Source organism: Sus scrofa, chromosome 18 (assembly GCF_000003025.6).
Source record: "Sus scrofa isolate TJ Tabasco breed Duroc chromosome 18, Sscrofa11.1, whole genome shotgun sequence".
In the NCBI taxonomy this organism is placed as follows: Eukaryota; Metazoa; Chordata; class Mammalia; order Artiodactyla; family Suidae; genus Sus; species Sus scrofa.
In genome coordinates, this window is record NC_010460.4 from 29,637,370 (window position 1) to 29,709,458 (window position 72,089).

General features: G+C 38.3%; 2 protein-coding genes across 5 annotated transcripts; both read right to left on the minus strand.

Annotated features, from left to right (window-relative positions):
- On the minus strand, positions 10,751 to 45,082 carry CAV1 (caveolin 1). Of its 4 annotated transcripts, none has more exon segments than NM_001348935.1 (4): positions 10,751 to 12,772; positions 12,775 to 12,963; positions 43,409 to 43,573; positions 44,993 to 45,082. In NM_001348935.1, coding segments are annotated over 4 exon segments (534 nt in total). In that variant the 5' UTR covers positions 45,023 to 45,082; the 3' UTR covers positions 10,751 to 12,622.
- Positions 61,643 to 69,908, minus strand: CAV2 (caveolin 2). The gene is given in 3 exon segments (NM_001123091.1): positions 61,643 to 63,897; positions 68,768 to 68,955; positions 69,283 to 69,908. Coding segments are annotated over 3 exon segments (489 nt in total). The 5' UTR covers positions 69,433 to 69,908; the 3' UTR covers positions 61,643 to 63,746.

Genomic DNA, 72,089 nt, shown 5'->3' on the forward strand with positions numbered 1-72,089 from the left:
AGGCCACATAGCGGCTTCTGAAGTTCACTGAGGATTTGATGACAGTTTCCTGCTTCTAAGTTCAAAGATTTTTCTGCTATAGGATAGCTTATTATTGGCATTCATTATTGTTTAAGGTTGAAGTTTAAATGAGAACTAAATAAATTATTCTAGGCCAATGTAGATACTGAAAACTAATATTTTATTTGTAAGTTGCCTGAGCAATATTTGACATCATCCCAGATATTTGTCCTAATGCCAAAAACCTCACTGTTAAAATTTATTTTCTCCTCAGGAATATAAATGACACTCCTAGTTTTTTCCTACTCATCCTACTCAAATTATTACTCATTTCTGTTAGACATGGAATATGAGAGTTTCCAGGGCTATTGTATATTTATTCATGGTTTTGATAGATATTTTCTGAGTTTAGTCACCTCAATTGACTCTGCCTTTTCCAAAAACATTATTAGGAGATATTTGAGTGATAATAACAAAAGCAAGCACTAGCTTTTCAGTTAAGATGTAAGTTGGTATAAAAGATGTCTATTTCATCAAATCAGTGATGTTTAATTTTTTTTTGGTGAATGAACTATTTAGTCAAACAAAATATTCTACTGAAATTTCATCTGTAAAGAAATGAAAATGGAGCTTTTTGTTTGAAGGAAAGTGGTAAATGCTATTCCTCTCATCTCTGCTCCTAGCCCACCTTGGCCAGCTCGTCAGTACTTCTGTATTCCATAGTTTCTATATTCTACAGTTTTAAAGCCACTGTACTAAAACATAAAAGTATTGTCTGTAATTTTTATTTTACAAAGAGCTATTTTCTCAGAGAAAAATAGCAAAATATTATTTCCATCTTGGATTTGTCTTCATTGATGCTTCACTGGGCTTCATTGAAGACAAATGCCTTTGTCCTACCCATCATTGTCTTACTTAGTTTCTATTCCCTGCTGCACCAAAGAGTTGCTCTATAAATGCCTGCTGAAGGAATAAAGTGAACAACTATGTGAATGGAACTTTGGTCTAGAGAATATATTATCTTCATGGCTCTTAACCATTTATTTTTCTTTCTTTTCCCCTTGATGACACAGTGCTATTTTAATACTGCCAAATGGTGCTCCACTTTTACAATTTCTCCCAAGAGCATAGTGAGATTCTTCATAAAGAAGAGCTTTGGAGCTAATAGTCATGGGTGTTAAACTTTCTGGGTAACCTTGTGTAAATTATGTAACCCCTCTGAACTTCTGTTTTCCGATCTCAAAAAGAGCACTGGTTCCACTTGACCTAGATAATTACACATAAGCCATAGGACTGTTGTTAGGAGTATTTGTAAAATGCTTAGCATACTGATTGCCACATAGTATGTGCTCAACAAATGAAAGCTATTTTTATTTTGAGGGCAATAGGAAAGACAATGACGGAAAGGACAAAAATCACCATTAAAATGCGAAGTCAGTGTCAAGACAAATTGTGTCATTAACGTAACATTGAGCTATGCATTTCACAGAGTGCTTACTTGTGTTATACAGTTGACAGGACTTTCTCTTTGAGAGTTGGTGGGTAACTAAATCTCATTTTTTCCAGGAGGTTGTGCAGGGTGACAAAGGGTTTAAGAAATATCCTTTCAAAAGGGGTTTTGACTAATGCCTGGCATAATTATTATCTCATTAATAGTTGGCACAATATTAATATACATGAAGGAGAGGAGTAGGTTTCTTTGTTGCCTATTCATAGAGTGGCTCAGACTGGCAGCTGCTGCCTTTTTGAAAATAACTGCCTTCTTCCTGCTGCAAGTACCCCACCCTTGATGCCAGTTTCCACATGCTTTTCAGTTGTTCTGTTAAAGTACTAGGTAGATTAGTTTTTTCCTTTTGACATATAAATTACTCAGCTTTCTAAAGCATCAAATCCCTCATTCCAGTTGATTTTATTCACTTTCCCATGTCTAACCTATCCCACTCCTCTCTCATCACAGACAAAACAGAACAAAACCCTCTTCCTTACTTGTAAATTTCTAGCTCTGTGGAAGCTTGAGTGACTCATCACATAGTGGAATTGATGAAGTCAACAGCTGCTGGAAAACCATCTTTTTTCTTTAATAACTGTATCAACATGTGTTTGCTATTATTCAAGGAAGAAATTTATGTGTATCAAATATCCATGGTAGTCCTTGCTAAAATTTTCATTGGGGAGACTCATGATTTAACATATCAAAGTGTTCAAATGGGTGCAATAAATAAAGTTTTGATGGGGAAACAAAATCATGGAGAAATAAAGTGAAGTGGGAAAAAGAAAACAAATGGCAAGTATATTGTTGATAATACTGTATTTGTTTCAGAATGGGTTAGGTGACCTTCATCATGACACTATTAGTGGGAAAACAGAAACTTGGCATTTCATGCCTTTGTAGTCTCCAGGATGGTCTGACCATTTATTCTTCCATCCATCCAACCATCCATCCATCCACCCAACAAATACTAAATAATGTCTACTATGGCAAAGATTTCTGCTTAATGGAGTTTATTTTTTAAGGGAGATAAAGACTAAAAAATTTTAAAAAGACAAAATAATTTCTCAATATGATATATGCTGTGAAGGAAGTAGCCAAGAGGCTTAAATGGAGATTGAGAAGGGAGGACTTGGAGCTCCTGTTGTGGTTCAGTGGTAACAAACCTGACTAGTATCCTTGAGGACAGGGGTTCGATCTCTGGCCCCGCTTCAGTGGGTGAAGATCCCGTGTTGCCATGAGCTGTGGTGCAAGTCACATCTCAGATTCTGAGTTGCTGTGCCTTTGGCATAGGCTGGCAGCTGCAGCTGCCATATGCCTCAGGTGGAGCCCCTCCTCCCCCCAAAAAGGAAGACTTCTCTGAGAAATGATGTTGAGACTGATACCTAAAGTGGGAGAAGGAGGTAGTAAAGTAGAGAGGAAAAATATAAGAACATTCCAGTCAAAGTGAACAGTTGTACAAAGTCCTGTGGCTAGGTAGGATTTAACATGTTCTTCGGATTGAACTATCAGTGTGTCCGTAGCACAGATAGTGAAAAGGTTGTGGTATGAGCTAAGATGGAAGAGATAGGCAGGATCTGGGTCGTGTAAGACTGTAAGCGTTGATAAAGGGATTAGAATTTATACTGAATGCAATGAGAAATTGCTAGAGGGTTTTAAACTGTGTGTATATGAATGTATGTGTGACAGCTTGTGTTGCTGTATAGCAAAATGGCTAAATGAGTTAGATTGAGAGGGCAAGAGTGGAAACAGAGAGACTAACTAGGATACTCCAGGATTTAAATGATGTTTGCTTTCACTGAGATGGTAACAGTGGATATGAGACAAGAGTTCAAAAGCAAGATACATAGTGGAGATGGAACTGACAGAATCCTGTGAATTGATGATAAAAGAGAAACCATCCTAAGAAAAATTGCTTAAAGACATGTGGTCATGTGACAGAAGAGAAAACCCACATGACCAGTAAGCGTATGAAAGAAATGCTCAACCTTATTGGTAATCAGAATGTTAGAAATCAAGGCAATAATAAGATACTATTTTATACCCATTTGACTAGCAAAATTTAAGAAGCGTGACAATTCAAATGCTGGTGAGAGCATAAATTTCTATCATTGCTTTGTAAAGCCATTTGTCATTATCTAGAAAAGTTGGGATTATGTCAGGTGTCAAGATTGAACAATTCAGTCTTAGTGATAACCCTTAGAGGAACTTAGGCCCATGAGGCCCCCTTGGGAGAAGTGAACAAGTATGATTATAGCAGCACCACTGGCACCTCATGTACCCATCAAGAGGCAACTGGAGGAATTGTATGTTTAAACGATGAACTAATATATAGGGAAAATGAATGCATGATAACTGTATTCAATAATCTGGATGAATCAAGTAATGTTAAAGAGAAAAAAATCAAGTGTCAGAATCATCCATTTCACATAACACTTTTTTTTTTCTTAAAAGAGATGTAAAAATGCTAACATGATTATTACTATTTTCTCCTTGGGTGTTTGTTTTATCTAAATTTCTTTTGAAAAGACAAGAAGTGATAAATACAAAATTTAAGAGAATGGTTACCTCAAATGCGTGGAGAGGAACAGGTGATGGCAAAGAGAAGGAACAAATGTATAGTTCTGGGTTTTTATTGCTGTCCTACTTCTTTGATTAGGTGATGAATTCACAGGTGCTAGTTAATGATAACTAATAACAAAGTAGGTAAAACCAAAGCAAAGAGAACAACACAGAGACAATAGTGACACTGGACTGTGATTATGTCTATGCCTATAGCTGAGTACCTGAAGTAAACAATTATTTAAAAAATGTATTTTGCTTAAGAATACAGTTATAGTTAAGATAATTTGATAGTGTTTAATGTTTGTAGATAATACTTTTGAGAAGTTTGGCTGTAAAAGAAAGAGAAAATGGTTGCTGATTAGAGGATAATCTGGGGTCAAGGGAGGGAAGTTGGTTTTTTTAATCATTTTATTTATTTTTATTTTTTTATTTCCCCAATACCTTTTTTTTTTCTGCTGTATAGCATAGTGACCCAGTTACACATAATGTATACATTCTTTTTTCTCAAATTATCATGCTCCATCATAAGTGACTAGACATGGTTCCCAGTGCTGCACAGCAGGATCTCATTGCTAATCCATTCCAAAGGCAATAGTCTGCATCTATTAACCCCAAGCTCCCAATGTGAACTAATCAAACTGACAAGCTTTTGCACAGCAAAGGAAACCAAAAAGAAAACAAAAAGACAACTTACGGAATGGGAGAAAATAATTTCAAATGATGCAACTGACAAGGGCCTAATCTCTAAAACATACAAACAACTTATACAACTCAACAGCAAAAAAGCCAACAACCCAATTGAAAAATGGGCAAAAGACCTGAATAGATGTGTCTCCAAGGAAGATGTATGGATGGCCAACAAACACATGAAAAAATGCTCAGCATCCCTGATTATTAGAGAAATGCAAATCAAAACTACCACTAGATACCACCTCACTCCAGTAAGAATGGCTATCATTAAAAAGTCTACAAATAACAAATGCTGGAGGGGGTGTGGAGAAAAGGGAACCCTCCTGCATTGTTGGTGGGAATGTAAGCTGGTACAACAACTGTGGAGAACAGTATGGAGGTACCTTAGCAAACTATATATAGAACTACCATATGACCCAGCAACCCGACTCTTGGGCATATATCCAGAAAAAACTTTTTTTTTTTTAATTGATGTTTGTAGGCTGATAGGAACAGTCCAGAACACAGGGAATGATTGATGGTAAAGGAATGAGAAGAGATGGCCAAGGAGCAAAGGTCTTTCTTGGGAAAATAAAAAGAATGAGATTTAGAACATATGTGGAGGGAATAGCTTTTGGTAGGAATGGGGAGTCTTCCTCTGTTTTAGCATAAGGAGAAGAGAAGATGGAAACAAATATAAATAGATTTGCTGGGCATTGTCGGAAGAGGAGATAGAGTTTACATTGATGGCTTCAGTAAGTTGACTGATTAATAACACCTAGAGAAATTCATTTTTGCTCAAGCCTCTGGCAAACTTGAAAATGAAAATCAAAATCAAGTAAATGAATGGGTTCCTAGAGGGAAAAAGCTAGAAGTGTTTGGCATCTTAATGGCAAAATGGTTCTATCAGTTACCTGTATCCAATCTGATTTCATAACATTACTGAGATTTTGTATGAATAAATATAACTATTACGGTTCATTTCAAAAAGTTTGTGTTTCTTTCCATCACTGAACCCTCTGTTCTGGAGTCTGTACATCAACTTGTCACTCAATCATTTATGATCATTTTATGATTATGAACACTTTTTATTTCATGAAAACTTATTTAAATAAAATTTGATAAATTTGTGAGAAAAATTCAATTTTATATCTTAGATATAAAAATGATTTAATTTGCATTTTAATTGGCAACATATTGTTGACCATTACTTGTTTTCAGTATAGGCACAACTTGCTTTCTAAGGCTTTTGGCATTATCACTAACTCTAAGGTTTGGTGCCAGGGATAAGCTCCCAGACTCTGGAGCCAGGCTCTATGTCCATTAATGGATGCGTGACCTTGCACAAGTTACTTGATGCCTCTGTGCCTAAATTTCCTAATCTGTAAAGCTGAATGATGATGACAGTACATATCACACAGAGTTATTGGGAGGATTAGGTGAACTAAATAATGCCTGACATGCAGAAATTATGTTTTATCCACTATTACCTAACTATTGCTAAAGTTTAGTCCAACTCTGTTCACATTACTTGGTTATTATGTATTTAAGGTTGCATGAAATGATTCTGTAAGCTAACAGGAACTGAAGACTTCATGAAAAGTAGGAAGGCTTAGAAAACCACACAGAATAGGATAGAGGAGTGAAAGGATCAGGGCTTTGATGTCAGACACAGCTGGGTTAAATAAGAGCTCTGATGCTTATTAGCTGTATGAACTAGTGATTCACTAAAACTAAACCTTATTTGTGAAAAGAGGACATCAATACCATTTTGAAATCTTGTGTCAGTGACATAATGCCTATAAGGTGTCTCATGGGCACTTAGAAATAATTAAATTATTTGAATCCCCTCCAACATTTTGTTTTCTTTTTTTTAAGGCCGCACCTGAGGATATGGAAGTTCTTGAGCTGGGGGTTGCATCAGAACTGCAGCTGCCGACCTACGCCATAGCCACAGCAACACCAGATCCGAGCCGCCTCTGCAACCTAAGGCACAGTTGTGGCAACCCCAGATTCTTAACCCACTGAGTGAAGCCCAGGATCAAAGCCACATCCTCACGGACACTATGTTGGGTTCTCGATCCACTGAGCCACAGTGGGAACTTCTCTACCATGTTTTTAAGAGATAAAAGTAGCAGCATATCTTACATGCAATTTTTAACTTTACTTTTAAAGTTAACATTATATCATGAACATATTTCCATGTCATTAAATATTCTAGTACATAAAAATATTTAAAAGCTAACAGAGCCTATTAAATGTATATACTATAATTTATTCAACCAAATTTTTTCCTATTTCTGAATATTTATGGTGTTTGCGACATTTCCAACTATTGACAATCAACTAATGAACATGTATGATTAACCTTTGGTATACCTCAGTTATATTTTTTGTGTTTTTTGTCTTTTTGAGGCCGCATAAATGGCATGGGGAGGTTCCCAGGCTAGGGATCTAACGGGAGCTGTTGCCGCAGTCTACGCCAGAGCCACAGCAACGCCAGATTCAAGTCACGTCTGTGACTTACCCACAGCCAGCAATGCTGGATCCTTAACCCATTGAGCAAGGCCAGGGACTGAACCTGCAACCTCATGGTTCTTAGTCGGATTCGTTTCCGCTGCACCACAACAGGAACTCCATACCTCAGTTATTTTTATTTATTAGTAAATGAAATTATTGGTTCAATCATATGTACATTTAAGTGTCGTCCAGAAGACTTACTAGTTACACTTATAAGAAAGCAATGGATGAATGTGCTTGCTTCCCTGCACCCTCACCAACTTAGATATGATTTTTACTTCTGGTGCTGCAAACAGGCAAAAATGGTACCTCATTGCTTTGATTTTTTTAATCTTTTACTATTAAATTTTTTATTTTATTGCTGTACACTTCTTTTTGTGAATTATCTTTTTATAGCTTACCTATTTTTCTATTGGCATGTTCACCTTTTTCTAGATTTATAAAATTCCTCTATAATTTAGGAATGTTATAATTCTTTGCATTTTATATATATATACATATATATATCTCAAATATTTTCTTTTAGTGCACTTTATCATGTTTTGTATTTGTTTCTACTGTTTTTGATATATAGAAATATAATATTTTAATGTATTTATCATACTCATAATCTTTTATGGTTTCATCCTTTTATCTAATGTTAGGGTGTCTTTCTCTAGCCCTCCCCTCCTCTCTCAATTTTATAAATATGGATTATAATTTAAAAACCAGAACATTTGTAATAAAACATTTTAAAACCAGAACATTTAAATATAAGCACCTATATTAGAGAAGGTATGTCAGCTATTCAGATGTAGTCCCATTCCACTAAGTTGTTGTGTATTATTATATAACTAACATTTATGACATGTGTGAAGCATGAAGTTGTTTATTGACAATGAAGAATAAAAGTTGTCTGAAGCCATGTAGTTATTCGTGTAGGAAATATTTCTGTATTGTGTGAGTGAGCCAAAGTGTAAATATGTAAAATCTTGATTTTGTTAATATGCATTCATTTAGAAAACTCAAAATGCATTCATTTAGAAACTCAAATAATAAAGCCAATAGAAAGATAATCCTTTTTTTATGAGTTAGAGTTGATGTACAGTATTATATCAGTTACTTATAGGTGTACAATATGGTGACTCCAATTTAAAAGTTCATACTTCATTTATAATTATTATAAAATACTGGCTATATTTTCTGTGTTGTACACTATATATTTGTAGCTTATTTCATACATTATAAATTTTTACTTCTTAATGCTCTATGTCTATATTGCCCCTCCCCCTTCCCTCTCACCACTGGTAATCAGTAGTTTGTTCTCTATATCTGTAAGTCTGCTTCTTTTTTGTTGTATTTACTACTCTGTTGTATTTTTTAGATTCCATATATAAGTGATATCATAAGTATTAGTATTTCTCTGTCTGACTTACTTCACTTAGCATAATACTCTCCAGGTCCATTCGTGTTGTTGAAAATGGCAAAATGTCATTCTTTTTCATGGCTTAGTAGTATTCCATTATATACTTACAATTGCTAAGATAATGGAAGCAACTTAAATGTTCATCAACAGATAAATGGATAAAGAGGACGTGGGGTGTGTGTGTTTTATCATATACAATACAATATATAATATGTATAATATATATAATGTATTTCTTTATCCATTCATCTGTTAATGGTTATTTAGGTTGCTTCCATATCTTGACAATTGTAAATAATGTTGCTGTGAGCATTGGGGTGTGTGTATTGTTTCAAATTAGCGTTTCTTTTTTTTTTCTTTTTTTGGCTTTATACCCAGGAGTGGAATTTCTGGGTCATATGATAGTTCTGTTTTTAGTTTTTTTGATAAATCTCCATACCATTTTCCACAGTGGCTGTACCAATTTACATTCCCATCAACAATGTACAAGGGTTCCCTTTTCTCCATATCCTCATCAGCATTTATTATTTTTGTTCTTTTTTGATGATAACTGTTGTGACAGGTATAAAGTGATATCTCATTGTGGTTTTAATTTGCTTTTCTCTGATAATTAATGATGTTGGGCATCTTTTCATGTTCCTGTTGGTCCCCTGTATGTCATCTTTGGAAAAATGTTTTTTTCTGTCTTTTGCCCATTTTTAAATTGGGTGTTTGTTTTTTTGATGTTGAGTGGTATGAGCTATTTATATATTTTGGATATTAACCTCTATCAGGCACATCATCTGCAAATATTTCCTCTCATTCAGTGGATGGTCTTTTTTTTTTTTTTTTTTTTTTTTTTGGTGGTTTCTTTTGTTACACAAAAGCTTTTCTTTAAAGTTACTTCACTGATTCTGCTTGAATTAGGAGCATTACTTTGGCCAAGATCTTACATCCTGCCATGGTCAAAGCCATATCTCCACACTGCATACTAGATTTGAATTTGCTGGGTAAACACAAATACCAGACTGAGTTACTAAATAAGCAGACTCAGTCCTTGCTTGAGCGCCCAGTAAAGAGCAAGACTCTGTAAGCTACATGAAAGGAATTTTAGGGTGAGAGAAATTAGAAGATTCCCTTTGCAAAATTTTGTTTGGAAGCTGTAATTTTCTGTGTCAGCTTGACTAGAGTGTGTAGATATTTAGTCAGACATTTTTCAGGGTGTTACCACAAGGATGGTCTTAGATGGGATTAACATTTAAATTGGTAGACTGAGTAAAGCAGATTGCCCTGTCTAATGTGGTGGGCCTCATCCAATCAACTGAAGGACTGAATAAAAAAAAAGGCTGATCCTTTCCTGAGTAAGAGAGAATTCCCCCTGCCTGACTTCCTTTGAACTGGAACATTGGTTTTGTCCTGCCTTTGATCTCAAACTGAAACATCAGCTTTTCCTGGATCTCAAGCCTACCAGCTTTTGGACTGACTGTAACTACACCAATGGCTCTCCCAGGTCTCCAGCTTGTTGCCTTAGCCTGCAGACCTTAAGACTTGTTAGCCTCCTTCTCTCTGTCTCTCTCTCTCTATATATATATATGTATACTTATATATTCATATATATGTATATTTCATATGTATATTTCCTATTGGTCCTATTTCTCTGGAGAACCCTGACTGCTATAGAAGCTCTGAATGTAAACCTAGCCAAGGCCAAAATAAATTGTTTCTGAAATGTGAGTCTTAAAAAAATTCCCAGTTATGAAGTGGCAAAAAATCAGGGCATTACCCCCTACCTGCATGTGTCATTTACTAATGGAGAAAATTAATATCTATCACACAAAGTTGCTGTGGCCTCAAATTAGATGACACACAATAAAACATTGAGTAAACTGCTAAACAAATATTTCTTATTAATTATAACTTTTATCTGAAGTAACTCATGAATGGTGATGTTCTTGGAAGAAAGATCCCAACTAAATGACTTTGTAATAGTTGAGAAGTGAAAGACTACTACTCCCCAAAACACACAGCAGACATGTACACACACTGTATACAAGCTTATTACATACACATATACACATCAACATGTACACATCTGTTTTGGGGGAAAATAATAAAGCTGACTGTTGAACTGTTAAACATTTTTATTGTGCAGACTTATGACTTTACAAGACATGCAGGATAAAAAAGTGTAAAATATATCAGTAAGCATATAAAATTTCAGCAATCTTTTGGACCAGCACTTGATTTGCACAAGGGACTAAGCATCTATATAGAACAGACATGTCTTGGGATACACAGTTTACAGATTGAATAACAAAGTAATTCCCAAGTGATTTTCCTCATATAAAGATAAAAATATCTTTACACTTAAAAATTATGCAGTATAGTACATTTTCAGTTATGTACACAGTTTAAAAGTAAAACTATGTCCATGCCAGTGTCTGTTTTAAATGCAAAAAAAAAAAAACCTAAGTAGGTAACAGGTTGGCAATTAAAGTGTCAGGAAAATTGGAAGAGGCAAAAAAAAAAAAAATCAAGCAGGGTTCCAACAGGTGTATGAAAATAAAAATAAAAGCATAACTGAAGGTTAAAAATAAAGTCCCCCAGGGAAGAATCTTAATATGAGCAGGAGGAATAAAAAGCTTTTGGATGTACCAGGCAGCTTTCTGTATGACTCAGGTTTACAGGTAAAATTCCTCAGTTTGAGTTCAGAAGAATTTGAATTTATTCCAGCAAAATTACTTCAATCTTTCGTTACTGCCTCCTCCCCCATCTTCTCTCTCAGTCAAGTGATGCTTGGATTAGATCCACAGCCCTGGCAGGGGGAGGGGCCCTGTGTCACAGCATAACAGACAGTTGCAAGTGCTTTACTTTGAAGGGGTCACATTTGCAACAACTCTGACAGTCTCACACAATGGCCTCCATTTTATGAGCCCTTCCCTGGAGGCCCACTGATCAGCTGAAAAGGGAACACAATGTTCAGCCACTAAACCACCCTGGTGATGGATTAGTTTGGAGTCAGGAAAGCGTGATTATTCTTGAAAATAAACGAAGCTGAATAGACATGCTGACCTCATTCAGCTGGTGAGAGGCAGGAAAAGTTGGCTTCCACTCCTGCCAGCCCAGAGAGGGCTTGACCCCATTTATCCACCTTAATTCATTTCATGGCGCTGATGTGGACCATTCTCAATATGGATTAAGATGTTGTGTGATCAAGTGCAGACATGAACTTCATCTCATTCTGTATCTGAGAGTCAAAGACAAGTGTGAAGAACTAGGTGATGGATTGTTCTAATTTTGGTCTTTAGGGAGGCTGCTGACCTAATGAAAGTTGGTGAGTTGGACCCTATTTGAAAAGGAAAACCTGAAGAACAGGAAGGCACTTAGGTGTCATCACTGATATAACAAATACTTGGGCATAGAAAGTAATCACAGGTTAAAATTTCAAGAGAGTAAGGCATTAGTCATATGTGCAGATTATACTTACTAACTTGATATTTGATCCTATTGGATCATTAAAGTGAATGGCAGCAATTCGTTAACACTTCAGAGGGAAGAGTTTGCTTAAAACTGCCCACAGACCTGTACATTCAATGGCCATAGCCTGGAATTCTTCCCTTACCATAAAATGATCAACATTTTAGAATAGGCAGTTGAGGTGGTTCTTTTATTTTTTTTTTTTCTTCTCAGTTCTTCATATTTCCCTCAAATTATCTTTCAACAGTAGGTTCATATCTCAGCCAATAAAACAATGATCCAAATGTAAGGAAAATATTTTAAGTGACTTTTAAAAATTCACCACCCCAAATATAGATGAATTAGCTCAGAAGAGACAAATAGTAGTTATGAAAACTGAGCATGATTTCTTTGTTCTGAATCAATAAAATTCATTCATATAGTGTTGCTGTACTGGCAAATTGAAACTCGAAATTGGCACCAAGAAAATTAAAAGGGACAAAGAAGAATTGGGTATACTTATACCCTTGAAATGTCACTTATATTTCTTTCTGCATGTTGATGCGGATATTGCTGAATATTTTGCCAATAGCCTCAAAGAGCGGGTCACAGAAGGTGTGGACGTAGATGGAATAGACACGGCTGATGCACTGAATCTCAATCAGGAAACTCTTAATGCAGGGTACAACGCCCAGATGTGCAGGAAGGAGAGAATGGCAAAGTAAATGCCCCAGATGAGCGCCATTGGGATGCCAAAGAGGGCAGACAGCAAACGGTAAAACCAGTACTTCGTCACAGTGAAGGTGGTGAAGCTGGCCTTCCAGATGCCATCGAAACTGTGTGTCCCTTCTGGTTCTGCAATCACATCTTCAAAATCAATCTAAAAGGAAAAAGTAACAGACATGAGCTTGAAATCAAAGAAAAAAGAGAAAAGAGCATTTCTACATATGCACGAATATACTTTTGCTTTTATGTACAGGTTCTGTGTGAGTGTTCAAAGGTATCCAGCAGCATCAGCATCATTTGGAATTTGCGGGAAATGCAGAGATTTGGGCCTCACCTGGACTTTGTTGCATCTCTAGGGGTGGAGTCAAGGATAATTTCTAATATGTTCTCCAGGTGTTTCTTTGCATTGTGAAAGGCTGAGAACTTCTGCTCTAGGGGAAACTATGGATATGATAAGATTCCTGCTTTCAAGTAAAACCTAGCATCATGGATAAGTATATGAAGCACTCAGAAAGAAGTAAATGACTTGACCTAAGTTAATTGTACTCCAAGACAACTCTACACACAATGTTAACCAGTAATGAGGTCATAACTGGGTTTCAACTCTTCAAACACTCAGCTGGTAGAATATATTTGGAAATTAGATCATTGTGAGCTCTGAGGATTCAAGAAGTCTTCATGGCGTGATGGGACCTGAGCAGAGATTGGAAAATGGGATATGATTTGGAAAGGAAGGAAGAAGTGATCTTGGAAATGCTGTGAGGAAGGCCCCAGGAATAAGGAAGAATGAAACAGTGAGTGTCCCAGACAGGTAGACCTGTGTGGCCATGTCTGGAAAGAGAGGTTGAGGACAGGCTTAATTTTATTTTAATACAGTGGGAGTCTATCGAAGATGATGTAGCAGAAGAACACTGCCATAATCAATGTAGTCATTTATCAACATGAATTTGAGAGCAGTGTGCAGGCTGGGAGAAAGGGAAAAGAGATTCTAGGTAGAGAGACTCTTGATGTAGCCCAAGTTTGAGATGGTAGGACCCAAACTGGAATAGTGGCCACGAAAAAGAAAAAAGAAAGGGAAAAAACAAAGAATTTTGGGGATGTTAAAGGAGGAATCCATAGGACTTGGTTACTTCAAGGATAGGGAAGGAGAAAAGCCTAAGGTGGACTTTGGGCTTCATATTTGCCTGCTAAGGAGAACAGAGGTGATATTAACAGCAAGAAGAAAATTAAGAAGGCAGTTTAAAAAATGCTAAGAGAGAGCACTTCATTTTTTAACTGACCAAAGTTTTGAATAGGACAGATGCAAATACCAGTGGTCCACACCTGTAGTAATTCCCTTTGGTGGACTAGGAAGTAATCAAATGAGTGTGCGGTCACATACACTTAACTTTTACCAAGTGCTTTTTTATGCATTGTCTCCATGTGATCTGGGGTTTTAATCTACCTGGGAAGGAAGGTTATAATTTTACAAAAGAAGATACATAGGTTCAGAGGTGAAGGTGACTTGCTAAAGTCAAACACAAAGCATTGGTGAAGACAGAATGAAAACTTGGCCCCTTTTGCAATAGCAGTCTCTCCCACAGTATATGTTCATCTAAGCAATTCATTTTCAGGATCTTTTATCTCTCTGGAAGGATAATATAGACAAAACTGAAGCATAGGATAAAATAAATTACCACTGGAAGAGTAGGACGGAGCCATCTTAACTGCTTGGCAGTGGCGGCTATATGAAGGGATCTAATGTGGTTTGAAATCCAAGCAAGTTGATGACTACTAGCTGCAATCTAGCCAAACTCAAGATTAGAGAATGAGGACTTGGGTGACTCCACTGCAGCCTCTCAGTGCCAAGGAGCCACTTTTGAGTCAACATAATAAAACTCCTTTTGGAAAAAGAACATGATGCTTACCAGTAGCTAAAGTTTATTTTCTAGAACGCTCTGTTTCTTGATGTGTTGTCCTAAGAGTACGTTATATGTAAAAATAGTATATCCACAATTATCTAAATGAAGTTAAATAAATTAATTGTGGTTCTAAAGTTTTCTTTCCCTGTGTAGATATAGACTGAGAAGTAAACGTTTGCTTGGATGTTTTAAAAGGTTGTACTACATATGTGGCAAGTCAGATCATTCTTTAATGAAATTTCTATGCCATATACTTGTCTACTATGGGATTTTGCTCTGATACTGAATTTTCCTAAGGGTCTTCAAAATAAAGACCCTTGGGTTTCCTTCATTCAACTGAAAGGTACTCAGAGAATTTTATGTTTTTAAAGAGAACTTTATTTTGTAAGAGTATTTGGTAAAGTTAAAAATGAATGCACCAGAACAGGTGTTCTTAATCTGAGCCAAAGGATGGGCAGTGGTGGTCCATGAATGCCCTGATATGGGTATATACATTTGTAGTGTACAGTAGAAGAGTGTCCATTACTTTCATTAGAAAGTAAAAAGTCTATCACCAAAGGAGATTGGTAAGCACTTTATAGGAGCAAGGGATTCCTATTTCTTTGCAGAATGGACTTTAAGCATGTCTACCTTGAGATTCTTTCTTAAGAGAAAGGAGAGTTACTAACATTTGTTGACTGGCTATTATGATCAAACACTGTTTCTTGTTTAATTCACAGCAACTCTGTAATTTATTATTTCCATTTCATAGAAACAATGTGAGGTTTAAAAATCTTAATAAATTGTCCACGTAAATAAGAGGTAGATTTGAAGTGCCAATCTAGTTTGATTAGATTGACTCTTACTTCAATTCCACATTGCTTAAAAATTTTTTTTTCAAATTTTCTCTGAGATGTTTATAATATTTCATAATTAAAAGTCACATTAACAAAAAAGAGTTTTACCGTATTTAACCATCTGGTAATTGTAAGAATTCCCACAGCATAGTTTCTGAACTCAGTGTTACAGTGAGGTCATACATATACACAAATGGTTTTTAGGATATATAAACATATGCATTTATGTAAGATTTTTGATAATAATTTTTCTAAACATAAATGTAAATGCTTTCTTTCAGTGATCGTATTGGAAATTCTTAAGCTTTATTTTAAGTTGCTTAGAAAATTTCAGAGTGGCTGCTTTCTCAGTGCTTTCCAGAAACAGCAGTGAGCATGATTTATCCTCAAATATCCAAGTGAATTTAGAGCAGGTCTCCCGGGGTGAGAACGGCATGACAAAAATAACATGTTATATAAATATATTCAGTTAGTTGCTGCTTTAGTCTTGCGAATTTAATGTGGCTTAAAAGAATATTAAAAGTAGCGCCAATTAGACACAGCTGAGAAAAAGTAAGGCAGGTAAGGAAATACAATGAAACCAGAAATAATGTTTAATTTCTTACTACCGCCATTTCTGCAACAGTAATAGTAGTAGGTTTTGTGAGGAGTACAGGAGAAAATTTATGTAAAGTGCTTAGCATGAGGATAGAACATTGCCATGTAGTAAATGCTCAAAAAGCAGCATTGAAAAATTCCTTTCTCTGAGTAACTAAGCTTTTTAATAAGCAATTGCAATAAAAGTAACTATCAGCTGCAAAGTACATGGTGGCTGTGAATTCAAATCTCATCAGTGCTTCAAAAGAACTAACTTCCATCTGGGGTTATCTTTACCACAAACCTCTGAGACGCATGCCATTATTCTCATTTTACATATGAGGCTGCTGTGGAAGGTTAAGAAATTACCACAAGTCACACAGATGCTAAGTGGCAAAAGTGGAACTTGTCCTACTTAAGTCTGACTTCTTTTTGATTATGCATCCTTGGTACTATACATTCTTCTCATAGTCTTATTTGCTTAATTTTCACACAGATAGCTATGCTTCCTAAAACATTCACGTTTTGATTATTAAAGGAATTACTGTTGTTAATGTTTCCATTTTAAGTAAGGACATCTAGTAACTAGGATGTTTTGCATTTTTGGTACTGATTGTATTTTCATGGTCCTGCACAGTGTGTTCTCATAATCCTGGGCACCTAGCCAAGGACTTTCTTTCTAATTGGCAGATAAGGAAACTGAGGCACGATTTAGATCAGCCAGGCATTCTCAAGGTCCCAAGTGAATAAGTGGAAAAGCTGAAATTAGAACTCTAACTTCCTGATTCCCAGGCCTGGGTCCAGCCCTGTGCTCTGCACTTTTCCCCCAGGAACTTAATAGCTCTCTCTCCATGTTTTTTCTCTGCTTACCCCACTCATATCTCTGGGTCTCCTGTAAGTCTTTTCCTTTCTTTTAAGACATCAACTTGAAATGTACCTCTGCGTGAGGTTAGGAGGAATGTCCTTTTCTCGAGTTGAATATAGACATTTCTGTACATCTATCTAGGGTGAAGAAAACTGGAGGGATTATTTTGAAAAAAATTCTCATTATACATTTTTACATGTATTCACAATGCACTGAACCCAACAAAGTTCTGCCTGTAATCAGTCATTCCATTTAAAGGCAGTTTACAATTCCATCAATCAAAGCATAGTTGTTCTAGAAGATTCATAGTTATTTAAAGCTGAAAGTATCCATAAAGGAAAAGAGTTACATTTGAGATAAAGAACTGGTGGGCAATTGATGGGCAAGGCTGTTGGATGACTGGATCAAGGATACTTTCCTACTTAATGGCAGGCACAGCCTTTGAAACTCTCCTATTTCTCTTGTCTATTATCATCACACATCCTTAGTCATCTGGGTTCTACATTACATAGCCAATGCAAAAGGCAGCTAGGACTGTATATGAATTTGAACATCATTGAATGAATAATGGTGCCTGTTTCTGATGATCCTCGGTGTGCTTGTGGTTCACATGCATCATCAGTTTGGTTTATCCCTCATCAGAGTTGTCAGTGTGAAGTCCCATTTCCTCAAGGACATGCTCCTCTTACACCTCTATAAGAGGACAAGTCTTGCTCAGAGCAGAACTTTATCTGCTCACCTAGAGATGGAGTATATCATTAATTAGAGATTTGCATTTAAACAAATAAACACAAAAACCAAGATATGCAGGTGCCACTTAATTTCTTAGAATGGGATGCTTTTGATGAGGCTGGGCTGCTCCTCCAGGAACTGATTTTCAGTTCTGTAATCTGTGGAATAAGTTGCCCTTCTGGCAAGAATCATTATGTAGACCTCGAGATTAAAGGCATAAATATGCTTCAGTGATATTTCTGTGTCTTAATAGACGCTTTCTATAGAGTCAACAGTTTATATTAGTGGATTTTTATAAATGACATTAAATACTTCTGTGCAAAGTGTAAGTAGGATGATAAATTGACTATGACTTATGATGCTCTAATTTCAGAAACATAAGTTAACAAAAATCTACCAGCAGACATCAAGAAAAGCAATCCATTTTGTTGTGTTTTGATAATAGTTGGCTAATTCAATAAATCTTAGATTCCATCTTGTTAAATATATGTGATGGCAGTATTTTAAAAATATTTTATATGTACAGAGGATTAAAAAATATGCGGTCTTTTTTTGTATCAAAATGTAGACAATTTATTTCTGAATAAGGAATTTTCAAGAAGGAAACTTTTTTTTTTTTTTTCCGCTTTTTAGGGCTGCATTCATGGCACATGGAGGTTCCCAAACTAGGGGTCTAATCGGAGTTACAGCTGCCGGCCTACGCCACAGCTGCAGCAATGCCAGATCCAAGCCCTGTCTGCAACCCACACCACAGCTTATGGCAAAGCCAGATCCTTGACCCACTGAGTGAGGCCAGGGATCCAACCCGCAACCTCATAGTTCCTAGTCAGATTCGTTTCCACTGTGCCACAGCAGAAACTCCTATTTTTTTTTTTTTTTTTAAGGCCACGCCTGCATCATATGGAAGTTCCCAGGCTAGTGATCAAATCTGAGCTACAGCTGCTGGCCTACACCACAGCTCACGGCAACACCTGATCCTTAACCCACTGAGCAAGGCCAGGGATTGAACCCATATCCTCATGGTTCCTAGTCGGGTTCATTAACCACTGAGCCATGAAGGGAACTCCTAAGAAGGAAATTTTAAGGTTCAATTGGAATTTAATAAATAATTATGCTTGCATATTCTGTTTCTATGGGAAAATATATTTTTAGATTCTTGTGAAAACTGTGAAAAAATTGTGAACTTGTGATTGTATTGGATATATGGAACACATAAATAATAATAAGCAAGATGTCTAGAGAAGACTTGTATGTTGCCTGCCCACCATCCCAGGACCACTTCTCTGCCAACAGAATCTTCATTTATTCAGGTCATAGAAATAATCCCTTAATCTCAGAGATAGTTATAGTTGGTTTAGGTTTGCCATGGTAATCTTAGTCTCCCTGGTGAGTAATTAGGTTAGAGTAAACATGTGACCTAGTTCTAGCCAATGAGATTTAAGTAGAAGACTGCAGGGCAAGTCTTTCAGTAAAGCTTTTACCTTCCTTATGAAAAGAAGCAGAGGCATATGGGGGTGGCTCTTTTACCCTTTCATCCTACTTAGAATGTGATGTGTTGCCTTAACATGGAGAAGTCATCTTGTGACCATGAAGTGACAGGCATAATTAAAAGGCCAAGAGAATAGAAGATGCCACTTTTGCAATTACCAAACTATTGAAACAATGCCAGTATCTCTCTGCTTCTTGACCTCTTCTTACACCCTTATTTCAAAGCCACAGCTATTCAGATTTTCAATTAGCTATGGCAGAAAACATTCTTAAATGATACAGTAATGAACACTCTTTCCTGTTGATTGGCATAGTAGATATACTCATTTAGAAACCTGAGTTCAATTAGTAACCTTAACATATCTTTCCAACACTCTTCTATTCCCAGAATATGCTCTCTCACCTCTATCAGAAAATGTTTGCCTAGCATTAACATTTAGTTTTAGCAAAATGTAAGTAGGATGATAAATTAACTACGAAAAAAACAAATGAATGTATTCTGTGATAGGCAGTATCTAAGATGGCTCCCAATGATCCCTCTTCCTTAACTTCTTTGTATTTATGCCCTTGTGTAACACTCTCGCTTCGAGTGTGAGCTGGACTTGCTGATTTCCTTCTAAATAATAAAACATGGCAAAAGTGATGGGGCGGTTACTTCTGAGATTAAGATACAAAAGACCATGACATCATTTGCTTCCTTTATTACTTTCTTGTTTGCTTGCTCTGTTGGAAGCCAGCTGCCATGTTGTGAATTGCTCCATGGAGAAGTTTATGTGTAAGGAACTGAGGGAGGACTTTAGCCAATAGCCCTTGAGAAACTGAGTCCTCTCTCCAAGCCTGGGAGGAACTGAATCCCATCATTAGCCACATGAGTGAGCTTGGAAGTGGGTATTCTTCTAGTCGGACCTTGAGATGACACCAGCTCTGACACCTGGATTAGTTTGTGAAAGGCCCTGATCCAGAACCACTCAGCAAGTTACACTTGGGTTTCTGACACACTGTTAGAAGATAAGTAGTTGTTTTGAGCCACTAAGTTTTGGGGTCATTGGTTATGCAGCTATCGATAACTAATATAATTCCAACACAAGCCACCTTTATTTTGATGATCATTGTTTATTTTCTATTATATTGCTTTTTCTGTTATATATTTCAGATTTCATGCTTATAGGAAAATATATATGATGAATATGTATAAATATCCTGGAAATTGGTCCTGGAGCAAAGTCCAGAAATGTATGAGAAGGAAATATAGCATTTCCAACCCTCTACAATTCATATCAAACTTTTCAAATATTTGAAAAGTTTTAGGCTACTGATAGTGCTATCAGCTCATATCCCTAAAGTGCTTGGATTAATACCTGGATTTGTACCAAAGACTAAAAGCCAGCTCCATCTAGAAGACCCATCACCAAATTTGGACTTTGGAATATAATGTCCTGAAGGCACTATAGCATGAGGTAGTATAGCAAAGGAATCAACTAGAGGGAGGATGCTTGTTAAAATGCAGCTGCTCAGGCCCACTTCATTCTCAGATCATACGCATTGGGGTGGGGCCTGGGGAATTTTATGCAAAAGACAAAGCTAGAGAATGTCACATCCTTTGGAATTAGTGACAACTTCTTTTGTCCCTGACACTCTTTCCTTTCCATGCCTGGAAGCTCTAGTCCACTTCCTGCTTCTTTTTGGGAGCATCTCATGTGCTGGGTGGTATCTGGAAATTGGTGGATAATGAATGAATGGAAATTCTCTTGAAAAGCTTTTTCTGATTTAAACCTATAAATATTTATCATTGGCAAGGATAAATGACCTTTATTTATTATGAAAAACACAAAAACTGGCAATAGAAATCCTGATTTATTTTTCATGATTCTAAACCCAGTATAAACAAATGCATGTTTTAAAAATCAAATATATACTTCTAAAATCCTAATGCAAGAACCAAACCCAGACATACAGAAAGAAGGCTGAGACTCATTTCAAATTCCCCTTGGTGTTCTCACACCTATTTCCAACATGTTGAATGGTCTTTGAAGTTAGTGGAATAAATGTTGTGTGTGAGGGTATGGGCTAGAGAGGGTTGAGAACAAGCACAATTAAATGTAACTAGAACATAGGACCTTTTCTCCAATGCCCATGTGTTTTCTTAGGGGCAAGGGCAAATACCCATTTATTTACTGGCAAAACTGGCACTATTGCAGGAAAAAGCTGCAGTGTTCTTTCAGGCCCCCCTGAAAACAGTAGGCTTGGATTGTATTGTTAATGCTTGTGATTACTTGGATTTCCAGAGCATCCACACACAGTCCTAGGAAAAATGTAAACCTGTGGTGGGAACGTTGATGTGTTCTTAGAGTGCCTTCGAGCGGCAGATGCTAGGCCGCTTCGTCTTGCAGAAGAGCACAGGATTGCCTCTGTATCTGAGAGAGGGGGCTGCATTACTTATCAGGGTTTCAAACTGGAAGAGGACAGAAAAGTGGGTATTTACCTACTTCTGTGATAGAAGAGGGTCAGGGATAGGGGGAGGGGTACAGAGGGGACCTGCAGTCCTTGGCATGGGCCTCTAGCTGAGACCCTTGTCTCTCCCTTTGGACTGACCTCCTGTTGTTGCTTCTCAGACACTTCAGAGGCCTCAGAATAATAATATTTTACACATATAGTGTGCTATTAAACCCATCAGCTCCTCTTCACAAGCTTGTGAAGTTCTAGGTTATCTTATAATAGGAATGGGAAATAGTCTTTTTATTTCCCCAGTTAGGAAAGGTCACTTAACTAATAAATAACTGGACCAAACCAGGACTTAGGGCAGGTCTGTTTCCACTGCACTCATCTTGGTATCCTGCATAATACCTAGTAGAACTAGGCATACATTAATTAGCAAATATTCCTTCAATATATGTAATGTTTTAAAGCAGTTATAAATGTTCATTGAAAGTATGTAGGTGTTCACTAACCATCCTATTATTTACTATGAATTCTTTTTCTGATATCACAAGTGTTCCTTTGTCAATTTTTTTGCTATCCCGTTTTATACAAAATTATGTTCTTTTTCTCCATAGTACTATAATATCACAGTCTGAACAAAATGAAGTGGAAGGTTGGGTATCATTTAGGTTACTTGAAAGGCATGAAGAGCCCACAGAGGAGGGGACAATTTGAACTCAGAAGTCTTCACCTTTAAGGAAGGATGATTTAGAAAATATTGATTTTTTAAAAATTGTTTTTATTTTTATTTTTTTCTTTTTTGGCCACCCTGCAGCATATGGGGTTCCCCAGGCCAGGGATCAGATCCAAGCCCCAGTTGCGACCTGTACTGCAGCTACGACAACACAGGATCCTTAATCCACTGTGCTAAGCTGGGGATTGAACCTGTGTCCTGGTGCTACAGAGATGCCTGTAATCCCATTATACCATACTGGGAACTCCAGAAAATATTGATTAAAGCATGTTGTTGCTTGGTTGGGTTTTGCCCCAATGATTTGAATAATTACAGTTGTGTAGATCTGGCCCCAAAGCAAGGGGGCACTCACTGGATCATGCTAGGGAGGGGAAGCAGAGGCAGAAGCAGAAGTAGCAGTCCAGCCCAGCCCTTTGGGGGATCAGCAGAACACACCAGTGGGGAAGGGATAGGACAAGGAGAGTGAATTTGTTCTTTCATGTCTTTCATGTTCTTTCATGTCTTTCATGTCTCTAGTCTCCACTTTTCCTCATGTTTGTGTATGTATATTTCCCCAGTGGAGGAGGCCTGTGCTGTAATTTGTACAGAATGAATTTAGGTGATTATATTTATATTATATTTATATTATATTATATTATATATTATATTATATTTATATTATATTATATTTTGTATAGAATGAATTTAGGTGATTATATTTTCTTTCCTGTCAGGAGTGTAGGGGGATGCAAAGAGCAAGGCAGAGCATCATTGCCAATTGTCCTTTATTGTGTCATTAGTGGACTTTGGGCATGGCTATGGAAGATATGTTCTAGGACAGGAAACTTTTACAGAGGTTTTGGAATAGCAATAAGGTACAGTATAGAGCATTATATGCCTCAGTGGGTTCATCACATCCTATATGTGAAGACATTCAAGGCAAGTGTTATTTTCCTCCTTTTACAGACCAATAGACTGAGTCTCAGGAGGGCTGTAATCAGTGACAGAACAAAACGCAGAACATAGGTCTCTTAGATCCTCCATTATAGTACTCTCTTTAACCCCACACAAAAGTCTTTGTTTTGCTTATGAAACCCTGCTCATTCAAACAGAGTCATGTAGGAATTTCTGAATCCACATGCTCTGGTTGCTCTCCCTTGCCTGCAACCATGCTTCCCATCCAAACTAACAGAACATGCTACCCTAACTCAGCAAATAACCAGTTCTACAAGGACAGGGTGTGTGATCCAAGCCAGAGGATGTGGCTAGCTTTCTTTTGCTGTCAAACCTCTGTTCTCAGCATTACCCTTATTCCCAAGCTCTTCTCTGGTCAGGATCCTCTGATCTTTTGACCATTGGTTACCATGGTTCCCATTGCCTTCACCTTTCTGTGGCTTTTCCTGGTTTACCATGACATTATACCTCTTCTATTCCTGTAGAGATAGTGGTCTCAAACGTTAGTACACTCATTTGTCTGCTAAAATGAAGATTTCTCGGCACTGAGCTTCTGAATCAGTTGTTTGAAGGTAGGATCCAGGTATCTGTACTCCTCCCCCATTTTGATAGACGTGGTATAGGGAAGACACTTTGAGAAACAAAAGCTGTCTTATGCTGTCTTCGCTGTCTCTGCTAACATGAGAGGATCTGAAAAATCTAACACTCAAATCTGAGCGGGCATGATTGTAAGTTAGTTACTGTGTTGTTCTGTTGAAAGGCAGTATGGTACCCTGACTGATAGCATGGGGGCTGCTTTGTATCTCAATTTTGCTAAGCTACCACACCTCTCCCTGCCTTAGTTTCTTATCTAAAAATTATAGGCATAATTGTACCTACTTCATAGGACTATTTTGTGTATCAAATGACTTAACTTAATGCAAAATGTTTGGGACAGTGCCAGGGGCACTACATCAGGAACTTTTGTCCCAAGTATGGAAATCAGAAGTGGAGAAGTATCAGGGATTTTGTAACAGTGTTGGGAGGATGGAGGAGCTATTTTGGAAAGGGAGAACTTCTTGGCATTCCTGAAATCGTTTTGTGCAGGTGGGTTCTTATTTTGCATTCTGCCATTAAGCAAACAAGAAGGATTAGCTCATTTCTAGCCCGTGCCTTGCCTCCTGGAGTTTATTAAAAACATGAGGTATACTGAGATCAAATATGCCCTGGAGGAGAAGATGCCCCAGCTGACTGTGTGTCTGAAAGTAGCACCAATATAAAGTAGACAGGACTCTATTTGCTTTAGTTTAATTCCTTTTTGCTTTATTCTTCCTTTCCTCTTGCCTGAAGGCAATCACCAGGTTTTTTCCATCTTTTGCTCTTCTTAGAAGGCAGTCTAAGTGATCCTTGTGTTGTATTATACTTTCAAAATTTAAATTTCCCTGTTTTTTTTAAATTTTCCTATTTTGATAACAAAAATATACATTCCCACTTTACATCCTGTTATGCACTGAATTGTATAACAACATATCTCAAAAAGATATGTTGAGATCCCAGTCCCCAATACCTCAGAATGTGACCTGATTTGGAGACAAGATCTTGTTGTGTTATTAGGATGAAGTCATAATGGCATAGAGTAGGCTCTCCATCTGAAATGGCTGGCATAAGAAGGTGGTAAAGTGAAGACACACAGAGAAGGTCATGTGATTGATTAGACTTATTCAGCTTCAAGCTAAGGTAATCCCAAAGATTGCCATAAAACCAGGAGGAGCTAGAAAGAGACAAAGAACAATTCTCTTACAGGTTTCAGAGGGAGCATGGCCCTGCTGACATCTTCATTTTGGACACCTAGCCCCCAGAACCATGAAACTATAAATTTCTTTGGCTTTAAGCCACCTAGTTTGTGGTTTTTTAAGGTGTCCCTTGAAAATGAATATCTATCTATTTGAAGTTACTAAAAACTATCCTCAATGATAAGATGATTTGGGATTCCAGAGCATACCTCCTCAAATAGGCTCCTTTCTTCTGGAATCCCAGACAGGAACCTAAAACTGCATTTGGTACATCTGAGACCAACTCACCATGAGCCTTCCTCAGGAATCTGGAACGATTGCTCCTGTCCACATGACCTCACATTTTCATTATTACGAAAAGCACCTAGTTTTGGGTGGCTTGGTACAAAGAAGGCTGCATATTTTTTTATTCCTTTTTTAATTTTTATGCTTCTGGTATTGATTTGGTGACACTTGTTGATGTTATGTGTTACTGAACAGTGACATGGAACAGTGAACAGTGTAAAAGTAGGTCAGGCAAGGGCCAGTGATAGGAGCACTGAGACTGGAGCATAGGAACTTGAATAAGGAAGAGCCATACCTTGGGGGTGCTTATGTTTGTTATCCTTGAGGAGAAATAACTCTAGCCCTTCAAAGTGTTGGAAGCTCACTTCACAAATAGAAAGTCTTATATTGTTTAATACATAGGATTCTTATTTAATCCAAACATGCAATGATAAGGATTCATCCAGAGGCCTGACTAGCTCACAAAATTTTGTGTTTACAATTGGGAGTTTGTTATTCTTTAAACATCTGGGTGTGTCATGGGACAAATATGAATGATTACCACACTAAAGAAAATAAAAGCTCTTTTCATTCTATCAAAGACATAAGAAACGGAAATGTCTTCACTGTTTTTAAGGCTACCCATTGGTTCACATAGACATTTGTTTGAACCAGAGCTTTTTAAACACTCTTAACTTCTTTTCAGTTTCTACAACTCACTTCCTGATGGCAGAGCTTGTTTCCTACCATTCATTTAAGTCAAACTGGGGTTACTAATAGTTTTCATCTTACCTCACTGTTGGAATATTTTTCCCTCCACTGCTTCGAGTCTGTTTATTAAACAAATAGAAGATGAATGAAATAAATCTCTGCAGGTTTGAACACCGCTTGGCTAGTGAGCGAAAGGATCTACATTAGGGCCCTTGTAAGGTCTAAACAAGGATAATCATAGCCCATTATGTGGCTCTCATGACACAGCCTCCAACTTCTACCACAGGGTTTCTCCATCTGGGTATTGTTGGCATTTTGGGTTGGATAATTCTTTGTTGTTGAGGTGAAGGGAGGGTACTGTCCTGGGCACTGTAGAGTGATTCTCAACTTCTCTGTTCTCTACCCATTAGATGCCACTAAAAGCCCCTAAATTGTGTTAACTAAAACTGTCTTCAGACTTTACCAAATGTCCCATGGGAAGGGAAGCCAAAAATTATTGCTAGTTGAAAACTATTTCTCTAGAAAATTAGAATATGCTATGATGAGACAGGACCTGAACTTTAGAAATATTTATAGACTAGAATGTGTATTTATTGGGGGCACTTTTGATTTACAGTACTGTGGCCTTTTATGTTCATTTATTAATTAATTCATTCACTCATTCAGTAGTTATGAAGTAGCTACTTTTTGAGGATGGAATAAGTGAAATGAGGAAACAGCCAGGATAGGGTCAATGAGCTGGCTGTGGGTCACTGAAAAGGGGATATAGTGCAAATAAAATAGACATGGCCTCTGGCTGCTCACGTTTTCTGAGGAATCATTATCAAGGAGGGGCAATGCCTTTCTGTGGTACACTCTCTTACTTTTAAGGTAATAAAGGAAGTCTCTCTCCTACCCAAATCACTAACCTTTTGAATTTAGATCAGACCATTTTTTTCGTTCAGCCTATCCGCACTGATTTAATGGTTTGATTTTTTTTTTTTTTTTTAATGTATGGGAGATTATTTCTGCTGCCAGACTGTAAGCTCCCTGGAATGTAGTAGGTACTACATTAATATTTGTTGAATAAATGAATAAATTAGTGAATGCTTCCATTTGCTAAATTATATTTCTCTCTTCTATTTATAAGAGCACCAACCTGATAAAATTTCCTTTAGGAAAGAAAGTTCTGAATGTGCCATTATCTGCCCATGAGTAAGTGATTGCATTTATTGGCTGTTATTCTAACCCAGTCATAGTAATTTTGGTAAAAGAGTGACCAAAAAGTTGAGTAATTACAGGGAAGATATTCAGTTTTTGTTTATCATGAAATTTTGGTTCAAACCCACAGATTTAGACATAGCTTAGCTTACTTATGGAGCTGATGAATTTTCAGCTGAGAATGTTCAGGGTGTCTGGAATTCAAATAACCTCATGTTTACCTTCAGATTAATACAGCTGGTGTGCTAAGTGATGAGATTAAAATTACTTAAATGCTGAACTTCATATGGGTTAGAGAGAAACAAACTCTTTATATCTAGGTAATGGGAAAACCTGATTTAAAGTAATAGTGCTTCTGCCCTATAGTTCTTAGTCATCTGATCCTATTGCTCACAGACAGCTGTTAAAAGAACTTCAGAAATGTGACCATATGAACTAGGTGAATTTGACAACTGTCAGCACTTAGAAAATCTGAGCATTTTCTATTTAGCTCTTTTTAAGACCATTGCTCTAATGCACACTGAAAGTAACTATGTGCTTCTCTGTTATATGAACTAAGGGGAATTGACTGGTTACAAAAAAATAACCAAAAAATTACCAGAAGTTTGTAACCAGAGTTCCCGTCATGGTGCAGTGGTTAACGAATCTGACTAGGAACCATGAGGTTGCAGTTTCGATCCCTGGCCTTGCTGAGTGGGTTAAGGATCTGGCATTGCTGTAAACTGTGGTGTAGGTTGCAGACGCAGTTCGGATACCACGTTGCTGTGGCTCTGGCATAGGCCAGTGGCTACAGCTCCGATTAGACCCCTAGCCTGGGACCTCCATATGCTGCAGGAAGCGGCCCTAGAAAAGGCAAAAGGCAAAAAGACCAAAAAAAAAAAAGTTTGTAACCAACTTTGGAACTTATTTTCTGATCCATCTTGGAACACAAACTGCCAATTTGGAGGCAAGAGCAATAAAAGGGAAGACCGCAGAGTTCTGAACCCAAATGAAAAGGGGAAATGAACTCCAGTTCTTGATCTTCTTCAAGGCCAAATGTTTGTTTGTGGTATACGTGCATTCAGCATGCCATCTGTTAATAGTTCAGCATTTCAAAGATGACTTAATTAAATCCCACAGCCTTCATATCAAGAGTGAGAATGACAATTGTTAAAATCTAGGAAGAAGGTAATAAAAATAGTATTGATGAAGGGTCCTCCACCATTCTTTCTGCATGGACTTTTATACACTTTTACAATGTTCCACACTTTTATGAATACTGGAATCATAGAATTTTAGAAATAAAGTGACCTGGTGATCTACTAGTTCTACTTTTAATTGCTATAGATGAAGAAATTGCTGTCTAGAGGATCCAAGTGACTTTTTCAAGGCCCAAGGTGACACTTGAGGTCAGTGTCAAAGAGAGTTGGAATTCAGGTTTCCTCTGAGGCTCAGTTTCCCCATCTGCTCTGAGGAGTGATTGGCATTAGTAAAGCACTTCTCAGTGACTTGGGGATCTTTTCTCTGCCATCCCTAAGTCCAGGGAAGCTTCCTGTGGCCTCTACACCATTAGGAGAAAAAGCAGTGCATATTCTCAGCTCCATTCGTAGTATGCCTGCACCATTGACCCAAAAAAGGGGGGTGGGAATGATGTTCTGACACTCTAACCAGCTGATCTTCCTCTTGGGCAGAATAGAAAGAGCAAGCAAAGGAAAGGGAAAAACAACAGGGTTGGATTACATAAGAGATATGACATGAGATATATCCCCATATACAAAGTCCATCTTATGCAGTTACTATAACAGAGTTCCAGAAAGTATTTTTTGTCATAGGAATTTGAGTGACAAATATCATATTCCAAAAAAGTTTCTAATGACTCTGCAACATGAGGATCTAGAGAAGTAATAATTTTCCCACTGTGGCCCTCGTGGTCCTGGAAATTTTGTCATGATAGACAGTTTTATTATCAAGAAATTCTGAGAGTTAAAACCAGACTCAATTCCAGCTGTGTATCAGTATCACCTGGGGAGCTTTCAAAAAAAAAAAAAAAAAAAGAATACATAGTCTGGGCCCCATCATTGACCATTTCAACAGAATTTCTGGGAATGGGTCATGCTCAACAGTATTTTTAAATGTTCCCCCACATGATTTGCAGCTAGGGTAAAATAACCGCTGGTCACAAAACAGCCACCCTTTGCAGAAGCTGCATTCTTTCATGAATTTAAATCACAATAGGGGTTTATACAAGCTGCAAAATTGTGTGAATATGCAATGTGTAGGAGGGAGTGGTTGGGCAGGCTTGCCATAAAGATAATGTTTCATACTGACCTTTTGGTACATACAATGCATGCATTTTGCAGTGTTCTACTTTCAGATGTTTACCACTTGCCTTCTCAACCACTGTTAAAACAATGCCACATCAACTCCTCTTTGCCCCCAAACAAACCAGGTATCCTGCAGGAATAGAGGAAAGTGTTCATACATATGCCTATGCTTAAGTACGAGACTATGTGTCAGTGTTCTTATACACCAAGTTTTAATTATAGAGATAGAAGGATTTGAGAAGGAATTTAGCACACAACTGTTACAAAATAACCTCTTGTGATACATTCCTTGGATTAACCACTCTTATTACTTGGAATTTCTTCTCCCATGTAACCTAACACCCTAACACCTTTTTTTTTTTTTTTTTTTTTTTTTTTTTTTTAATAATCCCGTCCTCCCATTTCCTTGTCTTGAATGATGATTGTGTCTGGGCAGTATTTTCCTTGTCAGTCTTATAAGAACTTGGCAATACCTGAAAGCAGTTGCCATATTATGTTCCCTTTCAACTCTCCTAACAAATTAACAGACAAAACAGTCCCTCCCCAGCGCTACCTGTGGGTTTCTCTTCATCCCTTACCTCCTTCCTTTTGTTCTTCCCTAGGATCTTTCCAGCATCTCTACCTCCCTAATTAGATCTGAACAGAACCCATAATTAGTAAGTCTGGCCAACAGCAAATAAAGAATCTTGTCTATGACATTTTAAAACAGCATTCCATTCATTATACTTCCTTTAAAATATCATTAAATTATTGAGATATTTAATGTTCAGAAACAATTGATAGACTTAGTTTGGGTCCCTTATTGCTCAAGGGGTATGGAGCATTTAAGGGTATGTTTACAGTAGTGATTCTCATCCAGGAGATTTTGGTCTTTGGGGACTGTGGAATCATTGTGTTCACTAAGCATCTTCATTTTCCACATTATAAGCTCCCACAGAAATGATAATTCTGATATTTTCTTATTTTTCATCTGTTTACATATTTTCCACTTAGTGTCTGTACATTTTATTCCTAGTCATTTAACATTATCTCACTTTGTATTGGTTTTTATCTTATTTTTATGGGCTATTTGTAATTTGCCAAAATCAATAATGTTATTTTTATCAGAGATGTTAACAAGGTCATTGTAATTGGTGTAATTTGTAAGTTGAGAGTCCTCTTAACTTGTTCACTCCAGTCATTGATAAAATATTAAATGTTCTAGGACTATGGTCCTAATGTATATTAGATACCAGTCACACCTAAAATTTGCTTTGCATATCATCACACTTTTTAAATGGCTTCTTCCTAGTTCTGCCTATGCTTAACTGAATATTGACCCTTTCCTATACTTAGTTTCCTATACTTAGTTTGTTGATAGGGAAACTATTTGGGGTCACATTGACAAGTCTTACTCTTATCCTTGTTATAGTAAATCCACTCCAATCACAGGAGAATGAGAGAAAGAAGCATATCTGGAAAATTAGTTAACATTCATTTCACTTGGCCCAGACATTAACAATGAAATAAGTGATGTCTAACCTCTCCTAGGAACACAAGTGTTTTGAATGGGTTTTTTTGTTTGTTTGTTTTTTGTATTTTTTTAGGGCCACACCCTCAGCATATGAAATTTCTCAGGCTAGGGGTCGAATTGGAGCTGTAGCTTCAGCTGCTGGCCACAGCCACAGCCACAGCAATGTCTTGCCTGCGACCTACACTGCAGCTCAGGGCAATGCCAGATCCTTAACCCAGTGCGTGAGGCCAGGGATTGAACCCGAATCCTCATGGATATGGATACTAGTTGGGTTCATTACTGCTGAGCCACAATAGGAACTCCTTTTTTTTTTTTTTTTTTTTTTTTCCTGAGAAAGAGATCTGTGATTTCTGAGAGACCATCTATCAGGTACAAAGCAACTTTTGCACTGTTGAAATAGTGGATTAATAGTCACTACTTCCCAGCTACTAAAATCTTTGTGCTTAATATCTAGAAGTAATAAAGTGAAAGAGAAGCAAGAAGAGTCTTGGGTTTCTCAAGGCTGTTGTCTCTTTTAGATGTTGGGTTTTGTTTGTTTTTTTTTTTTTTCCTTCAGGTTTTGGATGTTTTTCTTCAGGGCTATCGTCTGACCTAGTCATTCCTCTGATGTTTGAAATTGTCCAGGGGTATATAGAAAGTCTGACAGGGCATCCTTCTACCCCTCTTTTGGCAGAAGAGTTTTTGTGTGGCCTGAGACCCAAATTTTAGCCACCCCAGGGAGCAATGCCAAGTAGCAGTGATGGCCTCTCTAGGCAGTCTGGGAATTTGCCTGCTCAGCCTGCCAGATACTTAGCTATGACTTTATCCTATGGGCCCTGGGAGATTGTCCAGTTGCCTTAGCCTGCTTATTGGAAGGCTCAGGAGAGCCATATTTGTATCTTCAAACCGGATATTAAAAAAATTCTTAATGATAAATATATATATATATATATAACACACACACATATAAAACAAGTTTTCTCTTTACCTTAAAAATAGAGTGATTTTTTAATTTCTTTATTAATTATTTGGATATATTTTTCCCATAAGGTTTTAAATGTGGCCACTATAGAGATAAGGAGCAAAGGAAGACACTCAATGACTTAATCCTACTGCCTTTTCACTCACTGAAGGCATTAAAAAACTTAAAAAAGAAATTTCAGATTCTTTTCAGTAGATTCAGTGTGGCATTGGTTTTCTGACAGCAGACTCAGTGTGGGGCCCTGAGTGGGCACTGGGCAGCCATAGTCCTGGAGTCGTAGTTTTGTTCTGAAAGACTCTCATGATATGGGAAGAGAAAAAGAATGAAAGGCATGGGGATGGAGAAGCATAATACTTAGAAGGCTTTGAGATATGCTAAAATAAAAACAGAAACAAAATGTGGTGGGAGTCAAGAGAAGAGATGACAAATTTTGATGAGGGCAGTCAGGTTGGGCTGACAGAGGCCCCAGTATTTGCGGTGAGCCTTGGCAGATGGCTGTGGTGCAGCCTCAGGTGCACCAGGATTTAGTACTTACTAAATGTTTGCTGAATGGCCTTTCTGGGAATACCTTATTTGAGAATGACTCTTATTCCTACCTTTATAACTAGAGTAGTAGAGTGGCTTACCCAAATATTTTGGTGAACTAGTGGTTATTAACTTCTTTGGACAAACAATTTATTTCCCTACTAAAAAGCCTGACACTCAAGAACAAATGAGATAGAGGGATCTGTTAACCTAACCAAAATAATTTGCTGTGAGATCTAATGACTACAATCCCATTTCCCCTTGACATGTTTTGGTATGCCCATTTCCAGTTATATATCATTACTGCTAATAATATAGAAAAGGCAAATAGTAAGCCATGATTGATGGAACATTTTAATTGTTCTTTTGAGAGATTAATGATACCTTGTAAAATGCACTATTAAGTCTGTTCCTTACTTCTGGTATTTGTTTTTGAGAATAAACATGTAATCACTAGGGAGGAAGTCTCAGAGAAACTACTTTCAGGATTAAATAGGCATTTCTCCCACTAGCGTAAAACTAGGGTTTTTCTCAGTTGTATCCTGTTTTTACAATGAACTGTCGTAATGGCACGAATATCTGTAGAACTTGAACAGGCAAATTGAGGATTTTAGATGAAGCTGTGAAATGCAAAGTGCCTGTCAGGACCTGCTTCACCTACCCCTCCCTGCACATCCAGGCAGGAACAGCAGCAGCCCAGGAGCTATGGCCAACCTGGGCAGTCATGGTGCTTTAAAGACTCATGTAAGTCAACATGACAGCATTGCAGCTTGTCTGGTTCTGAGTGCGTATTCCACTTCTAATCACTGGGACACCTCCTCACTTTGTACCCCACTTGTAGTCTTTGGGGTTTACCCCTCCCTGACTTGCTAGGAGCTCACCCAACTTGTTTCTTGAGATGTGGGTTTTTATCTTACTCTTTACATTGGTCCTTCCTTCTCTTTCCCCACCTCACCTATCAGGACCTAAAGTCTGACCTCAGAACTGCAGCCCTGTCACTCTGAAAATAGACCAGGTCTGGAATCCCCCTGCAAAATGCAGTATGAGACCCCAGTATGAGAACACAGTTATCTCTTTCCTCACTATGATGACACTACTGTTTGCTTGGATCATGATCTATTACAGAGAGGCCCTGGAATAGTTGTTAAAAACCTTGGTCCTCGTGTCTCACTGTCTGGGTTCAAATTCTGACTCTAACACTCCCTACCCATCCTGAGCAAAAGGTTAGGCCTGAATTTCCATATCTAATAAATGAATATCATTGAGAATAGTAGCACCTTCTTAAAGGGCCATTAGAGGAATAAATAAAATAATCTATGTCACCAAGCTTGCCTGTAGAACATGCCGCAGGAAGCTCCATGTCCTCTTTAACTTCCCCCTGCACATTTGGCATCTCTTGGTTTGCCCCATTGCACTCCAGTTAGCTCTTTGTGTTAGCAGAGGTCCATACTTCATCAGGTCATTTCCTGCCCTGAAAACACCTCTGTGGACTGCTGCAACCTACAGAGGGACAAAAACTTTGGCTGGGCATAGGAGGCCCTGCTAATCTGGCTCCCTCTTGTGTCCCTTGTTCTGGCTACACAGACCTGCTGTTGGTGCCCAGAACATACTAGCTTCCCTCAGGTCTCTGGACCTTTGTTCTGCTGCTCCCTGTGCTGGAATCCCTTTCCTGCAACACATGCCTGGCATTCAGCTTTGGATATTAATGAGAACTCTCTGCTTTGTGTCCAATTCTAGCCCATCTCTAAGTTACATGAACTCACTCAGATTTGTTTACATGTATGTGCTTTCCTGATAAACTCTAGGAGGCAGGAGCTGAGAGTTAATACTCAGTCAGTGCTTGAACCTGATTGCATCATCAGACATGGCAGCACTGTGCAAAGCAATGGATGTCGGGATCTTGGAATTGCTATGTGCAAAGCCCACAGAATGCATCGCAGAGGAGGCTGAAAGGGACTTGTCCTTTATTTTTGATCCTTTTCCTCTCAATATCCTACTTTCTCACTATTTGGGCTCAGAAATCAGCATATTTTTTTCAGTTCTTCATTATAAATGAGAAATTGTGATTGATGCATGCATCAAATATTGAGATGACCCAGTGCAATCTCTAGATGCAATCTATCTTTTTATATAGAATCTATCAATGTCTTTTTATATAGAATCTATCAATGTCCATTTATATTGTAATGTCCTTGCTGGGCTCAAGAAAGGCTTATATATTGAATGAGCCTGAAAAAATTCCACTTTTAAATTGCTATGAGATAGTACATTAAGCACATATATATACCATCAAAACTTATTTAAGCCTCTTCAAAATTAAAAATACCTGGCTCTTAATTACCCAAGTAGCTAACAGTGGCCAAGAGGAAGCTGAGGAATATGTATTTCCTCTGTATGAAATAATGGACAACAAGAGACATCTTCTCAAGGTTTTATAAAGAAAACAAAATATATTTTATATCTAAAATATCAATATAGGAGAGGCAGGAAATATGTATTCTTTGCAGGTGTAAATCTGTTCTACCAGTTAAATTCCCTTGGTAGTTGCAGAGTAATGGGTCATGCAGATTTCCTTTAAAGCAAAATTAAAAACACTTCCCCCACCTTAAACAATGGCTCATATGAAAGCATGCCATTTTATGTTTCCTGAACTAACTGAAAAAAAGTTAAAACTATTTTAAACATTTTGATCTTTGATTGAGTAGTTGACAAAATATGTGATGGAATAATATCAGTTTCATTAACCCTGAGCTGCAGGGAAAGAAACCAAAGTCTGAGGATAGAGTAGATTAGCCCTTAAGAGCTCCTCCTCTAAGTTAGGATAGTTTGATGTCTCAATGAAAGATAAGAGAGAGGTGATACTGGAGACTGGAGAGGAAAGAAAAGCATGACATTGCTAGAATGTGGAAAATATGTCCATTTTGTTAAAAGAATAGTGCAAGTAGGGACTTCTGATGTATTCCAGGTATAGGAATTAGCGACAGGTCATTGCCAATTTACTCATGACCATTTTTATTCCAAACTAGGACTGGGACACTTTTGAGCATGGAAGGGGCACTATTAATAGTTACTCAGGGCTGATGAATATTAACTGGTCTGCATGGGACAACCTAGAACACATAGCAACCCCACTCCTAGGTCATTCTGAGTCTCCAAGCTTGTGGTTGGCTATAAACCCAAGTGGCCTCAAGGGATGAAGGATCATTGAGCAAGGTTGATCTGGGAACCTTCTATGGTGTTTCAAAACCCCCTGGGGAGTTCCCGTAGTGGCTCAGTGGTTAACAAATCCGACTAGGAACCATGAGGTTGCGGGTTCTATCCCTGGCCTCACTCAATGGGTTAAGGATCTGGCTTTGCCGTGAGCTGTGGTGTGGGTCACAGATGCAGCTCAGATCTGGTGTTGCTGTGGCTCTGGTGTAGGCCAGCAGCGACAGCTCTGATTAGACTCCTAGCCTGGGAACCTCTATATGCTGCGGGCGTGGCCCAAGAAATGGCAAAAAGACAAAAAATTTAAAAAAAAATTAAAAAAAAAAAAACAAAAAAACCCTCCCTGGAACATTTAAACTGACTTAACCAAGTATTCTTCTGGCAGGGAGAACCTCATCTAGAATTTCACAGTGTGATTGATCTGTTCTCTTAGGGTCGAAATATGGAGATGTGTATCTTTAAACCACCTTTGTGAACAATCATTTCTAAGCTTGACTTTATAATCTAGAGAGCTTAATTTAGGCCCTAGATTAGGCCCCATCCCTAGATATTCTAATTTAGTAGATCTCAGTAGGCCCAGTCATCTGTATTTTTAAAAATTCCTCTGATGATTCTGATGTCCAGGCAAATATGAGAGCCTTCTTGGATTTGTAAAGAGGTTATGAGGCTGAAATTTTATTTTTTTCAACAGGAAGATTAAAAATTGAGCACCAATATGGAAGGAGGGAATATCAGAGAAGAAGTGAAATACTTTCCATAAGCTAATTACAGTTTTTATAGGACCGAAGCAAGGGCAAATTGTTTAAAAAACATATGCCCCTTATTTTCTCCTAGCCTTATTTACTAGTTTAGGAACAATTCAAGGCATTATAGATGAGGCATTTTAAAAAACTAAGCCCTGAAGGTTTTAAAGTTTTAATAGACAATAGAATTTGGTAAAAAAATTTCAGCCAAAGTTTTCAAAGGAAAATGCATGAAGAGAGGCAAGGAAATTACTATAAACTCTGTGTGAGCAGTGCTCATATCTATCTTGTTCCATATTGTAGCACTGAACATACAATAGTAGATATATAATAATCATTTATTGAAAGGTGAATGGGTTTGGGGAGAATGCTATTATATGAGGATAGCTCTCATTCTTTTCCTTATAGTTAGAAAAGTTGAAGCATAAAGCCTAAGATAGCTTACCCAGAATATTTTTAGGGCTGGTGCTTATTAGCTTTTATTAGCCAAACAAGTTTACTCTTTGTTTATAAACTCCACCCTCAGTGCCTACTAAGGAAGAGGAATCTGTTGTCCTGATATCCTTCGCCCTCCATCCTTGGTATCCAGTCCCACACCAACAGGACTGGACATTTTTCATTTGAAAGAGACAATGAAAGCATTTGACCTTTAGGTTGAAACCAAAACTGATATGATTACTAGGTGCATGCCTTTTCTTGACTTTAAAAGAAACAGAATTTTGTGTCTATATATCTCATTACATCCACTGTTGTTTTTCTTTTTTCTTTTTTTCTCTTTTTAGGGCCACACCTGTGGCATATGGAAGTTCCCAATGTAGGGGTCAATTGGAGCTGTGGCTGCCAGCCTACACCACAGCTCACAGCAATGCCATGTTAATAGTCTCTTCTGTTGGAATTGGATTTGGTTTGGCTTGTTTGTTGAGGAGATAGTCTCACAAAATGATGATTGATATTCTGCCACACATGAGATTATGCAGAATCTAAAGCTTGTAAAGAAAAAAATCTATGGTCATGTTAAGTGGGGAATTATTCTCACATCACTGGGCAAATAACCATATTAAAAAGGCAAACATCATTCATTCTTAAATGTCTGAAACACTTTCAAGTTTAATCAACAATAATATACATTTTAAATGCTTCTTAAAAAAATGTATGTTTTCTTTCTTCATTTCCTAATGGTGGTCAAAAAATATTGAAGAATTAGCTCAACTTTTATTCTTTTTTATTTTTATTTTTTTCTTTTTTGGGCTTCACCCACAGCACATGGAGGTTCCCAGGCCAGGGGCTGAATTGGAGCTACAGCTGCTGGCCTACACCACAGCCACAACTCAGGATCTGAGCCACGTCTGCAACACACCACAGCTCACGGCAACACTGGATCCTTAACCCACTGAGCGAGGCCAGGAATTGAACCCACAACCCCATGGTTTCCAGTCAGATTCCTTTCCTCTGTGCCACAATGGGAACTCCTCAACTTTTATTCTAACAATAAAATTTCATATTATTTATTAAAAGTTAGGGAAAATACCCCAAATATTCTTGAATTATGAAAAAGTTCATGATTTGGGTTATTCTTCCAATTAACAGCAATGTTGGCTACATTTTAAAGGGATTTAAAGTAAGAACAGCTGCAATGGTAAGCAGCATCTGGAAAGTCCAGTAATTTCAGAAACCACCTGTTTATGCATCCTACCCACTCAAGTCCATAAAATATCAAACACTTTCATATTCCAAATGAAATTGCTTTTTAGTTTGCTCTACTTTTAAACATAAGTTCTCATTCTCTATGGCGAAATGTTCAGAGTGAGCTGGTCCCTAAGAGAAAAGGGCTATGTGAACTGATCTATGTGATCCTGGGCCCTTTCATGATCCTCTGGCCAGATTTGCAGCAGGAAGAGTAGGGCTACTATTTTCATACAAAGATGATTTAGGCCAAGAAACACACACTCTTTTCCGTGCTCTGGACCTTGTACATATATTGTCTATGTTCCTATACACTAAGGTCCTGGAGAAAACGATTTGCATACTACTTTTAAAAGAAGTTTTCTGAAAAAGGAGCCCTCAGCTTCTATAAATATGCTTAACATAGGTGCTCAGAGGCACCTTGACAGAATAGAAAGAGTATTATGCCAAGAAACGAAATTTTTGCAACTTTTGTAACTTTCTTTTTTAAAATGTGAACGTACTGAATGTTTTGGGATAATCTGATCTTTTAAATGTTATGCTTTGATTCTAAGTGTATAAAGAAAACATAACATTTAAAAATCACTATTATTTGATATTAATCACTAACTGCTCTAGAATCTAGCTTTATAGCTGAAAGTGATCATAGTGGCATTAGGCCTTTATCAAACCCAAACTGATCTGATTACTGTGCACATGCACAGATCTGAGCCACAGCTGTGGCAACGTAGGGTCCTTTAACTCACTGTGCCAGGCTGGGGATCAAACCTGCATCCTGGCACTGCAGAGATACCACCGATCCCATTGTGTTGCAGTGGGAACTCTGCACGTGTCTTTTCTTGATTGCTAAAGAAAATTTTGTATCTGTGTCTATTTAAGAATCATTACATTCAAGTTTTAGAAAAGAAAGTTACAAATTTTTTATTTTCAACAAAGATCTCCTCTCAGGTGTACTAATTTGTCTCAGGGCTAGCTTCAGAATCATCTCAACTCATTTCTTCTCTGCTGACAATAGTCCATGAACATCACATAATCTTGATTATTCTTCCCTTATGATATATTTCAAAAATATCTATTTTGGACAGTAACCATGTATAAACCTGGATAAAAATTTAAACTTTTTTAACTGTTAAATTTTTCTTAATGTTAAAAAAGAGGAATTGGGAGGTCCTATCGTGTTTATCAGTAACAAATCCAACTAGTATCCATGAGGATTCAGGTTCGATCCCTCGCCTTGCTCAGTGAGTTAAAGATCCAGTGTTGCCATGAGCTGTGGTGTAGGTTGCAGACACAGCTCAGATCCCATGTTGCTGTGGCTGTGATATAGGGCAGCAGCTACAGCTCTGATTTGACCCCTAGCCTGGGAACTTCCATATGCCTAAGGTGCGGCCCTAAAAAGCCAAAAAAAAAAAAAAAAAAAAAAATTGGAGGTTAATTTTATACTTGTAACCATTGTATTCCCCTCCAGTTCTAAAATTCTGTCATTTTGTGCTTATGTGGTTTTATTCGCAGTGTCATTACATCCTGTCCTTTTCATTTCATGTCTGGACCATGATGCAATAACACCATAACTGTTTGCTCCTCATCCAGACTGGCTTACTCCTCATCCAAACTGGCTACCTTTGATTATATCCTATACCTTAACCAGTCATCTTCCAAAAAGCCCACCTTCATCATGGCATCCCAAATTTGAGGTCTTCCTGGCTTCTCACTGCTGACATGATAAAGTTCAAACTTATCAAGAATACTGATTCAGGACTTTATTATCTGGCCACAATTAGTCTTTTCATTTCTGTGACCTACCACTATGCCATATGAACTCTAATTTCAATAAAAATGGGCTACTTATCCTTCCAGACTTAATGCTCTTTGTGAGACATTTCCATCTCTATGCCTTGTCAGTTACCAAACCAAAACTGAACTTCTTTAATGTCCTCTTGTACTTTTCTCAGCTATTTGCATTCCATCTGTCCATTTTGACCCAACTCAGATTGCACCTCCTTCATGCCCTTCTCCATTAAACTATCTATAATGTATCCTTTTTCTCTCACCCTATTGCCCTCACCACAGTAGGGTCTAACACTTAATATCCATACCATTCACTTTTAAAAGGCTTTATTGAGGAATAATTGACAAATATAATATTTAAAGTGTATAACATGATGACTTGATATAGATCCATATTGTAGAATGATTACCAAGATAAAGATGATTCACTTTAAAAAAAACCTTATTATGCAATATTCAATACTACTTACTTTTTGGTTTGTTATAGTATATATTTGGTCTGTTTCCAAAATGATGATGAGAAAGTTTACAATAGAGACCACATAAAACAGCATGCCAGTTGAATGAGAGAAAATTCAAACATATGTGGGAGAGTGTAAGTAACATGGATTAATGAAATTTAAAATCTAGTTATGTTTCCTGACAGTCAAAGCAAAAAGGACCAATTAGTTACCATTTGGCAGTGATTACTGTTGTGATATTGTGTTTATATGTATGTATTTTTAATCTGTATGCATTTTGTCTTCACCAACTCAAATTTTTGTGATTGCTAGGATTTATTTTAGGAATTACCCTTTGTAGTATGTAGCTCCTTGCACTGTAGTACGTACCAGTGTAGTATCTGCTCTTCACATTGTACATCAGTGTTTCATTTCTTCTCTATCTACAAGTTTCTAAGCTTGGTATGGGGACCTTTTTAACATGGAGAGAACAAACACTCTTGTTTGGTGCTGTTCTATAGTAATTTCCATGATGGTGGAAATATTATATATCTGTGCTGTCCAGTACTACTAGCCTTAAGTGTTGAGAATTCAAAATGTAGCTTGTGTAACTGAGGAACTGTGTTTTAAATTGTATTTAATATTAATTATCTGGAATTTAAATTGAGTTAGTGACAAGTGGCTAGTGATTATATAATTGGACAGAACTGACAGCTTTTACAGAGCTGCTTTCTTTTAGAATAGACCTTTTCTTACCTGATTTAGTAACTCTAACAGTAGATTCAGTTGACCACCGTTTCTTTATTATCATGTGAAGTTTTAAGCTACCATGCATTAAGAGTGAAGCTTTGGATATCTATTAAGAAGTCTATGTCATCAAAAGTAAAATTTAGGGAAATTTATTATTTATTGTCACAGTAACATGGAGAGGAGTATCCCTGTTTTTATCATTACATTTGGTCTTGAAATTAAAAATTATACAGTAGGAATCTCTATTGGCTACAGGCCCCCTTTGCTGGTCCTACCAGCAGTTAGTACTTTTTGCTTTCTCTTTGCAGGGCATTCTCTGAAGGCCTCTCTAGGGAAGGCATCTGAGTAAGTGAGCCTACCAAATTCTTCACAAAGTGGATTTTTCTGATTGTCTTGTTTTGCTCATAGTTCTATGAGCAAGAGGGTGGGGTTTGCTTTCTCTAAGCCAGCAGGAGCTTGCTCTAACTCTTCCTTTTAATTTCTTTAATGCGAGGATCCCCACATTTGCTCTTTGAAAAGCTGTTTTGTAAACTGCTATTTCCACTAAGCCAGTTATGCTTTTTTTCCATCTGTGTTGAAGTCTCTTTTCCCAGTGGGGCCTTTCTTTCTCAAGTTAGTCATGCTGTGTGTGGAGACCCACATCCACACTGCTGGCCTCTGACTCATCTGGGAGGTTTGCTTGCTCCAGGAATCCCACTCACATTGCAATGGAACAACAGGGAGGCTCTAATGAAGCTAGGCCTTTCTGAAATCTACCTCTTTTCCTGGTACCTCTCCTTCTTCCCAAGACTACATGAGAAGGGAAAAAAGCAAAAATGCCCTTTACTCCTTTAAGGTAATATTTTTAGTAAATAGTTTTTAGCAATTCTAATTTCTAATTTATAAGGCACTTTTGTTGTTGCTGCTGCTTTTAAATAGTTCATAATCTGGCTAGTAGAAAAGCTTGCTAATGCTCCAATTTTCCTTTTTCCTCCACCAGCAAGCCAAGAGAGTCAATTCTGACAGTTACATATTCCTTCCAGTTACAGATTAAATTGTTCCCCTTTTTGAAATATATTATTCATAAATGTGAACACTCTCTGAAGTATGGCCCCTCCCATGCTGGATAGGAGGCTGGGTAGGTGGAAACTGCTTATCCACCCCTGCTCTGGGGGTCTTTACACTTTAAACTTCCAGGCTAAGAATTTCCTTGGCCTTTCCCATTCCTGAAAGGAAACCCTTTGCCAAGGATGGTTCAGGCCTATGATTTCCCAATCAAAATGGGTTCAAGCAATAAATTCCTCTGATGAGGTTTGCTAAAAGGGTCAAAGTTGAATAACATAATGATAATCATGAACTGACCACCCAGACAGATCTAAGTTTGGCCCTTATCCCATTCAATTAACCTATTTTTAATCCTAGCAAACACATCCTGAAATTGTTCCATAAAAAGGAACTCCAACCTGAATGTCCCATTAACTCCAGGAAAACTTACCCAAGTAGTCACTAAAGAAGTAACTTTCCATACCTAACTAGAGGTTTGTGGGAGAAATTAGGAGGCACATACTGTTTTTGGTTGTGTAAATATGCTTACCTATGTTTAATATGTGCCATGTTTTTCCAGTTAAAATACCCTTCACCTAAATATTAAATATTCTACACACACACATACACCCCCCACACACACTTCATCTTTAGTCAGAAGCATTTCCTTCCACCCACTTGAAGAAAATCACTTTAAGTTATCTTAATTTTAGCTGAGGGAATCTTCCCACTTAGTATTCCATTATCACCTTTGAAACAAAACTGTACAAAAAAAAAAAAAAAAAAAACCTCACTGCTTTAATTCTGTGTACAGTGGAGTACCACCCTAACTAGATAGTTAACCTGAAAACTGAGAGAGAGAGAGGGTGACAGCGCAAATATCTCACCCTCCCAAGGAGTGCAGGTCTGTTTGTTGTTGAGATCTGGAAGTACATTTGCCAGAAGAAGGGCACAGTTACATGAACTCCTACAAAACTCAAGCTAGCTAAGTTCCATCTGAACCAACAGGCAGAAGGTGGTGGTGGTGAGGAAGGGGAGAGATGTGACATTTCCGAGGACCTTGGGATTTCCCGCACGTCAAACCCAGAAAATGGTGTGGCAAAGACAGGGAAAGATACACAGGCTGCTGGCCAGACAGAGGAGATCTGGCCCTGCCCTGCCAGCCTCTCCTTGGGGCAAAACTCTTTCTTGCTGGCCGCCTGCCTCACCTTACCTTGACAACGTCGTCGTTGAGATGCTTGGGATCGCGGTTGACCAAGTCTATCTCCTTGGTGTGCGCGTCATACACTTGCTTCTCGTTCATTTCCTCTGCCATGGCCTTGTTGTTGGGCTTGTAGATGTTGCCCTGTTCCCGGATGGGGACGGTGTAGAGATGTCCCTGTAGAGGGCGGACGGCCAGGAACGGGAGGGTGGCACCGGCAGTGGGAAGAAATTTTCGAAAAGAAAAATCAGCAATCAGAAAAGTCAGCCTGGCAGCGGGGCAAACCTCGAAGCTTAAAATCGAACTAACCGCTTCAGAGGCGGTGGCTCCGCGCACAGTAAACTCCTTGGCGCCGCAAGCTTTTTAAGAGGATCGAGGAGAGGACACCACACCCCTCGGTACCAGGCAGGGAGCTCCTGCCTCCCCCGCCCGCCACCGCCAGGGGTCAGGACAAACTCCGCTGCCCGGTCAGCCCTGGCCCCAGCTCTGTGCAAGCCCTTGCCCGCAGCACCCCGCCGAGACCCCCACAAGGGAGAGGACCTGACTGACTTTTCTTCAGCCTCTCTCTCCGACACGCCACCCTCTCCCGAGTGCTTCACCTGCTCGCGTCCCTGGCCCCCATTTCCTTTCTCTCCATAATCCCTTCTAGTTTCATCCTTAAGATCCCTTTTGAACCTCCGGTCCCACGGAGTGACTTTATTTTCGTTGCTGCCTGGCTGCGTCTCACCTCCCTTGCATCTGCCCGCGTATTTCATTCTCCCTCTTCGCTCTAGGTCCCTCAGCAGCTCCCTCCACTCCCCAGTCTTTGTGCATCCCCAGTCTTTGTGCGGAGCCGAGTGTCAGACCCCCTAAACTCCTCTAGAACAGTATCTCACCTGCACAGCTTCCCCCACCCACCCTTAGGTCACTCCTATGCAGTCGGCCGGTCGCTGCACAGCGGCTGCTTTTGGGAAAACGAGGTCTCCACACCCAGGCGGAGCCCGAGCGCCAGGAGGTGGTTGGAAAGGGAGGGAGACAGTGTTAGGGAGGGAGATAGTGTCAGGGGGAAGGGAGGTGTGCCCCTCTCCCGACACCCCTGCAAGGCACCGATATGCGGGAAGAGTTCTTGAGGTGGCCCAAGAGGTTCGGAAAGTGCAAACAGGACGCGCGCCCGCTGCCCGGGCCAGCTGGTGCAGGCGCCTGGCGGGGATTGTCCCCAGGACTGCGGGTGAATAACCTCCCACCCAGCGCTCTAGCTCTCCGCCTCCCAGCAGGCAGGGGCCAGACCATGAGGGTCCCCGCATTAAGTCAGCACCCCTGAGCCATTCAGAAACGCTTCGTCGGTTCGGCAGACCTAACTTCAGGACCTCAAGCACCATCTCTTCCGCGATCTTCTAGCTTAGGGTCTCCCTTCCTAATAGAAAACATAATAAAACATTCCTGCCTCCTCTTCACCTCCCCGCCCAGGCCCATTCCTCTGCAATGCCAGCGCGAGTGCTCCAAAGTCGAGAGAGAGCTGGGGCAAGCAAAGCAGTTCGACTATTTGGAGTGGGAGATAGCAGAAGCAGCGCTCCTTGCGAGCGAGCCCGAGCCGAGAGCGCACCCACCCAATCCTACCTCTGAGTCTACGTATTTGCCCCCCGACATTCTGGCCCCGTGGCTGGATGAAGGCTCTGAGGAGATTTCCCTGGGCTGTGATTTAAAGGAACTGAGGAAGGAAGATCTTGTATTGTATGGGGGGCGGGGGGGGAGGCACTGGCGGGGGGGGGGCGGTGGCTGGGAGGGAGCCTCTTGGCAATCGGCCAAGGGTTTGTTCTGCTCGCGGTTGGCGGGGATGTGCTCTGTGCCGGGTCTAGGCACATCCCCAAGGTTCTGGCAGCAGAGGGCGGGAGCGCCCGTAGGGAGCTAAGAGCAATGAGAAAGCGTTTCACTCGCACTGGGTTGCTTTGGCAGATATTTTAAACCTGGGGCAACATTTTTCCAGCTGTAAGCCACTGAGAGGCATTCTGAGGCGGGCAGATGTTTTCGCAGTGCATCATCCCAGCAGGGGTGGGGAGCAGAGGGAGTTGACTCCCTGCCGATATGCCTAGTATGGGCACCCAAGCTTCAGGAAGAATTCTGCCCTCTTCTAAGCCATTTGTCTTCATGCTGCCCAAGTTCCATCGCTGCTTAAGACACAACTGTCTCCTCTTTTCACAGAGGAAGGGATGAAAAATGTCAGGGAACTTTTAGGTACATTTCACATCTAAACACAAGGAAGGAATCTGTGGGGTGTGTGTGGGGGGCGAACTTTTGGTGACACTGGTTTATATCTCCACTGTGTGGACGGAAACTTGGAGAAGCAGGCAGGCAGAATTTAACAATTCCCAACCATTTCTGAAATGCTTCCCAAATGCTTTGAAATAAAAAGCAAAAATGTTTAACTTTCGTAATATTATCACTATTTTTTTTTCTGGAACAGAGATTTGTGCCAACAGGTTAATACATAAAACATTTACAATTATACAAATATTTGATTGTTTCCAGTTTACCAGAGAAGGTTCATTTTTAAAAATGTGCTTGGCTGTGAGTTAAGGGAGGCTTGTTTTTTCTAATAATTAATTAGAATGTTTAAAAAGTTGTTAGCAATTAAAGTATTTTATCTGTTCCCAAATTGAGGGCTTCTCTCTTTACCTTATGATAATGCAGCACAAAATGAATTGAATCGGTCCTTTTACTTTGTGGCAATAATAAGGAAATTCACTATCCAAAAATGGAAAGGACATTTTACATTACATTCCACATGCAATCAAAAGTCAAATTATGGAGTTCCCGTCGTGGCGCAGTGGTTAACGAATCCGACTAGGAACCATGAGGTTGCAGGTTCGGTCCCTGCCCTTACTCAGTGGGCTAACGATCCGGCGTTGCCGTGAGCTGTGGTGTAGGTTGCAGACACGGCTGGATCCCGAGTTGCTGTGGCTCTGGCCTAGGCCAGTGGCTACAGCTCCGATTAGACCCCTAGCCTGGGAACCTCCATATGCCGCGGGAGCGGCCCGAAGAAATAGCAAAAAGACAAAAAAAAAAAAAAAAAAAAAAAGTCAAATTATGACTTGAAATGAAAAAGCTGGGACCATACTTGAAAGGGCACAGGATACATTAAAATTACTGGCAGTCTAGAAAAGGGAGTACGAGGGTGGGCATAAAAGGAGGAGAGGGGAAATAGAGGATGGAACTCCTAGAGTTGATTATCTAGGTGGAGAGAAGACATTAAGGACAAAGCACAGGCTTTTGTTATTGTTAATAGCAAAAAGCTGATACGATTTTTGAAGAAAAGATCAATTTCAACTATATGGTAAGGAAAATGTCACAAATGCTGTCATGATTTTAATTATGCTGGCAAGTTATTAGACTACTAAAGGTCTTCCCAAAGTTGAGTTTTCATAATACTACTTCTACCAAATTTCACTTCTAAATACTTTGAACGGGTTGTGTGTTAACAAATGTGATATTTTAGAAGAGGGTGGTGTCAGGGCCACTATGTTGTGTAGTGCCCAGCTTCTAATGATTGCTAAAAGATGGCTGTTTCTCTAACTCTTCCTTGTAAATGTTGGCTGCAAAGCTGTTAGGTTTTGTTCTATGGAAAAATGTGGAAGCTGTTTCCCATCTATTGTTATTCAGTCTTCAGCTGCGATGAGTAATCTTGACTGTGAAAAAAGTCAACAGGAACAGGGAGAGAGCATGTCCTGCATTCCAGCAAGGAATGGCCTTTGAGGGGAGGCCTATGAGTGAATGCTTAACTAGCACTCAAAGGAGGGAAAGCGGCCTTGCTGGGGAAGTCTACCTGAAAGTCAGCGGCAGCACAAGGACTCATAAAGACCAGGGAAGTGTTATCAATGCCAAAATGAATTCCTAATGAGAGGAAAAACCACACACTCTTTTTAACCTGCCCCAACAGGAATCTGGCACCAAAGAGAAACAGATCATATTCTGGTTATAACAGCTAATTTGGATAATGGCTCCATCCAACTTTATGAGATATAAAGAAAAGATGAAGTAGTACATTGTTAGGAGAGTAAAGATTTGAAATGAATAGATGATGTGGGAAAAAACAATTTTTTTTCTTTGATACTCATACAGATATAAAGAAAAGATGAAGTAGTACATTGTTAGAAGAGTAAAGTTTGAAATGAATAATTATGTGGAAAAAATTATTTTTCTTTGATATACAGATAACTTTAGACTTTAGAGGCAAGTTAATATTTACTAAATATTCAATTATTTACTAAAAAAAAGTAAGTAAGTGGCAATCATTTGCCCTTTATTTTTTTTTTAAGAAGCAGCCTTAAAGGTCAGCTCATGCATTATATGTTACTATATAGAGACTAAAAGGGACACAGATAGCCATTTTCGAAATGAAATTGAAATTTAAAATAAATGCATGAAAATGTTCTTAAGGAGTTTTGTAGCGCAATGAAGTGTTTTAAAGTTGATAAATAACTTAGCACCTGTTAACAACTTATGTGTCATGTGATTTTTAAATAGTGTAGTGAAGTCCTGCTCATGGCAAGACTGAAGTTTGTTGCCTTTTGTGTTCTTTTCCAGGCCTCCTGACCCCTTAGCACAGCTTCCTCTTCCCACCTCCACCACCCTAGGTCCTCTTCATACTCTCTACTGGCTTCATTTAATGCCCACTCCAGAATTAGGAATCTAAAGTTTGACCATATCTAATGATATGAAGGTTTTAAAAAGCAGATTTATTTCTAAGAAAATTTTTCTTAGAAAAGCAGTCATTTTTCTAAGATTTTCCAACTTGCAGAAGCTTGAGACTGCCCAAATGTACCTTTGTTAGTTCAAAAAGGGAAATATAGCTTGGATTATAACAGGGGTTATCACTTGGTGTGATATAACAATTTAATAATCAGTATGACAGAGCCACCAAGCAGCCATTCCAGTCTTGGGTCACAGCTCTGGAGCTATGCCTTAGAGTCCTGCTGGCTTGCTGCTAGCTCCCTGGGAAGTTGGGGACCCTTGGGAGGAGGACAAGAGGGGAGGGAGTACATTTTAGAGCAGTGACTATTTATATGCAAGTACATAAATATCATTATTTTGCAAGCAGTGTTTCAGTTGAATATTTAATTTTTTTTTCCCCATCACCTGCTTTCATATCTTCCCCTATTAACACCCATAACCCAGATTCCATTCAGGCCTCTTCCCATATTTGCCACACCGTCTTCTATATTTTCCATTTTATACATGGCTTTCTAGTAGAAGACTTTGCCTCATCACCGTGTTCTTTCCTGTCTCTGTTTTGGCTTGAAGGCCTCACTGAAATCTTCCTCTTTTTGGAAATTTCCATTTTGACTCTCTTAAATGATTTTTTCCCACTTATTTTCTTAAAAAAAGAAAACAACTATTTCTACATCTTAAAAGTCTTTCTGACCAAGATGGCTCAAAAAGTATTCTTTTCATACTGATTTCTTTAAATTGCCTTTACTTTCTTTATTTGTAATGTAAAGTGAAAAATTATGATTGGCATTTGTCCAAGAGGGGTGCTATGGACTTTTAATGAGGTGATGCATTTAAAGTGATGAGGATGCTGCCTAAATCATAAAAATGCTTGGGTTAAGGGGACAAATTTCAGACCACAGATTCAAGATTGCAATAAATGTATTTTCCTTTAGAGTATTTTTATTGTAAAATAGTTCAACCATTTAAGATATATCAAATACTATAATGAACAGAAACTATCACCTTGATCAAATAATTTTGTTTGGCCTGGTTTGCTTCAGATTTTTTTGTTTGTTTGTTTTATGGCTGCAGCAAATGGAAGTTCCCAGGCTAGGGGTCAAATAGGAGCTGTAGCTGCTGGCCTACACCACAGCCACAGCAACATCAGATCCAAGCCGAGTCTGTGACCTATACTACAGCTCATGGCAACACCGGATCCTTAACCCACTGAGTGAGGCCAGGGATCGAACTTGCATCCTCATGGATGCTAGTCAGATTTGCTTTTTCTGAGCCACCGCAGGAACTCCTGCTTCAGATTTTGTTGTTGTTGTTGTTGTTGCTATTTCTTGGGCCGCTCCTGCGGCATATGGAGGTTCCCAGGCTAGGGGTTGAATCGGAGCTGTAGCCACCGGCCTACACCAGAGCCACAGCAACGCGGGATCCCAGCCGCGTCTGCAACCTACACCACAGCTCACGGCAACGCCGGATCGTTAACCCCCTGAGCAAGGGCAGGGACCGAACCCCCAACCTCATGGTTCCTAGTCAGATTCGTTAACCACTGCGCCACGACGGGAACTCCTGCTTCAGATTTTTTTAAAGTGGATAACATAGATACCATTCAAGTCCTGTATGAAATTAACTTTCTCTTTTTTAATAATTGGACTTGGCGTTCCTGTCATGGCTCAGAGGAAACAAATTTGACTAGCATCCATGAGGATGCAGGTTCGATCCCTGGCCTCACTCAGTGTGTTAAGGATCCGGTGTTGCCATGAGCTGTGGTGTACAACATTGCTGTGAGCTGTGGTGTACAAGATGTGGCTGGGATTGCTGTGGAGTTTCTGTGAGCTGTGTGTACAAGACGCAGCTCAGATCCCGTGTTGCTGTGTCTGTGGCGTAAGCTGGCAACTGTAGTTCCAATTCAACCCCAGCCTGGAAACCTCCTTATTCCGTGGGTACATCCCTAAAAAGACAATAATAATAATAATAATAATAACAACAATAATTGAACTTAAATTCTTTTACAAATCCCCATTCCTTCAGGTGGCAGAACCTTCATCTCAATCAATTCCTGGTTTCTTCCATTTTTGTTAAGGTTGTATTGCTTTTAAACTCGAGGGGATTATTACCAAAGAATCTTGGGGTAGGTCTGTAGAGGAGAGTCTTTTCCTTAGTTGTACATGTTGGATTTGCTGATAGATATATCGTCAGGTCTATTCTCAGCAATTGGTCTACTGGGGATACTGCTACAGTGCTTCTCATGCTCAATCAACATGACCCTTAGGACTTGAGATACTTTTTGCTACTTTTGTCCTTTTGTTGAGGCTCTGTACAAGTCTAATAAATCTGGGTAGGCAGGCCTGTTGGAGCCTCATGGAGCCTCCTATGGTGAATGTCCAGCCACTGTGCAGAGGAATGTTAGAGGGTTGCTATCTCCACGGACTTACCCAGAGCAGAAGGCACAAGCACCTCTGCTCTTAGTTTCTGCTTATCTGGGCCCATGCTAAGGATGCGTATGTATCAAAAATTACTTATTTTCCCAATTTCCTATCCCTTGAGCATGAAGTCTTGTTCATATATCACCAATTTTTTAATGTCCTGAATTCCCCCAGGACTAAGGCTTTTGGAATCAAGAGAAGCCTTATCTCTCCTTTACTCTGCTTTTCTATTGTCATTATCTTTCTAGGTATAGTGGTGGCTGGGGTAGGGGAACACTCCATGAGTATCCAGAAAAGAACATCGGTAAACATTTCAAAAGTGTCATCATTCACTAGTTTTTCTTTTTCCCTTGGAGGGGAATTAGATGAAGGTAGTCAAAAACTACAAACTTCAAGTTATAAGAGTAATAAGATGTAGTATATAACATGGTAAATATAATTAACACTGCTGTATGTTATATATGAAAATTGTTACAATAAATCCTAAGAGTTCTCATCACAGGAATTTTTTTTCCTATTTTAAAAATTTTGTATCTATATGAAATGGATGTTCACTAAATTTATTGGGATAATCATTTCATGATGTATATAAGTCAAATCATTATGCTACGTACCTTAAACTTATATAGCCCTATGTGTCAATTATGTCTCAGTAAAACTGGAAGTAAAAATAATCTTGGTAAGATATTACTAGCAATATCTCTTAAGGTCTACTTGGAATTTCTGAATTATAACAAACTCTCAAGTTCAAATTACAAATATATAATTTTAGAACTTCTACCAATATTTATATTTCATTGATAGCCTTACATTAAGTATTCTATCTTTCTAATTAGTTCAGAATATTGATGGTGGGATAATATATTTAGCCTTTAGCTTTTACCATATCAGTTTACTATATAATTGTCTTATCAAATCTTTGTTATTCAAGAAAAAATCAATCTGACTGGTTCCTTAGTATTATTGAAATAAATATAATTTGATGGGAAACTTTTGAGTAGCAAATCCTGTGTAGAAAAGTGCAGTTCTTGCCTGTGTTCTAACTAAAATTGGTAAAGTTATAAATGTATTGTAAGTTCCAGATCAGTACAGATGAGGCTTTATGACTATGTCTAAGTTTACAACAGCTAATTAAAAGTGAAAGGTGCAATAAACCATTTTTTTTTATCACATTTCTAACACAATATTTTAAAATTGAATTTTAGGGTATATCAATTATTGCTATGATAATTCAGCACAAATAAAATACTACAAATCTGTAAAGAACAACCATTTATTCTCATAGATCTATGAATTGGCTCAGCTGGGGCTCAGCTGATCTAGGCTGGGGTGGCTGGGGCAGCTGTGATTCTCATTACAGATCTGTGCTAGCTCTATTCCGCATTTCCCATCCTCCTTGAAGTAGCAAACTAATCGGGGGGGGGGTTCTTCTTATGCTTCAAGGAGTAGCAGAGGCACAAGGGCAAGATAAAATATGCAGGCAAAGCTTCTGGAAGCCTTATACTTGGAAAACACACTGTCACCTCTGCCCTGTTCTGTAGGCCAAAGCAAGTCACAAGACTCAGCCCAAAGTGAAGGGACTAGGAACTGAATCCCACCAAAATGAGGCCAAGCCGAAGTCGTAAATGCAGCAAGGTGCTAGGGGTCCAAATCTACAACATCCTTGTGTGGTCATTGGAAACTGGTTTTTGGTTTTTAATTTTTCAAGTTTTAATCCAATTTCTGAGATATCCTTTCCTATTTTTTATTCTATTTTCAGAGAGATTTACATAATATTTTTAAAATATTTCTATTAAACAGTTGAAATAGAACTGTTTAATAGAAGATATTTCGAATGTCTTCTATTAAAATCTCTTAAATTAAATACAGATTTTCTGTATGAAGATTCTCAAAATGATGCTTGTCAGAGGACCTCAGACTGAGTGGCCCAGCAGACCACAAGGTATAGTCTCTTGCCTTAAAGCAGAATACAGTATTCAAGGCAGATGACTATCTTACTTTAAAAAATTAGGCCATCTTATTGTCATCACCATTATTATTGTTCTGGATTTAGAATTCAGTAGCATGAAACTTGTGATTTTCTTTGAAAATGCAGCAATTTTTGTCTCTGCAAGTATGTATTCAAAATTTACACACATGGTTTTTCTTTTATCTGCAAATTTTTCACTTTATTTTTTCCCAAAAATTACATTGAAAACAAAATTATAACATGATCTGATTTGCCAGCATACAAGTAAATCTAAATATTGAGAAAATGCTAAATGATAAGCAAACACAAATCACACTGGTTCTTTCTTATTTGTGCTTAAAGTCCATTTAAAATTCCAAGTTCAATTCACCATCTTATTATGATGACATTATAAACAATCTAACTGCCATGAAATTGGGAGAGCTACCTACCTTGACTATTTTTTTTTTTCTTTTTATGACCACACCTGCAGCACATGGAAGTTCCTTGCCCATAGGTTGAATCAGAGCTTCAGCTGTGAGCCAACACCACAGCGACGGCAACACCCGATCCAAGCTGCATCTGCTACCTTTGCTGCAGCTTGTGGCAACACCAGATCCTTAACCCTCTGAGCCAGGCCAGGATTAAACCTGTATCCTCACAGAGACATTGTCAGACTCTATCCCACTGAGCCACAATGAGAACTGTTACCTTGACTATTTTAATAACTGGATTATAATAGCCCTACCAAAATAATTATTCTAGCATTCATTAAAGAGAGAAAGTCTTAGGCCAAATACTAATACAATCAAGGGATAATCAGCATGACATGAGAGATAAATATATTTGTCTCTTTTTTTTTATCTAGGTAGATTTATAGCAGTAATAAAAATAATAATTACTGCCCTAGCTAATCCAAGATTGAAAATGTTTAACATCAGGCTTGGGCATAGCAATTTTTCAGAAAAATTGGGGTCAAGTGGTAAGCCAGATTACTACATTACATCTAATTGAGAGAAGTAGAATATTTAGATATGTGGACAGTGACTACATTTCCTCCTATTCAAGTGAAACAAAAGTATGACCACCCTTTAGAAATATGGAAACTCTATAAATCTTATCCAAAGTATGATTAACTCTTAGAAAACCTAATAGAATAATAAAATATAATATGATATTATATACTATAGTATATACTTGGGATATTTACATTTTATAGTATTCTAGTAGAATGTTTAAACAGCATATTAGAACATTGTATATTTTAACAAATAATTTAAAAATTCTATTTTAATTATAATGAAATGGTAAAGAATAAAAATAGTAGTAGTCCTTGAATATCACCCTGAACTTATAAGGAGATATAAAACTTCAGTATTTTTCTTAATGTAAACATTTGGGAGGAGTCCTTTATAAAAGCCCTTTGTTTTGTAACCAAGCCATCTGGCTTTGTCAGAGCTCCATTATTTAACAAAGGAAACTCTCCTTTCCTTTTGGCCCTTTCCCTAATAAATAAACTATTTACCAGCAGTTGCTTTTACCTAGGGAAAATTTATCTCTACAACTACACTTTGAGGCAATGATACTTTATCATGAAACAGTTCACTGTTCAAAAAGTATATATAAGTTCATATTGACCATAGAGAACTTTACTTTATGATTATATATATATATATATATTTTTTTTTTTAACTAATTCTCAGGAAAACTTGTGACTGTAACATCAGTTTTTGTACATACTAGATGATGGGCTTAAGTCTGCTTTGCTGGCTTTGCTGTCAACCAGTTTACCTTACCTGAGAGGCAATGTGAATGTGTTTTTTAAAGCTGACTTGGGGGACTCTAGTTATGGGACAGACCACAATCTTTTTAGAGGGCCAAACAAATAATCTCTCTGTCAGCTTCTTCTTTTCTCTGTGTGCAACTACTTCATCTTCACTTCTCTCCAAGTTTTACTCAAGCTCATTACCAGGGCTTGCTACTCAAAGGGAGCTGTAGCATCACCATCAGCATCAGCTGGGAACTTTTTATAAATCAGAATCTAAGGCCCAATCCCAGATTTACTGAATCAAAATCTGAATTTTAATGAGATCTCCAGATCTCCAGATTATTCATGAGCACATTAAACTTTGAAAAGCAGCAATCCAGGGGAAACTTGAAAATGTGTATTTTCCGAAGGTGTTTTAGAATGCAGAAGTTATGTCAGGGAATAAACCGAAAAAAAAAAAAAACAAAAAAAACCCATCCCTCCCCCAAACAAAACTCAGACCCTTTCCTATGAATGAAGAAAAATTTCCACAAGTACATGCATAAAAGAGCCTGTTCATCATCATGGGAAGAGCAGTAGAAACCAGCCTGGATGACTTACAGGGAATCCCAACTCTGAAAAGGAAGTAACATGCTATTAAAGAAATATTTGTAAGCAAATTAAAGGAAGCATCGTTTAAGGGGGAACCCTACGAGCTAAACTGGCCAAGCTGCTTGCAGGGAACTGGCAGTTCTTTCCATTTCTATAAACTGAAGTCTTCTTGGAATGTGAAATTACAAACTGGGCAGCAGCCAAATGGCTTCTTTTTTTTTTTTTTGGTCTTTTTAGGGCCACACCCATGGCATATGGAAGTTCCCAGGCTAGGGGTCTAATCTGAGCTGCAGCTACCAGACGACACCACAGCCCACTCCAGATCATTAACCCACTGAGGTGGGCCAGGGATCACACTCTTGTCCTCATGGTCAGGTTCCTTACCACTGAGCCACAAGGGGAAGTCCCTAGATGGGTTTTTTTGGTGGTGGCGGTGTTGGTGGTGGATTTTTTCTTTCTTTTGTTTGTTTGTTTTTTGTTCCTGTTTAGCTACAAAAAGAATTGAGCTGTATTAAATTCTCTCATTGGCCACACCCAAGAAGTATTAGCTGTGGCAAGAGCTGAGCCAGCACTGGCCTATTAACTTTATGGAAGACAGTGCAGTTTCTGAGGGATAGCTTCAAAGTAGCTGAACCTCAACCTGTGCTAGAAATGTGTCATGCTTGGCTGACTTTATAACGATTTTAAGACTGGAAAGATTTGCCTTTTCAATTCAGAATATTTCTTCAACTCTAAAATTCAAATGCATCCCTAGTTCATCATGTAGCATAGAGTCTGCCTGCATCTGATCTGTCTCATCATTCCCACAATTCTTCCAGGAAAAGTATTTTACGATCTTCTTTTTGCCATTTCCCCCTGTTTGAATATATTTAGGAGACATACACTTCTTTTTGTGTGTGCCCACTCTGATAAAATTATCACTTAAGATAACTCCACTTAGGCTTTTTTTCAGGAAAAAAATTTTTAATAAAAATCACTCCATACAGCATTTTTCATGTTTTATGTGGCTCCTCAATCATCTTTAGAATGTAAAATACCAACAACTCTGGCTCTTTTTCAAATTTTTAATCATCACAAGACCTTCCTTTCCTCTTGTCTAAATAAAAAGTATATAAAAATTCGGTTGATTGCTGTTTTTTTCTACATGATAATGCAATTTCTAATGCTTTGATCATAGCCCTCCCTCCACCCCTTCCACCGCCTTCATGTCCCTTGCACATGGAGTAGCCCATGAAATTGATTGAATAAGCTAGATGCTCTGTGGAGATTTTCATCTTGTTTATATTACCTAACCCTAAATAATGTGTGCTATTCCTGTGACTGCCTCAGCAAAGTCATATCTAAGCTGAGGAGGAAGACCTCATTGCATCTAATGCTTCTTTTTACATATTCTATTGTCATAACTTCTCATTTTCCATACTGCTCTCTATTTTGGTAGTGATTTACTGCTATTATTTTTGGAGAAAATATGTATGTAAAAACTCTTTGCCTTTGCAAACATTTTCCTTTATTTCTTTATTTACCAAGTCTCAATTAGAAAAAATATTAAATTTTGTTAGATCATTTAAGACAAACTTATAAAGAAATCGAGATCATGTTGTGTGATCCACTGAGTTTTTCCTCTCTCACAGCAAAATATCATAAACCTTCACCCTTCAAAGCCATCTAAAATATTCAGTTCTCTGGACTGGATGAGAGTAGAGAGAGGAGAAAGAGAGAAGGAAGAGCAGAGGAGTGGGTGGGCCCCTACTGGCCATTGCCAATACTGGGAAATATAAATGCCATGACCTGTGATAGGTTTTTAGCATAACCATTATTGCAAAGCACAGACAGCATTACTATATTAGAAGTGAATGAAAAATTATGGGAAAAATTCGTATGAGGATCACAATACTATCACTGTAGAAAAATGTTAAGTTTTTATATGTGCAAAATGGAATACTACAATGTTGTTGCATAATACCACTTAATATCTTAGTAAAAATTATATACGTTGTATATATTTGCAGCACTCTTATATTGATATACATGTAAATGCTGATAATGTAGAGAGACACATACACTGCTATTGCAATTATAAATTGTATAATTGAAAAGCAGTGTAATAATATACAAACAAGCCATTAATATGATTGTATACTCCAATCTAGTTTTTCTGCTTTTGAAAACTTGCCATGAGCAAATTATCCTATAGAAGGAAAATAAATTTATATATGGTTTTCCTGGGATTTCCAAAGCAAAATAACTGACAATAGGAATGTGTAACATACTAAAAGATATACAAACTGATAAGAAATTTCCAACCAAATGAAGAAACTTATGAAATGTGGCCCCTATCTAGGAAGATATATGCTTAGCCTAGAGAGAAATTATTACTGTAATTGTTAATATTTTACATGTCCGGAGGTCTAGAATTGAGGGAAGAGATCATCATTGTGCTTTTGGTACATAAGAAGTAAGTCTTTGTTAAAGATAGGTACAATTTTATGAAATTTATAAAACATGAGAATAACGGCATTTGAAAGAAATTTTTCTGATGTTAGGGCCTAGGGCACAGATTATACAGGGGAAGAAAGGGTGTGCTCAGGAAAGTAGAGAATAAGGCTGGAGGAGGGCTCAGGGATTAGAGGGAAGAGAGAAGGATAGAGGGAACCCAGATATCAGCTTGGGGGAGAGCTTTGATCACTGAGGACTTTGAATTGACTCCATTTGTGGGAGGAAGGAAAGAAAAAAGGTGTCTTTCAGAGCAGGAAGGGTGACATGAGTGAATGATGAGTGAAAAAGAAGATTTTGGTCAGAAAGGAGAACTAGTCATTAGAACAGCCATACCCACAGCCTAGAAATGGCGGATAATTTCTCTGGTGATTAGGAACCTAAAACTCTCCTGACAGACTCTCTTGGCTCAAATCCTGACTCCCGTGTGATCTTGAGAAAATTCTTCAACTTTGGGCATCAGTTTTCTCATCTGAAAAATGAAGATGTTAACAGAACCTACATCATAGAATTATTGTGTAGATTAAATAAATGCCCAGAAGGTAATAAATGTTTGACAAATGGAAATGTTATTATTTGTATTGTAGATCAGAATTCTCACACTGTTATAATGCATGAAGGATTCCAAATAGTTTCCTTCTCAGTAAAAGAAATGTGTTATCCTTGCCACCTGCCTCCCTGGGAAATGGTGTTTATCCTTGCAGCTTTCCAAATGAGTCCTTGTTTCACTGTCCCAGTTAGCTGAGCCAGCAGTTGGCTAGAACTGATGTGCCATTCAACTAGAGAGGCAGGTCCTGCCTCCTGCCCTTCTCTCCCCTTGTGTTACTGGCAGGTACTCATGACAAGCTACTCAGAGGCAGGGGGAGAGAAGAGTGCTCCAAGGATGACCTGTAGCTCCTATCTCTTCCTGATCCATTTATGTCTGGGAGAAATATTTGCCCTTGGTTACGTGCTGTTTCCCATTCTGAGTCATGGCTTTTCCTTTCTCTCGTCATTCTCCACTCCTACCTTTTCCTATAATGACAAAACGACTTCTCCAGCTGTTCAGCCAAGCTGAATGACCTAACACTTCTGCGTGCAGGCAGATAGGTGTCTGTCCTATTTTTGGATAATTGTTAAAGTGGTGTCCTGATGTCTCTGACTGCTGCATGGTCATTTTTCTTTACTACAAATACACTGCAACAGTCAACACACAGCGAGGTAAAGTGGAAGAGAGACAGATGACCAAAAGTTGTAGTACAGTTTTCATTTTAACTTTTCTCTTCTGCCATTATCTTTAGGGCACAGGGTTCTAGGGGTGCCCTCAAGCCCCTTTTCATTCCATGAGACATGAGGAACTTTCCTTTATGGTCTTAGCTGACTTCAACTCCTTCTATCCTGTTTGGTTTTCATTGTTCCCCTTCACTAGGAGTTTGAGCAGAGGTGTCCAAAAGCAAAACTGTGAAGGATCAAGATTGTATTATTGGAGCCTCTCATTTTTCCTTTTCTGACTTGAATTTCTCTTTGGTGGCATGTCTTTTAATCAGTGTAGGATGCTCTTACACGGTGCTTGGCTCGAGGCTCTCATTTTCAGGTCCTTTACATGGTTTTCAATATCCCCTTCTCAGATAATCCATTTACATTGAAGTAATTGATGTCTGCTAATAGATTGAAATGTTACCCCCCGCCCCCGCGCTGACAGGTATGCTTTTACTTAGACAGGCATCAAAGTGTAAGGTTCCAGTGGTGGCAGTTCAGATATAGTCCAAAGAAGGAAGCTGAGGAGTGGGTACAAAAATGATTTAAAAATACAACATGGTACCTTCTTTTGCTCATTTGGCTACTTTGGGGTGAACAATGGAAAAGAAATTGGGATGATTATATATGGAAGCCCAAATTATTTTTATTCCTAAAAAATGTAACCTAAGTATCTGGTATATCCTTATCCTTTGTTACATCCTCTTTCAATACTTTCTCTGTCCTTCCTACACATGTATATAGCTGGAAGGAAGGAAATATACCAAATCCTGATTTATGATAAATTGTATTAGTGGTGGTAATTTTTCATTGCAGCACTGCCTACCATTTTTTTAAATCTTAAAGTAATATGTAGCCTTGTAAATATCCTGTGTGCTTTTATTATCTTAAGTAAACATTCAAAAATGACAAAGTTGCAAGCTAAAGAAACTGAGCCATTATTTATATGATTTCTCCCCTATGCTATTTGTCCTGGATTCATATGGGACAGTGTTTTCTAAAATATAAAACTGTTAAAAACAATGTTTTAGTGCTGTAACTTTCAAAATGGGAAATAAGAGAGTAAAAGACATAGCAACACTCTAAAATGCCAGAGAGAATGTTTCTAAACCACTTTCTAAGTACTAGCATTTATTATCCCCCAAAATGTGAAAATAAATTTCAGATAAAAAATTGAGAGTAAAGACAGGCATTACTCCCAAAGGATGAAATACACCTCATGTAATTTATATACATTTTAGTTTTTCCAACCTAATAATTCATGAGTGAGGAAATGATAGGAAAATCTTATGATAATCAACACTTTTCAAACCCCCTTTACAAATTAAGAAAATTATGGCATCAAAATATGATTCCCATTTCAGTTCTATAACCATCTCAAATTTTCTTCACTTATTTATTTATGTAGTCATTCATTCAGAAAATACTGATTGACCTCACTCAGAGCTGGGCACCATTTCAGAATCCCAGGAAAACTAACCAGCAGTCCAAGAGGGTTAGTCAACAGGGTTAGTTTTACCAGGTGGTAAGTGATAATAGAGGTGTGTTTAAGATTTTATATAAAGATATAGAAGAGGCACTTTAATGTGGAGGAGTTTTGGAAACAGAAGGGGTTAAGAAGGCCATGAGAGGAAGAGTGATGCTGCCATGGGTCAGGAGAGGGCTGGGTGCTTAAGTGAGGGCTGCAGAAAGGAGTTGCTGAAGACAGCAATGGATTGATAGTGAAGGCCTTAAGAACATTGCTCAAGAGCTTGAATTTTATTCTAAGGGGAATCACATATAATTGATAGTTTAATCAGGGGAATGACATAGACGTCTCGATGAAATCTTTTTTTTTTTTTTTTTTTTTAAGGGGAAGATGGACTGGAAAAGATCATTTTGAAGCTGAGAGTGAGGCTACTTAGGAGGCTATGGAAACTAGGCAGGCAAAGATGAAGATGGCAATGATTATGGTGGCTTAGCAGTGATTTTGGTAGAAAAAAAATCTCAAATAAAATAAATAATTAAATACTAATTAATTTAAAATCTAGAATAACATATTATTTGGGGGGGAAATTGTCACAATAAAAAAGAATTGTTATAAATCTAGGAATCTCTGTCATGAAGAATCAAAACCACACAGTTTCATAATCAACTGAGGTGTGAAAAGTAAATGTATTAATTCCTATATTTATAGGACATCAGCTCTTTAATTGATAGACAAGTCATAATTTTAAAAAATTCCTGGACTGAACATTAAGCTTGGTTTGTATGTACACAGCCAAGTTTTCATTTCTGTAGAGGTCACCAAAAACAATTAGATGGGAAGCTCCTGAGAGATCCTTTAGTACAGTCCTGTCATTAAAGATAAGAGAACTGAGACCTTGAGATTAAACCAGTTATAGGAGTGATACACCTCAGTAATGGGAGTGCTGAGACTGGAATCCAGGTGCCTGATTTGGAGGGCAGGACTCTTTTCACTAAATTCCAGTAGCTTCCCAAGAAAGGCATTTAAATAAATTCATGGGATATAGATAGCTGTTGAAAAGAGGGATTTTTAAGCTCTTCAAAACTTTAAAGAGCATTTTAAAAAGCCAAACACATGTTTTATTATCAGAGATTGGCCATTTTTCCAGATTAACTCATAACAAGAAAAATCTGTGCCAATATCAGCAACTACTCTTCACATACTAACTTTCCAAAAATAATTTTGGACTCTGGTCTGGCTTCATGGTACTGGTATCCAAGTACATGTGATTTGTATTGTTTTACTTTTTACTTTTTTATTAAAAAAATTGAAAACAGAAATATGAGTTTATTTAGAATTAGCAAGCAACTTTACTTCATAAAGAATATGAAGTATGGTGGATTTCTGAACAAGCTGTTCTATCCTATTCATCAAGTGATAGATAAGTTTATAGGATATCTCTTTAAGTGCTGGGAAAACAAAAAAATTAAATTACCAATCTCAATTTTTCACAAATACATTTCCGAATAAGCAATATCTCATGTATTTTAATCCATTATCAGTCTTTAACAAGGAAAATTTAGTAGTGAAAAGGTTCTTTACTGATTAGTTTGATATGTAATAAAATCAATAAACATATTTTGAGTTTTTAGAAAGTTTATTATGGATACTGGGAAAGTCCCATCATCACCAACCTCTTTCCCACCCACCCACAAATATAAGAACCAACATATTTGCACATAAAATCTGGATCCACTTGGTACAAAATTTCAGTCTCTGAAATGAAATAGTTAATAACAAATCCCAATAAAAATGTATTTTGAAAATGATCAATTTTATTCAGAAATCAGGAAATCATACATTCCACTTGTTAAAAGTCAGTAGGTTTTGTTATATGACTATGTGTATATATTTTGGCTTTAAAACTTGCCAATAACTATTTGAAAATATAGAAGCTCATGATTTATTTAAATAGATATTTTATTAATCAAATACTTTTGCCCAATCAACATATCTAAATATTTTTTAAAAACAGCTTAAATACAAAGTATAACTATAAAGTTGTGAGACTGATTGACCTTTTAAAAAAACAGAATAACATCTATATAGTCAAATTAGTAGTAATGCTTCAAGTTAATGATCCTGAGAGTGTTTTCTAAGGATGTTACAATGGCCTAAGGCAGTTTTGTAAAGTCTTTTTTTTTGTAGCTACCTTTGAGAGTGTATGAGTTTTATGATTTAATCATTCATTTGCTCTGGTCCTCAATAGTATTCCAGTTCAATCATCCTTAATATTTACCAGTCTTGGAAATTTGGGAATAATAAAATTAATCTTCATTGAATAAGGAGCTGTCACCTATGAAGCTATTCAAAGGAACATTAATCCGAGTTCTTATAGTAATTCCGAAATTTGAGCATTTACACACTTTTAAGATGTGTAAATTATAGTAACCACCTACATCACAGAGATCTTTTGTACATGCCTATCATTTTAGAATAGGGTTTTAAAACAAAAGTGACTCATAAATGTGAATTAAGACTCTATAGTTCAAAAATGATAAGAATAATTTTATGCAGTGTAACAAAATTCATATCCAATAAGATCTTGTAGTTTGTAGCAGTTAGTTTTTAATTTATATATATGTAGCTCAGTAGCATGGACCCAAGAAGCTGACAACTTGTCTGAAAGCCTCTATGTGAATCACTATCATTGAAATCATACTTAAGTGTCAGAAATAGCCTTTATTGTAAAATGTTATTGAATAGCACCAATATTACTTGAAGGTAGTGAAAAATCAATAGGAGTGCAGAATACAGGTTTAATTTCTAACTACAAGACAGAAAGCATCTCCTAGATGAAATACCAATTAAGATTACATCCAGATAAACATTAGTCATAAAACATTTCAGGATTTTGCTTGGAAAAGTTAGAAAAGCCTTATATAGCTCTCTTTTACATTCTATTACCAAAGAAGATGCATATGCTTATGTAATCAAGACAGTGCAATCTCATCAATGAAGTTCCTTGTGGAATATACATTTACTTCTATATATTAGCTCAACAAAATAACAAATATAATAAAAGTGCTTTAAAGCAATCTGATTAGAGCAACATTTACAATAAGTACAAAATATACAGTAAGTTGAAACATCTTGTTAAATATGCCTATAGATTAACAATACCTGACTTAAAGGAACATATTTTCATGAATCTGTTTTTCACATTATTATATTTGATAGACCCTATCATCACTGTATGCTTTTGTTAGTGTAATTTCTAGGATCTTTGTATTATCTTATCTCTAAGTATCCCCGTGACTTCACCTGCACAGGCAATTTTAAAAGTATTACCTCCAGAGTAAAAAAATAAGAAATTCCATATTTTCATGAGCAGTTGTGTACAAAACTCTTGCAGTGTTTGAGAGAACTGTCCCTTGATCATTATAGATTTATCATTAGAAAATGTATACCTTTGTACTAAAGCAAAGACTATCTGCCTTTAAAATTATGTGTTGCCAACCTACTGTATTATTATGGTTATAAAGTTAGATATGAAATCCTTGGCTTTTAATTAGAAAAGTATTATTTGAAAAGATCTGCCAATAAATATTTCTACATGTGGTTTTCCATGTTAATAGCTTTCTGAATTTGAACAGTTGGGTAATGAACAGAACAGTAAAGCCTTCATGTTATAACAACAAAGAAGTATTACAGTATCCAAATCTTCAGACCTGGGGTCCAAGTATTCAGTCATGGCTCAGTTGCAGGCTAACAGAAGAGAAGCTGCGTCCTGCGCTTGTACACAAGGGGGCAATGACAACGTCTGTCACACTCTTCCATATTGTCTGCACTGAAGGCAGGACCATTAGGCAGGTCTTTACAAAAGGAATTATAATCCTAGAATGGACGAAGAGAAATGTGTAAGGATTGTCAGTGTTACCAAATAAAGCCACTGACTCTTGCCCAGGCACGGAAAGGTATAACAATAGCCCAATTCACCTAAACTGGGTTGAGCATTTGAAACAAATTAACAGTGACCCACATAGTGATAAAATGCACAGAAAATATGTGGCTTAAAAAAAGAAACAAGCACGTACATGATAAATACCAATAGTCTTTCTACTGGTAGTAGGTAATCTTAAAATAGTAATGCAAAAAAACAAAAACAAAAACAAAAAAACTGCACCCCAAATCATAATTGATTTCTGCCCCTAAACATTAACCTGCCTGTCTTCCTCTTTCTCTGAGGTTCAACTTCCTGGTAGCTTTTCCTGTTTTGTTATTCCACCCCCATCCCCACCCCCTACCAGGCTGGGTTGGATACTTCTTTTGTGTGTGTGTGCTTCTAAAGTACTGAAACAAATTTCTTAATCCTCAAATGTACCAAAAGATATCATAAATAGATATTTATATTTCTGTCTTTCCTATTAAAATGTAAGCTTTTAAAGTGAGGACATCCTTGACCCTTAGTAAATATTTCAGCTGAGTGAATTTAGTATTGTCTTGTACTTTATATTATTAATTTTTCATAGTAATTACACACACTGAAAAGGGTTGTGTGGTATAGCTAAAAGAGCTCTGCAATTATGTCAGAAGTCTTAGACAAGAAAAACTAGAATATCTAGAATTTATTTTTCCTGTATGCCTTTTCCTAAGGTAACTACATATTTTCATATTCCTCAGGCTGGTTAATTTTTTCTCTAATCCTCTGAATAATGTTCTTTGTCACAGTAGTGCTTTTTAAGCACAGACATATTTGTAAACTCTCAGGCATTGCTGGAGGACTTCAATAGAATTTTTATTATCACTTGGGTGGGCACAAAGAAGTAAGGTTAATTTTCTTAGTTTGTTATTAAAATGTGACTTGGATAAAAGGCTGTTGTATTTAGCCCAAAGCAAAGAGAAGATTAGGCATTTGTCTGATTGAGATATTTTTAGAATATGGAATTATTCATATTGACGGTCTACACAGATTATATTTATATTGTGTTTTGTTTCAAAAGCAAAGAGAAGATTAGGCATTTGTCTGATTGAGATATTTTTAGAATATGGAATTATTCATATTGACGGTCTACACAGATTATATTTATATTGTGTTTTGTTTCAAGACTTGAAGCCATTTTTTAAAAAATTAATTAATAGGTGTTTCAGAGCTAAATAGTTGAACACAAACCTGAATGATGGCAACTTTTGACTACTTATCCCATTATGTTTCTCCTTTGATGTTGGCCTTGGGCAATATACTATGAATTAAAGTAAGAACAGGAAATCTTACAGACCAGCTATCAGGAATAACACTATGCATCCCTGACATGTCCATGTTGTACTACCACTATAATGAATAATAAATAGTACTATTTTGAAGACAGAATATATAATGAAAACAATTATGACAAAATAATCTCAAATTGACATACTATAAGACTTAAGTTAGACTGGAAAGCTCTCTATCTACTTTACTCAGAATATAATGCACTTTCCATTCTTCCTTAGGCTAAGAAATTTTCTATCCCCATAACTCCTTAGATTTCAATATCCTAAGAGGGAATTAAAATTAAGCACAAGACAAAAGTAGATTTTCCAGTTCAACAAAGTGCAGTTGCCCACATTTGGGACTCAGTTCATTGGATGTGGTGGACTCGTCTTAATTTTATTTTTTCAAGTTGTTCTCTCACTTTGTTTACATGGATGATACTGGTGCCCTGGCGTGGAGTCTAACCAGTTGTTGGCCAATTCATTCTTCCTTCCTTCCTGGCCATACCTGTGGCATATGGAAGTTCCCCAGCTAGGGGTCTAATCAGAGCCTCAGCTGCTGGCCTACGCCACAGCCATGGCAACACCAGATCCTTAACCCACTGAGCAAGGACAGGGATCAAACCCGCATCCTCATGGATACTAGTTGGGTTCTTAATCCTCTGAGCCAGAGTGGGAGCTTCCTGTTCTGACTTTGGATCAAAGGATCCAATGATCTTTTGAACAATCTTAAGTTGTGTTCTCAACATCTCAAACAGTTTCTTTTCTGAAACTCCTGGCAATTTGGAGTGACCTAAAACTTGTCGAGGCTCAGTGTGACCAACCAAATATTCCTTTTTTTTTTTTAGGGCCTCACTTGTGGCATATGGAGGTTCCAGGCTAGGAGTCAAATGGGAACTACAGCTGCCGGCCTATGCCACAGCCACAGCAACATGGGATCCGAGCCGCATCTGCAACCTACACCACAACTCATGGCAATGCCTAATCCTTAACCCACTGAGCGAGGCCGGAGATTGAACCCACAAATGGTTCCTAGTTGGATTTGTTTCTGCTGCACCACGATGGGAACTCCATATTTCTTAAATAAATCTTATAATTACAAAGATTATATACTCACCCATTGGATAATAAGTCCATTAGAACTGAGGCTTTTGTTAAGCTTTGTATTAACTATGGTGTCATGCAGATTGCCTTGTTATAGCAATTTGCTGAATTAAAAATGTCTTCTGGGAAATGAGATTGTTATTACTGCATTTTCATTAGCTGGGCCATCCATTTGCATTGTATCCCAGCAAAAATAGAAGGTAGAGGGGCTCGATCCACATTTCTTTGGTATGAGCCACTTATTGCCAAATGGCAGATACCTCAGTCTGACTATGGTATGGACTCAAATTAATTCACTGGTCCCTAATAACCTGTACTTCTAGCCCGGGATCCAATATTATTAGACTGAGTTCTGAGTGTTTTCTTATTGCTATTATTTGTTTAAAGAATCAAAAATCAGATTCATTGTGACTATGCAGTATGGTTTAAAGATCTTATTATTGCATATTTTTATAGCCTTGATCACCAGCCTCTTGGTAAAAAATAACCCTCACCCCCTACCAAACAAAAAGGAGGGGAACGAAAGAAAGTAAAGAAAAAAAGTAAATAAAAGCAAAAACACCAAGAAAACAATAACAACCCCCCCACCAAACTCAAATGGGTTTGCTCTTCTATAAGGTCTCTCCTTCATCTGGTCTCATCCTATCAATGGAATGTAATCCATTAATGAAAACCTGTTTTATCAAGGTATAAACTAACTTTTAAACATTTTTGTTTGAAAATACTTCCCTATTTGCAATCACAGCTGCCTGATGACAAATGTATGACAGTTAAATATTAATGTCTCACATGAATGTAATCTGAAAAACAAGATGACGTTAAATAATGCATTTTCTGTGGCTGAAAAAGAAATGGTTGATGATTCACCACTGGAAGCACTACAGAAAAAAACATCTCCTGTCCTCAGGAGAGCCAGGTGAAGCAAAGCATCATTTGGTTAATTGTAGTTTTAGTTCTATCTCTCCACCATTTAGTAAATGAAAACCTTTTTGTTGTCAATTATTCCATAAGTGTTTTAGGAATGCCTGTCTTTGTTAACTATAAATATGGCACTCTATATTTCCAATTAGCTTCATAACCAGCATTTCAAAGTATACTATGCCTTCACTCAGTTTTTCACACTTTCAAAAGTGGGAAAATGGGCACTGAGGTTAGATGGCTAGTTTTATTTAATCAGGAATCCAAAATTTTGTGTGCTGACTTGGGAATCTTTTAAAAACATCTATGTGCTACTGTCAAAATATAAGCTAACTATATACATCTGGCCTTTGTGGATCTGCTCATGTATAGAGGCAAAGATTTTCATTCCTCTAACAGTCTTTGGCAGTTTCAATATAGTTTAGTTGTTTACAGTTTTTAGTGTTCGAATTAAATTGATGTTTGTTGTTTATCCTTTACTTATTGAGTGAATTTTAATTTATTCTTTAAAAGCCTTTTTAGACTAATTTCTCTCTACAAAGCCTTCCCTGTGCTTCCCTCCTCCACAGATTTAACTGGGTTTCCCTCAGCATCACCTCTGTACCCAGCCAGCTGCCCTAATGTGCTGTGAGTAAGCTGAGGCTGATCTTGCATCTTATTCATTCTGGCCCCAATGCCCAGCACAAACTAAGCACTCAATAAATTTTCTTGGTTGAACTATCTAGCTAGCCTACTAAAGAAATTTATTCAGATGGTAGAGGGAATGGAGAACAATTTTGTAACTTCTCACAATTAACACAGCACATATTAGGGTGTGGTGACGCATCTGGAGTTATAAATTTCTCCAGGACTGCATTAAAAGACAAGCTTGGCAATTGTCATACTGGGGGTGATCTGCATGTTAGTCCTTTCATTATCCTGCAGTTCGAGTTTTCATTCATTTGTGCTGGGAGGGCCTTTCACCTTACATCTCCTCTGATCTCATCCTTGCCATTTGTCAATAGCAAGATTGGAGCAGCCCCTCCATAACACTGCTTAACCAGGTCTGACATCCTGCTCCATTGATAGTGTCACTGGCATTCTGCTCAGAGATCACTTTTGTTTCACCCCCAAGCACAGAAGGTGACTGAATAAAAGGTAATGAAAGAAATAAGAGCCCTACCGAGGACTACAGGCACAAGTTAAAACAAGAGAGAGCAATGGATGGCCCAGGAAATATGGGCTCCAGCTCTCTACCTCCACAGTCAGCTTGGCCTTGCCACTTAAAGGAAAATAGCACCAGGGGACAAAGGGACATTCCTTCTACTGTTTAAACTTCTAATGCAACCTTAACCTGCAATTCTAAAGAAAGCGCATTGCCTTTCAAGGCCTTCCAATTCCTGCGACTACATTAGGAGATGATGCCTTTTGCCTGCAAGCAGGCCTGGGGCAGGTGGCAAAGAAGATTCCTACATTTCAGAAACCCCTTCCACCCCAGTGTGACTCTTCTCACCAGATGTGCAGACAGCTGAGTGTGGCAAAGAGAATTCCCGCAGCGAAGGCCAAGGGGATAGCCAGGAACACCGTTAGGAACTTGTAGATCACGTATTTGCTGATTTCAAAGAGGGCATGGCTGCATATCCACACTTTGTCAAAGGAGTGTGTAGACACCGGTTCTGCTATCACATCCTCGAATCCCACCTATGGAGACAAGACTCAGGGATCCTGAACTGTTACCCATCCTGCTGCCCCAGGAACCAGGAGAGCTCAGAGTGTGAGAAGAAAGAAAGAACGACTTGGCTGGGGTGCCCCACCTCTTCTAGGGTAATAGTGGGCGCACAGGAATTTGGCTAAAAATTCCTGGCTACGCAGGCGGCCCTGGAGCTGGTGGATCCGGGTCCTGGACCCTGGAGGGCTGACTCAGTGGGAGTTGGGGTTGGGGCAGGGTAGAAGGGGACCCCCACTTCCAGGCCATGTCGGGACTTGAGCCAATCTCAGGACCACGGTAGGGCCCACCCCGGGCTTCACCTTGAGATTCGAGTTCAGCCGGTGGGGATCTCGGTCGGTGCCCGGGTCCACGAACTTCTTGGGGTCGGCGTAATCGACGCCGCTGTGGCGGCTGTAGGAGTCGTCGTCCATGAAGAGCTGGACATCCGCCTTCTCAGTCTCCAGCCCCATCGCGGCGCTGGGTGCGCGGCGGCTGGTGCGGAGAGGCTCCCGGCCCGCGCGGCTTCCCCTTCCCGACGCGCCCGGCCCCGCCCCGCCTCGCCTAGCCCGGCGCGGCCGGGGCGGCGGCCGCTTCCCGCTGCCGGCCCCTGCTCCTGAGGCTGGCGCGACACGAGTCCCGCCCCGCGGCCGGGCCAAGGGGCGGGGGCCGAACACAGCCGGCTAGGTGGCTCCAGCCTCGCGCGCCCTCCCCGGGCCCTCCCCGGCCCTGTCCCAGTCCCGCCTCGGGCCCGGAGAGGGATGAGGGAGGATGTCCCAACCAGATTCCCGGCCCTGCACAGGTGGGTGAAGTGTGTCTAAGGGAAGAGGACACACGTTCTGCGTACAGAGAGGCCGATAGGCTTCCTGAGTCACGCTACACGACACCTAGAACTGGATGCCTAAGAGCGGGCAGTTTGATGCAGGGATGATGGACATACTGTAGAAAAGCAGCACGGTGATTAAGAGCATGGCATATACAGCACGACGATCTGTCTTCACTTGCAGGCTCTACTTTTTCCTTTTGTGCTCTAGAACAAGGTACTGAACCTCTCGGAACAGGTAACCCCTTATAAAAATGGGAGCAGTGGTGCCTGCTTCATATAGCTGTTGCGTGAAAATTAAATGTTTATCCAAGTAAAACTCTTACGTGGTCTCTACACACAGTATACTTCCAAATAACACTGTTACTGCTGCACTGTTACTGCTGTGAGATAAGGAACCATATAACACACCTGATAGCCAGGCGACCCTGCAAGCACATCAGCTATTCAGCTATCCCAGTGCCCAAAGAGTATGAGTCCACTGGAGGCACCATGTGGATATGGAATTGGGTATGTGAATATCCTGCCCCTAGGGTTTGCACCTTCAGATCATGAGGGGAGGTCTTATTTTTTTTTTTTCTCTTTCTAAATTATAACTTACTTTTTCCTTTAAATCAGATCCTGTTGAAAGATTTCAGGTATCTCTAAGATGCAGTCAGATCTTCAGCTTTCTTGTAGGAACTATGTAGACAACCCCCTATCATAAAACCCACTGCAGTAGATGAGCCAACTTGTGGACTGTTCACACAAAAACTTTCAGCAGGGAGGAGCTTGCGTGTTCATAAATGGTTTAAGGTCTGGTGGACTTATACATGGGGGAGGAAAAGGACTTAGTGAAAATTTGCTAAAAGCAAAATAATGGGTCTTAGACCTGAGAGGGTGCAGCTTGCTCAGAGCCTATGATGTAGTAGGCATCCAGTAGGTATTGCTGAATACAATGCATTTGAAACTCACTGCACATATCAAACCCTCTTGTGTGAACTGGATTTGAAGGATTATTTCTGAAAGAAAAAGACTATTTTGGAAACAACAAAAATGCAAAAAAAAAAAAAAAAAGCAGGACTTGAATTGGCAAAATATTTTGGAGCCAAAAATCAATATTCTAAAACTTAAAAGTTTACCTACTGTTACTGCTGCTTATGGATCTCAGTGTTGTAACACTGTAGGGCTTTATATGGTTATCTCTCATGCTTACTGTGTCCCATTTCTCCCAGAGCTGGTTCTGCTTGCCCATTTCCTTATTTCTTAGTTTTCTTTCTCAATTTTATTTGTCTTCAGTTAAATCCAAAGCAATAGCTTAGACATTCTGCTTACTGCTTTTTCTATATTTCTCCACCTCCCCCATTTACAAAGCAGGCTTGACTTTGAGAGCTTGGATTTTTCTAGTTGTTGGCCACAAGTGTTTATCAAAGAGAATAGAAGACACTAATCCTTCAGGAAATCCATAATATCAATTACCAGGAAATGGAAAGGAAGAGAGTGTTTACAGCTAAATAATATTTTATACAAATTTATTTTCTTCAGACTTAAAATTGCAGATTTCAAGATATTTCATTCAAAGAAGGTCGTTCTCATAGTACTAGAGTGGGCTTAAGCAGTGTTTGAACATGTTGGCATCAGGCCTTCTTTCCTTATCTTTCTTTGTCTGCTGGTCACATTTACACTTCCAGTGGGATTAGTAAGACATTTGCTATAGTTATCCCAAGTAATTGAATTTTTTTTTCAGGCAGCAGGGATAGGAGGCCAAAAGGAAGGTGAAATCAACATAGTTTTTAATGGGATCGCTTATAGAGTCATTGTAAAGTGATAGGTAGCCATGAAAACAAGTGTCTCTAACTTAAATCTAGACTTACCTAGTTTTGTGGTATTTAGCATGGAGCACGGTTCATTTGTTCATTCATTTACACGTTTTTATTGAGCACCTCCCCCATGGGTTGGGTCTGTTATTTTGATAAAATTCTTAGCCACTTCACCATTTTGTTACATAAGATTTTTGAGAGGATCTTTAAAAATGATTTTGCTTATCCTATTAGTAAATGCTTTGAAAATGTTAATTACTGTTCTCAAGGAGTTTAAACCAGAGTGATTACCACAGCAAATAATATTGTGTCTCCTCTAACTGGGAGATCTACCAGGAAAGAGAGAAAAGAGGATGTGGGTGGAGCTATTTAGACTGAGCACACTCTAGCATCTCTCAGATCACAGGATTACTCTCCAATGAGCTCTCTTTAATTTTTAAAGAATTGCCTGGTAACCTAGGGAGATAAAAATTTCATAATAAATCCCATACCAGTACAATTGTTTTCT